Source organism: Hypanus sabinus, unplaced genomic scaffold (genome assembly GCF_030144855.1).
Source record: "Hypanus sabinus isolate sHypSab1 unplaced genomic scaffold, sHypSab1.hap1 scaffold_125, whole genome shotgun sequence".
Lineage (NCBI taxonomy): Eukaryota > Metazoa > Chordata > Chondrichthyes > Myliobatiformes > Dasyatidae > Hypanus > Hypanus sabinus.
Window position 1 is genome coordinate 705,943 of NW_026779314.1, and position 72,089 is coordinate 778,031.

Consider the following 72,089-nt stretch of genomic DNA (forward strand, 5'->3'; position numbering starts at 1 on the left):
AGAGTGGAGTGACTTTTGTAATTTTCCAGTCTTCCAGAACCATTTCTGAATTGAGTGATTCTTGAAGGATAATTATTAATGCCTCCACAATCTCTCCGGCCATCTCATTCAGAACTGTGGGTGCAAACCATTTGGTCCAGGTGACTTATCTGCCTTCAGATTCCCAAGAACCTCCTCTTCTTGTGGTCCCTTCACTGGAAGAGAGCCATGGAACCAAAAACCCTATTCCCTCCCCCCTCCACAAACATGATGTCATGCATGGGTTTGCTACACCGGGGTCTGACATCACATGTGCGGTTCCTTACGTCTGCAGGTTTGTTTCTCGTGGTTGTGCAGTTTAATCTTTCTTCCGTTCGGACAAGGGAGTGAGATCCAGATCTGTCACGTCATCTCATTGTGGGTGGGCATCTTTTTCATTGACTCCATTCCACTGTTACAAATTGCCGAAGTGCAGCCAATGTTTCGAGGTATATACCCCGATTAATGCAAGAAGGAAGCCTTTTCTGTTTTTCCGGGCTTCTCAAACATTTGTACACTTCAGTGAAATCTCCCTCCAGAAATTCCAGTGGGGAAGCTCAGTCTGTCTAATATTTCCACACAGTTAAAGTGGGGAATTGTTTATTATTGTCATGTACCGAGGTTCAGTGAAAATCTTCTCTTGCATACCATCCTCTCAGATCAACACATTACAACAGTAGATGATGGTAAAACATTAACAGAGTGTAACAAAGCATTATGGTTACAGAGAAAATGCATTGCAGGTGGACATATGGTGCAAGGTCCCATCAAGTTACATTGTGAAGTCAAGAGTCCATCTTATAATGCTGAGGAATATTCAGTTTGCTTATAACAGTAGAATGGAAAATGTCCCTAGGCCTGGTGGTACATTTTCTGTTTATTGTTTTCTTTTATCTTGCACCCGATGGGTGATTGAGAATTGAGAATGTCCGGTCTGGATTTCCGGGAATCTTTCACTATGTTGCCTGATTTACTGAGGCAGCAGGAAGTATAAAGCGAGTCCATGGAGGGGAGGCTTGTTTCCATGATGTGCTCAGCGAAGTCCACAGTTCTCTGCTATTTCTTGAAGTCAACAAAAGAGAGTAGCCATACAAAGGTGTGATGTATCCGGATGGGATACTTTTTAATGGTGTAAACTTAAATTCACCGGACCAATAACCACATCACAAGCAGTTCTTTACTTTATCCTTACGACCAGTTTATTTGTTCGAACTCAGCCGGTGAGAAGCTCGGAGCCAAGCATCAGAGAGACAGAATTCCTCTCCCTCTGGCGGCTCGTGATGAACCTCTGTGTAACATGCAGAAGTGTTACAGTTTATAGAACTAGGAAACAAAGAGCACTTTAGTTCAACCGGTACTCCCAGCAAGTCTGTCGGAGCAAAACTTAATTTCTTAGATTAGAGAGTCCACTAAATCAGGGTTTTAATTAGAAGTGAATGTTCTGTCCAATCCTTAACAGATATTCTGCTTCGTTAGAGAAAGAAGTGAACTCAGTTCAATTCGTGTCTCATGAGAACTCAACTCCACATCACGTTCCCAAGAGACATCTCTGAGTCGTTAATCTAAACATGCTGCCTGTAGATTCCTCAGTAAGGGACAAATTTGCACACTATCCAGAACAGAGCACACATAATTTTGCACTTAATTTTAACCCATTATTTACAAGAGTCCAAGAATCATTTCCTATGTCCTCCAATACCCTTAAAACTTCATCATTCCTCCTTTTTATTATTACATGATAACCTTTCAGAACAGATTGTTGCTTCTACAACATGATACAAAACATGTCCAAGGGCTCAGTAGGATACAGACAATAATGAAAATTAATGTAATCAGACTTCTGAAATGCAAAAACAATCACCAGAAGTCCCCGAATATATTGAAGGGCCAGGGCCACCCTCTCTGCCTTACTGGTCCCAAAATTGTGCAGCTTACTGCCAACATCTTGTATTTTCTGAATCTCTTGGATTATGTGTTTAGACAAGTCAGTAATATTGGAAGATCCATCAGGGAGATAAGTACAGCATTCCTTACCTTTGATAGCACAGGTCCCTCCTATTTCTGCTAACATAAAGTCTTGGGCATCCGATTCTGTTGCACCATTTGGCGAATTGCAATCATCTCAGTTACCTGTGCTTGAGTGACAGTCAGTGCTCCAACTGTATTATTGGCCAATTCTCCTAGAGCGGCTGCTAAATTAATTATTTCCCTGGAATTTCTGGCTACCCTATAGGAGGGAAAGGCAATCATCCAAAATCTCTCAGATTCCGTTATACCCCTTCATTGCCTATTGCAATGGGTGAACCTGAGGCTGAGCCAGGATCCTCAAGTGTGGCACAAGGTTGGCCAAGTAGCAACAACCACTCCGACCCTCATCCTTCCCTCGAAAACCCATCTGGTAGGGTGTGGTTCCATGCCACTGCTCTGTTCTTTCTCCTGGCAGCCAGGGATAGGACCTATTTCCACAAACCCTATAAGTTCCATTTAGTGATCCAGGGGTATCATAAGTTTGATTCTTGGTACAGATACTACATCCCACTTGATAGAGTGCACTCTCATTAAGTATTAATCAACAAGTATAGTCGGCCCTCCTTATCTGTGGATTCTGCATGCACAAATTCAACCAACCGCGCTCCGCGAAAACTGGTCAGTGCTCTTCCTGCACTTGTTGTTCGAGCATGTACAGACTTTTTTTCTTGTCATGATTCCCTAAACAATGCAGTATAACAACTATTTTACATAGCATTTACATTGTATTTGGTATTATAAGTAATCTAGAGATGATTTAAAGTATACATGTGCATGAGTTATTGTGCATCGGGATTGAAAAAAATCATAAGTTCTCTTACTAAGTAAGTCAGAACAGGTTCATACTTTATTATTTAGTGTCAATTAGTCAAACGTTTGTCTTAGTATATACTGTATATTTTCCTTTTCTATGCATATAAAACACTTAAGAACGTATGTTTCGGCACCGGGCTCGGGAAGTTCCCGAGTTCGATCTGGTGACAGATCGTTGTGGAGTGTGTTCTCCACCGTGCTGGGTTGATGTGGAGGATCAAATATTGGGGTCCCGTTTTTGCAAAATTATCGTCATCTTCGATTTCATCCTGGTCTACTTCTCGACCCTAGAAATCAAATGTGACTGTTAACCGCTAGGGTTATAATAACCACCTGTACTCCCCTGCCCATTTGTGACCCCTTCCACGCTCGCCCACTCCCTGCACCCTGTATACGTGGAAGGTCTCTTTGAACTCTTCTCCAGACATTCAACTTTGTGTGTATGTGTCGGGGGGTGGGTCCTTGTGCTACAGCTTCAACCTGAGAATGTTCACTCTAATCCACTTCAACTCGAGTATTTAGCTGATATATCTTACCAGAGACTGTTTCTCCATGTCCGGGCACGAGAGGGCGTGATTGGATAGCGCATAGGAGGCTTCATTCTGTGCCTGGCCCTGTGTGTGTGTGATGGGATGGTATGAAGGAAGCTTCTCTCTGTGTCTCACTCTGGGAGTGTTTGATGGGACGATATCGAGGGAGTTTCAGTCTGTGTCTGACGTCAGGAGTGTTTGATGGGACAGTGTGGAGGGAACTTCACTCCGTGTTTAACGCCGGTATACCATCCCCAATCCCCTTTCGTAGTCGGGACCTTAGTGGACTCAGGTCAGATATTATAGTTGATTTTAACAGTCTGCGGGGTCGCAGGAGGGGGTCAGTTAGGCAGGATGTTAGTTGGGTTGGGCACCCAGACTCTGCCAGTCCGACATCCCTCAACCTGGAGCTGAGACGCTGCTGACACTGTGAGGAGCTCCGTCCGACACCAAAATAGGAAGTTACTGCCATTTATTGATTTCATCAGGACATAAAAAATTAAACAATGTGTGAGATGCTGACGTGCGGGAATAAATAAGTTGCTTCTGGCTCACTCACAGTCACGCGCATTAGATTTCGGATGAGACAAGGTTGGACAGAGCAGAGCTGAAAAATGAGAAAAAGTCCACCACTGAGGAAGAGTTGTTAGTGCATAAATGTCGATGGGAGATAGTGGACGAGAACCACCTGAAGAAAAGGAAGAATCGCTGGAAGTCAGAAATGAAGGGGGGTCGGGGATGGAGATCCCACAGGAGGAAGTGGGATGGGAAAGAAAAATCCCACAGAAAGAAGGTGGATGGGGAAGAGAGATCATACAGGAGGAAGTGGGATGGGAAAGAAAAATCCCACAGGAAGAAGGTGGATGGGGAAGAGAGATCACACAGGAGGAAGTGGGATGGGAAAGAAAAATCCCACAGGAAGAAGGTGGGTGGGGAAGAGAGATCACACAGGAGGAAGGGGGATGGGTAGGGAATCCCATAGGAGGAAGGGGGTCGGGGATGGAGATCCCACAGGAGGAAGGGGGATGGGAAAGAAAAATCCCACAGGAAGAAGGTGGATGGGGAAGAGAGATCCCACAGATGGAAGGGGGTTAGGGAAGAGAGATCCCACAGGAAGAAGGGGGATGGGGAAGAGAAATCACACAGGAGGAAGGGGGATGGGGAAGAGAGATCCCACAGGAGGAAGGGGGACAGGGAAGAGAGATCCCACAGGAGGAAGGGAGATGGGGAAGAGAGATCCCACAGGAGGAAGTGGGATGGGAAAGAAAAATCCCACAGGAAGAAGGTGGATGGGGAAGAGAGATCCCACAGGAGGAAGGGGACGGGGAAGAGTGATCACACAGGAGGAAGGGGGATGGGGAAGAGAAATCCCCAGTGTTGATCAGTAACACAATTACTGATCACATTAATGTTCAGTGTCAGACACCCAGTAATTGTAAACACAATCTCCCACAGTCTGGTACTTACCACAGTTTCTGTATTTTACACTCCGGGTTCCTAAGAGCCGCAGACACCAGTTCTACTCCTGAATCTCCCAGTTTATTATTACTCAGGTCCAGCTCCGTCAGTGATGGGTTTGCACTGAGAGCGGAGATGAGATCCTCGGCACCAGAATCTGTGAGACCGACATCATACAGCCTGGATATGAGAAAGAGTGAGGGTGAAGGACACAGAGAGACGGGAGACGGTACAAATCCCCAGTGTTAAACAGTAACACAAATACTGATCATATTAATGTTCATTGTCAGACACCCAGTGACTGTCAACTCCATTTTCCACAGTCTGGTACTAACCACAGCTTCTGTATTTTACACCCCGAGTTCCTCAGAGCCGCAGACACCAGTTTCACTCCTGAATCTCCCAGTTTATTACCACCCAGGTTCAGTTCCATCAGTGATGGGTTTCTACGGAGAGTGGTGGCAAGATCCTTGGCACCAGAACTTGTGAGACCAACATTCCTCAGCCTGGAGATGAGAGTGAGTGAGGGTGAAGGACACAGAGAGACAGGAGATAGGACAATTACTGATTATATTAATGTTCATTGTCAGACACTCAGTGACTGTAAACACAATCTCTCACCGTCTGATACTGACCACAGTTTCTGTATTTTACACTCTGGGTTTGTTAGAGCTGCTGACACCAGTTTCACTCCTGAATCTCCCAGTTTATTATCATTCAGGTTCAGCTCTGTCAGTGATGGGTTCATGCTGAGAGCGGAGGCAAGATCCTTGGCACCAGAATCTGTGAGACCGACGTTCCACAGCCTGAAGTTAAGAGTGAGTGTGGTTGAAGGGCACAAAGAGACAGGAGACAATACATTTCCTATTTGTTTATCAGTAGCAGAATTACGGTACTGATCATATTAATATTCAGTTTCAGGCACTCAGTGAGTGTAAACACAATCTCCCAGAGTCTGGTACCTACCCCAATTCCTGTAATTTACACCCTGATTTCAACAGAGCCGCAGACACCAGTTTTACTCCTGCATCTCCCAACTTATTATCATTCAGACTGAGCACCATTAGTGAAGGGTTTCTACTGAGAGCAGAGGCAAGATCTCCGGCAGCAGAATCTGTGAGGCCGACATTCCATAGCCTGGCGATAAGAGAGAGTGAGGGTGAAGGACACAGAGAGACAGGAGACGGTACAAATCTCCAGCGTTTATCGGTCGCACAATTACTGATCACATTAATGTTCAGTGTGCCAGACACCCAATCACTGTAAACATAATCTCACGCAGTCTGGTACTTACCACAGTTTCTGTATTTTACACTCTGGGTTCCTCAGAGCCGCAGACACCAGTTTTACTCCTGAATCTCCCAGTTTATTACCTCCCAGGTTCAGCTCCGTCAGCGATGGGTTTGTATTGAGAGCGGAGGCGAGATCCTCGGCACCAGAATCTGTGAGACCAACATCCCTGAGCCTGGAGACGAGAGAGAGTAAGTTTGAAGGACACAGAGAGGCAGGAGATGGTACAAATCCCCAGTGTTTATCAGTAATGCAATTACTGATCACATTAATGTTCAGTGTCAGACACCCAGTGACTGTAAACACAATCTCCCACAGTCTAGTACTTACCACAGTTTCTGTATTTTACGCTTCGGGTTCCTTAGAGCCGCAGACATCAGCTTCACTCCTAAATCTCCCAGTTTATTATCATTCAGGTTCAGCTCCGTCAGTGATGTGTTTGTACTGAGAGCGGAGACAAGATCCTTCGCACCAGAATCTGTGAGACCAACATCCCTCAACCTGGAGATTAGATAGAGTGAGGGTGAAAGGCACAGAGAGACAGGAGATGGTACAAATGCACAGTGTTCAAATGCACAAATGCACTGCAATAAAGCGAAATGATATTGGCTCAAAAGATCAGGATAACGAAACAATTTGGGTAGAAATAAGAAATAGTAAAGGGAAAAAAGCAGTGGTGGGGGTTGTCTATAGGCCTCCAAACATCTGTAACTCAGTTGGTCGGAGCATAAATCAGGAAATAGTTGGGGCTTCTAATAAGGGAACAGCTATAATTATGGGGGATTTTAACTTTCATATTGACTGGACTAATCAAGTCGGACACGGCAGTCTTGAAGAAGTGTTTATTGAGTGTATTCGGGATGGGTTCCTTGAACAATACGTTACTGAGCCGACAAGGGGGCAAGCAGTCTTAGATCTGGTCCTGTGTAATGAGACAGGACTAATAAAAAATGTCCTAGTAAAGGATCCCCTTGGAATGAGTGACCATAACATGGTCGAATTCCATATTCAATTAGAGGATGAGAGGGTTGGATCTCAAACAAGCGTACTGAGCTTAAATAAAGGAGACTATGATGGTATGAGAGTGGAATTGCTTAAGATGGATTGGGAAAATAGATTAAAGGGTAGATCGGTACTTGATCAGTGGTGTATATTTAAGGAGTTATTTTACAATTATCAAGAAAAATATATTCCACTGAAGTGTAAAGGGGGTTTCTTTTTTTTTCTTTGTTACTGTTGGGAAAGGGTTTCCTTTTGTTAACTAGCAGGAATGCTAATTTACCGATAATGAGAATGGTATTCCTTTGTAAACCAAATGGGGATTAATGTTCTTTCTTCTGAGTCTGTAAGCATTTGTTGACGGGCTTTTGGGCAGATCGGCGCGAGGGGGTCGAGAGAGAGGACACAATGCTGTAAATTCGGCGACGATCGGACCCCAAGCAGGGCTCCGAGGCCGGGAGGTACTCCAAGGAGGGGGGATGAAGCTAGATGTGCTTGGTTGACCACTTGGAGGGTCCTGAGCTGTTTGGAGAGTCGAGGAGTTCAGAGGGTCCTGAGCTGCAAGTCAAGGAGTTCAGAGGGTCCTGTGCTGCGAGTCGAGGAGTTCGGAGGTTCCTGAGCTGCGAGTCGAGGAGTTCGGAGGGTCCTGTGCTGCGAGTCGAGGAGTTCGGAGGGGATCGAATGGTGGCCAGAATACTTCAGAAATTGAGCTCCAATGGTTGTGCACGAAGTGGTTTGGACTTTGATAATTTGGCGCCTTTTCTTTATTTTTTCTTCTTCATATATACTGTATCATTATTAATCACTTAGTTATAGTAACCTTTATAAATTGTACTCATTTAATCGCATATGGTGTACTGTCTGTTTTTGGGCGAGGCGGGGACATCACACAGCATCCACACCAGCTGATTACCCAGGTTGGCGGGGGCGAAGGCTGCTCCCCCTAGATGAGAATAAGCTGAGCGAGCCTGAGGCGACCCAGGGGGTTACAGACAAAAAAGGGTGTAAAAGAAAAAATAGTTATCCGTGGCTAAGTAAAGAAATAAAGCAAAGTATACGACTAAAAAGAAAGTTATATAAGGTAGCTAAATCTACTGGGAAGATTGAAGATTGAGAAGCTTTTAAAGATCAGCAGCAAATAACAAAAAGATTGATTAAGAAGGGGAAGATAGATTATGAAAGTAAATTGGCGAAAAACATAAAAGCAGATAGTAAGAGTTTTTATAGTTACATAAAAAGAAAAAGGGTGGCTAAAGTAAATGTTGGTCCCCCAGAAGATGAGACCGGGAAATTAATGGTAGGGGACATGGAGATGGCGGAAACGCTGAACAAATATTTTGTATCAGTTTTTACAGTAGAGGACACTCAAAATATCCCAACACTGGATAAACGGGGGTTCTAGGGGGAGAGAAGCTAACTACGATTCAAATCACCAAGGAAATGGTACTTGATAAATTAATGGGACTGAAGGTGGATAAATCCCCTGGACCGGATGGCTTGCATCCTAGGGTCTTAAGGGAAGTGGCGGTCGGGATTGTGGATGCATTAGTGATAAATTTTCAAAACTTTCTAGACTCGGCAATGGTCCCGCCAGGTTGGAAAAATGCTAATGTAACTCCTTTATTTAAAAAGGGCAATAGACAGTAGGCTGGGAATTATAGGCCAGTTAGCCTAACATCTGTGGTTGGCAAAATGTTGGAGACGATAATTAAGGAAACAGTAACAGGGCATTTGGATAAACATAGCTTAATAGGACAAAGTCAGCGTGGCTTTACAAAAGGGAAGTCATGTTTGACAAATTTGTTGGAGTTCTTTGAGGACATAACATATAGGGTAGATAAAGGGGAACCAGTGGATGTGGTGTATTTGGACTTCCAAAAGGCATTTGACAAGGTGCCACATCAAAGATAATTACTTAAAGTAAAAAATCATGGGATTGGGGATAATATTCTGGCATGAATGGAGGATTGGCTTTCTAACAGAAAACAGAGTTGGGATAAATGGTTTATTCTCAGAGTGGCAGTTGGTGACTAGTGGTGTTCCGCAGGGGTCGGTGTTGGGACCCCAACTCTTTACAATCTATATTAATGATTTGGAGAAAGGGACTAAGTGCAACGTATCGAAGTTTGCTGATGACCCAAAGATGGGAGGGAGTGTAATGAGTGTGGAGGACATTGAAACCCTGCAGGGGGCATAGATAGGCTGAGTGTTTGGGCAGACATTTGGCAGATGAAGTATAATACTGACAAGTGTGAGGTCTTGCACTTTGGCAAGAAAAATAATAGAGCAAGTTATTATCTAAATGGAGAGAAACTGGAATGTGTTTCTGTGCAAAGGGATCTGGGGGTCCTGGTGCAGGAAACACAAAATGTTAGTATGCAAGTACAGCAGGTGGTCAAGAAGGCCAATGGAGTGCTGACTTTTATTGCTAGGGGGATGGAGTATAAGAACAGGGAGTTCTTACTGCAGTTGTACTGGGTATTGGTGAGACCACACCTGGAGTACTGCATGCAGTTCTGGTATCCATATTTAAGAAAGGACATACTGGCTCTCGAGGCAGTGCAGAGAAGGTTCACTCAGTTAATTCTGGGGATAGGTGGGTTGATGTATGATGAGAGGTTGAGTAGATTGGGACTCTACACATTGGAGTTCCGAAAAATGAGATGCGATCTTATTGAAATATATAAGATTGTGAAGGGGCTTGATCGGGTGGATGCGGGGAGAATGTTCCCAATGATGGGTGAAACTAGGACTAGGGGGCATAATCTTAAAATAATGGGATGCTGTTCCAGGACTGAGATGCGGTGAAATTTCTTCACTCAAAGGGTAGTGGGCCTGTGGAATTTACTGCCCCAGAGAGCTGTGGAAGCTGCTACACTCAATAAATTCAAAACGGAGAGAGACATTTTCCTGGATAAAAATGGCATTAGGGGATACGGTGAGCGAGCAGGTAAATGGACATGAGGCTAGGTTTAGATCAGCCATGTGATCTCCTGGACCAGTTTTCAATAGACTGGATGGGTCGGAGAGGAATTTTCCAGATATTTTCTCCTTAATTGGTAAATCATTTTTTTTTCCCCCGGGTGATCACATGGGTTTGGGCGGGATGAATAATAAAATAAAATGGGCGGCATGGTGCCCTGTTGGTTGGCACTGTTGCCTTGTGGGATTCGGTGAAAACTAGAGTTAAGATTGGTTCAGCCGCAATCTTGTTGAATGGCGGAGCAGGCTTGAGGGGGCGATTGGCCTACTCATGCTCCTATCTCTTATGTTCTTATGTTCACCAGTAACACAATTACTGATCATTTTAATGTTCATTGTCAGCCACACAGTGATGTAAACACAATCTCCCAGAGTCTGGTACTTACCCCAATTCCTGTAATTTACATCCTGATTTCATCAGAGCCGCAGACACCAGTTTCACTCCTGCATCTCCCAGCTTATTATTATTCAGACTGAGCACCATTAGTGAAGCGTTTCTACCGAAGACGGAGGCAAGATCTCCGGCAGCTGAATCTGTGAGGCCGACATTCCACATCCTGATGATGAGAAAGAGTGAAGGTGAAGGACAGAGAGAGTCAGCAGACAGTACAAATCCCCAGTGTTTATGAGTAACATAATTACTGATCACATTAATGTTCAGAGTCAGACACCCAGTAACTGTAAACACAATCTCCCACAGTCTGGTACTTACCACAGTTTCTGTATTTTACACTCCGGGTTCCTCAGAGCCGCAGACACCAGTTTTACTCCTGAATCTCCCAGTTTATTACCTCCCAGGTTCAGCTCCGTCAGTGATGGGTTTGTACTGAGAGCGCTGGCGAGATCCTTGGCACCAGAATCTGTGAGACCAACATCCCTCAGCCTGGTGATGAGAGAGAGTGAGGGGGAAGGACACAGAGAGACATGAGGCAATACAAATCCCCAGTGTTTACCAGTAACACAACTAATCATAACATTAATGCTCAATGCCAGACACCCAGTGTCTGTAAACATAATCAACAATCTGGTACTTACCACAGTTTCTGTATTTTACACTTTGAGTTCTTTAGAGCCACAGACACCAGTTTCACTCCTGAATCTCCCAGTTTATTATCATTCAAACTCAGCTCTGTCAGTGATGGTTTTGTACTGAGAGCAGAGCCGAGATCCTTCGCACCAGAATCTGTGAGACCAACATCCCTCAACCTGGAGATGAGAGAGAGTGATGTTCAGTGTCAGACATCCAGTGACTGTAAACACAATGTTCCACAATCTGGTTCTTACCACAGTTTCTGTATTTTACACTCCGAATTCCTTATAGCCCCAGATACCAGATTCACTCCTGGATCTCCCAGTGTATTAGCACCTAGGTTCAGCTCCATCAGTGATCGGTTTTTACCAAGAGCAAAGGCGAGATCCTCGGCACCACGATCTGTGAGACCGACATCCCTCAGCCTGGAAATGAGAGAGCGTGAGGGTGAAGGATACAGAGAGACACGAGTCTGTACATACCCATAGTGTTAATCAGTAGCATAATTACTCATCACTTTATTGTTCAGTCTCAGACACCCAGTGACAATTTCTCAGAGTCTGGTATTTACTACAGCTTCTGTATTTTACACTCTGAGTTCCTCAGAGTTTCACTCCTGAATCTCCTAGCTTAGTATCATTCATGTTCAGCTCCGTCAGTTAACTGTTTGTACTGAGAGCAGAGGCAAGATCGTCGGCACCTGAATGTGTAAGACCAACGTTACAGAGCCTTGAGATGAGAGAGATTAAGGATCAGAAGATGGTGCAAATTCCCAGTGTTTGTCAGTAACACAATTACTGATCACATTAATGTTCAGTGTCAGACACCCAGTGATGTAAAAACAATCTCCCACAGTCAGGTACTTACCCCAGTTCCTGTAATTTACATCCTGATTTCATCAGAGCCGCAGACACCAGTTTCACTCCTGCATCTCCCAGCTTATTATTATTCAGACTGAGTACCATTAGCGAAGGTTTTCTACCAAGTGCGGAAGCAAGATCTCCGGCAGCTGAATCTGTGAGGCCGACATTCCACAGCCTGGCAATGAGAGAGAGTGAGGGTGAAGGACAGAGAGAGTCAGGAGACAGTACAAATCCCCAGTGTTTATCAGTTACACAATTTCCGATCACGTTAATGTACAGTATCAGACACCCAGTGACTATAAAGACAATCTACCACAGTCTGATACTTACCACAGTTTCTGTATTTTACACTCTGAGACCCGAAGCGCAGCCGACACCAGTTTTATTCCTGAATCTCCCAGTTTATTGTCATTCAAACTCAGCTCTGTCAGTGATTGATTTACATTTAGAATGGAGCTGAGGTCCTTGGCACCATTAGCAGTGAGACCGACATCCCTGAGCCTGGAGATGAGAGAGAGAGTGAGTGTGAAGGACACAGGGAGACAGGAGACGGTACAAATCCCCAGTGTTCATCAGTAACACAGTTACTGATCACATTAATGTTCAGTGTCCAACATCCAGTGACTGTAAACACAATATCCGACAGTCTGGTACTTGCCACAGTTTCTGTATTTTACACTTTGCGTTCCGTAAAGCCGCAGACAACAGTTTTACTCCTGAATCTCTTAATTTATTACCACCCAAGTCCAGCTCTGTCAGTGATGGGTTTGTACTGAGAGCGCTGGCGAGATCCTCGGCCCCAGAATCTGTGAGACCGACATCCCTCAGCCTGGTGATGAGAGAGAGTGAGGGGGAAGAACATAGAGAGTCATGAGACAATGCAAATCCCCCGTTTTAATCAGAAACACAATTAGTGATCACATTAGTGTTCTGTGTCAGACACTCAGTGACTGTAAAGACAATTTCTCACAGACTGGTACTTACCACAGTTTCTGTAATTTACACTCCGAGACCCTCAGAGCGGCCGACACCAGTTTTACTCCCGAATCTCCCAGTTTATTGTCATTCAAACTCAGCTCTGTCAGTGATTGGTTCGTACCTAGAGTGGAGATGAGGTCCTTGGCACCATTAGCAGTGAGACCGACACCGAAGAGCCTGGAGTTGAGAGAGAATGTGGGAGTTAAAGACACAGAGAGACAGGAGATGCTATAAATCCCTGGTGTTCATCAGTAATACTATAACTGATCACATTAATGTTCAGTGTCATCAGTGACTGTAAACACAATCTCCCACAGTCTGGTACTTACCACAGTTTCTGTATTTTACTCTCCGGGTTCCTCAGACCCGCAGACACCAGTTTCACTCCTGAATCTCCCAGGTCATTCAACCCAAGGCTAAACACAAACAGACAAATTGATGAACAAATTGATTCAAACAGGTGATCTCAACAAATTTCTCTCTCTTCGAATATTTCAGGAAACCTTAAACCGTACAGTAAATCACTGATCGGAGTTCCCATCACTGTCAATGTCCCTCACTGACCAACTCCAAGGTATTCACCGAATGTCAGTAATTTAATCTGCCGTTGTGATCCTGTAACCTCCCCATTTTTTGTTCTTTCCACAATGGTCAGAAAAGTATTTTGGATGAGACAAGGTATGACGGAGCAGAGCTGAAAAATGAGAAAAAGTCCACCACTGAGGAAGAGTTGTTAGTGCATAAATTTCGATGGGAGATAGTGGACGTGAACCACCTGAAGAAAAGGAAGAATCGCTGGAAGTCAGAAATGAAGGGGAGTCGGGGATGGAGATCCCACAGGAGGAAGTGGGATGGGAAAGAAAAATCCCACAGGAAGAAGGTGGATGGGGAAGAGAGATCACACAGGAGGAAGGGGGATGGGTAGGGAATCCCACAAGAGGAAGGGGGTCGGGGATGGAGATCCCACAGGAGGAAGTGGGATGGGAAAGAAAAATCCCACAGGAAGAAGGTGGATGGAGAAGAGAGATCCCACAGGAGGAAGGGGGATGGGGAAGAGAGATCACACAGGAGGAAGGGGGACGGGGAAGAGAGATCACACAGGAGGAAGGGGGATGGGGAAGAGAGATCACACAGGAGGAAGTGGGATGGGGAAGAGAGATCACACAGGAGGAAGGGGGATTGGGAACAGAGATCCCACAGGAGGAAGGGGATGGGGAAGAGTGATCCCACAGGAGGAAGAGGAAAGGGGAAAAGAGATCCCACAGGAGGAAGTGGGATGGGGAAGAGAAATCACACAGGAGGAAGGGGGATGTGGAAGAGAGATCCCACAGGAGGAAGTGGGATGGGGAAGAAAAATTCCACAGGAGGAAGGGGGATGTGGAAGGGAGATCCCACAGGAGGAAGGGGGATGGGGAAGAGAGATCCCACAGGAGGAAGGGGGTGGGGAAGAGAGATCCCACAGGAGGAAGGGGGTGGGGAAGAGAGATCCCACAGGAGGAAGTGGGATGGGGAAGAGAAATCCCACAGGAGGAAGGGGGATGTGGAAGAGAGATCCCACAGGAGGAAGGGGGTGGGGAAGAGAGATCCCACAGGAGGAAGGGGGTGGGGAAGAGAGATCCCACAGGAGGAAGGGGAATGGCGAAGAGAGATCCCACAGGAAGAAGGGGGATGGGGAAGAGAGATCCCACGGGAGGAAGGGGACGGGGAAGAGAGATCCCACAGGAGGAAGGGGAATGGGGAAGAGAGATCCCACAGGAGGAAGGGGATGGGGAAGAGAGATCCCAGAGGAGGAAGGGATATGGGTAAGAGAGATCCCACAAAAGGAAGGGGGTTGGGTTGGGAATCCCACAGGAGGAAGCAGGATGGGGAAGAGAGATCCAACAGGAAGAACGGGGATGGGGAAGAGAGATCCCACAGGAGGAAGGGGGTGGGGAAGAGAGATTCCACAGGAGGAAGTGGGATGGAGAAGAGAGATCCCACAGGAGGAAGGTGGATGTGGAAGAGAGATCCCACAGGAGGAAGGGGGATGGGGAAGAGAGATCCAACAGGAAGAACGGGGATGGGTAAGAGAGATCCCACAGGAGGAAGGGGACGGGGAAGAGAGATCCCACTGGAAGAAGGGGGATGGGGAAGAGAGATCCCACAGAAGGAATGGGGCGGGGAAGAGAGATCCCACAGGAGGAAGGGGAATGGGGAAGAGAGATCCCACAGGAGGAAGGGATATGGATAAGAGAGATCCCACAGGAGGAAGGGGATGGGGAAGAGTGGTTCCACAGGAGGAAGGGAGATGGGGAAGAGAGATCCCAGAGGAGGAAGGGATATGGGTAAGAGAGATCCCACAAAAGGAAGGGGGTTGGGTTGGGAATCCCACAGGAGGAAGCAGGATGGGGAAGAGAGATCCCACAGGAGGATGGGGGATGAGGTAGGGCGACCTTCAAGGGGAAGGGGGATGGGGAATGGAGATCCCACAGTAGGAAGGGGAATTGAGAAGAAAGATCCAACAGGAGGAAGGTGGATGGGGAAGAGAGTTTGGACAGGAGGAACGGAGATGGGGAACAGAGATCCACAAGGCGAAAGGGCGATGAAGAGAGAACCCCAAGAAAGGAATGGATAAGTTTATTAGAGAGGCCACAGGAGGAATGCAGAAGGGGAAGAGATCCCCAAGAAAGGAAAGGCAATGTGGAGGAGAGGACCTACAGCAAGGTCCGAGGGGAAACGATAATCCTACAAGATGAGATGATGCAGTATTAGATTGTACTGGAGGAGTGGTTCTAAACTGAGGATCATATTCGAGAGCAGACATTTGCCCATAGGGTCTGGGTATCTGGTAGTGAGCACAGTCACACAGGTGGACTGATGGTGATTGTCACACACGAGGAAGGGCAGAGAGGACAATCTCAAAATGGTATTTATTTCATTTTCACTCAGACCGCCTTCTGACTGTCTCTTGTCCCTCACCGAAAAGTGGGTGTGAGGCTCTGACCCACCTGCTGCAGTCAGGGTTGGTCTGGTTGTCAGTAACAGTGAGAAGGAACATTGTCAATGGACGTGTCACAGGCAGCGAGAAACACGGCCATTCCTGTGATTTATTACCATTAAACCAATCGCCATTGTTCACTGAACTGATGAAGTCTCCAATATCCCTTCACAAGGAATCATGCAACCCTCCCAGCCATGGGGAATTATTGACGATTCCCTGAGCATTTGTCACAATTTTTCACAATTTGATTTAATACAGATTTACCCTAATTCCTTTGCATTGAAACAAGACAATGGAACGGTTTCACAGTTCAGAGTGAGAAATAAATCGAGTTACCTCAACTCTTGGCACTTATGTAGCCCGGGTTCCAGCCTCTGGATTCCTTCACACTGAATGTGGCAGTTGTCCAGGTCGAGGTGTTTTATTGTTTCACAGTGTCTGATGACATGAGACAGGACCGCGCAGTCAATCGGGGTCAGTGTCATTCCACTGAATGAAAGTTTTTTCACTGACTGCAGTGTGGCCTGAGCCAGTTCATGATTCTGAGACTCAAACAGGTAGTGCAATGTGATCAGGAGGCTCCTTTTACCAGCTTCACTCCTCATGTTTCCACTCTTACGTTTAACCTCCTCCTTCACCCAGTTAATCACCCGGCAGGTTGTTTGACGAGGAAATGGACGGAGGAACTCCTCCAGGCCCCGAGCTGTCATTGGGTTGGAAAGACCAGCAACAAAACGGAGAAGTAGCTCAAATCGTCCATCTGTTTTGTTGTGGGCTTCAGTGAGGAATTTCTGGATATCCCCGGGATGTGGATTCAGGAATTGTGCGACTGCAGCTACAAACTCTTGGATAGTGAGGTGTGGGAATGTGTACACCACACACCGGCCAGAATCCTCCCTCTCCAAAAGCTCCATCAGGAACCCGGACAGGAACTGGGAAGGCTGCAGATTGTAGTTGATCAAATCCCCATCTGTAAAAACAATCTTCTTCTCGGACACTCCTCTGAAGGCCATCTGACCAATTCTGAATAACACATCACGAGGGTTCTCAACTTCACGGCCGTGGCTTTTCAAGATGTTATAAATATAATAGGAATAGAGTTGGGTGATGGTCTTGGGAATTCGCTGTGGGTCCCTGTCTCTTCTTGTGAAGAAGGGGCCCAGTGCCAGAGCGAGAATACAGCAGTAGGAGGGGTTGTAGCTCATGGTGTACAGGATCTCGTTCTCCTTCACATGTTTGAAAACAGCTTCCGCCACCGTCTGATCTTCAAAATGTCTGATGAAATATTCCTTCCGTTCCTCACTAGAAAATCCCAGGATTTCAGCCCAGACACTGATCTTAGCCTTTTCCAATATATGTAGCCCAGCGGGACGTGTGGTCACCAACACTGAACACCCTGGGAGCAGCTTGTGCTGGATTAAACTGTACACAATGTCGGACACCTTGCACTTGGAGCCAGGATCTGTGCATGTGTACTGAGGTTCTGTGTCTCTCTGACTGTCATCAAAATCAATTTTCTCATTGAATTCATCCAAACCATCGAATATAAACAGCAATCCCTCTGGCTTCTTCCAGACCTCTCCCAGAATATTCCCAAAATTAGGATACTGATCCAGAATCAGTTCTGTCAGGCTTATTTGACAGTTAATGGTGCTTAATTTGTGGAATTGGAAGCTGAACACAAACTGGAACTGTTGGTATATTTTTCCCATGGCCCAGTCCTGAACGATCTTGTGTATCATTGTTGTTTTCCCGATCCCTGAGACTCCAGCCACTGCTGCCGAGCTGCCAGATTTGGATTTACACCCTGAAAAGTTGCCCTGGAACAACTGATCAGACTGGATTTTTTCCAGCTCTCCGTGGAGATGCTTCTCTCTCCACTCCTCGTGGTCTCTGCCTCTTGACAGCAGCTCATGTTCCACCAGTCTCTGATCTCGAACAGTAGAAATGACCATGAGCTCAGCGTATCGATCAACCAGGTGGAAAATCTTCACCTTCTCCCTCATCAGGATCGTGTTCACTCTCAGTGTTTCAGTTTGTGCCCGCAGAGTCTCCTTGTGTTTCTGTTGAACTTCTTCCATGGGAACATACAGTGAACAAACTGTTAGATGCTTCAACTCAGAATTCAGTATTTAAGTAAACAATAGATAGCTCAAGGCTATTGCATTAATTGAATTTCTCAAATGATGTACGTACAGTGAAGTAAATTCGACTACCAAACCCTCAAACTGGATAGAGAGGCTCGGGCAAGGTAAACCCCGGATCATCAGAATTTCCGTATTAATATGTGCTGTGAAGGTGAGAATTTTCCTGGCAGTTTACTGACCCCGACTGTCCTGTACTGGACACCCTCCGACTGCTAGCACAGCTATGTTTCTGTGGAAGAACTTTCAAAGCAGTGTTCATATGACATATGGAGACAGAGAAAAGGGTAAAGGGCATTCTGTCAAAGGAACTGGTCGGAGAATCACAGCTCCCCTCTCTCCTTTCACCATCACTGATTTAAAATGTCTTGCTCAGGAGATTGAGACAGTCAGCATTTTGACACACAACACAGACAATCCCCGCCCCCTTCCATCATCACAGATGAGGCTCAGCTCTCTGAGTTCCTCCGGAAAATGATCTGAGACGGCAGATCTACAGTTCCTTGTCTCTTGAAGAGTATGTGCTGCAAATACTCAACAGATGCAAGATAAACAAAGGAGAAGGAAATAATTGTTATTCCGTTTCTGATGTAGCACAAAAAAAAACTCAGATAAAGAACGCAATGAAAAACACAATAAATATTAATATATACAATACAGGAGTCACTCTGACCTCAGGTGGTTGTGACAGACTGCTTGAGGAAATAACTGATTATTAGTCTAGTGGGCCTGCTGCGGCTGCTATGTAGCTTCCTCCCTCATGAGAGAGGGAGACCCTTTCCGGAACCTTTCTGTACATATGACCCTGATGGAAGGTAGGCTGGGTGTGCCGGTGATGTGTTGGGAAGTTTTGACAAACCGCACTATCTTCTAGTCTGCCACAGTTATGCACCATGTTAGCATACCCTCTGCAACGCAGCTGTAGAAGGACAGGAGTGTAGATGTGAGTACAGGTCAGCCAACATCTGTGGAAAGTGGAGAAAGGGTAGTTACTTCTGGTCTATAATTTGATACAAGTTTGAAACCATGCTGATTACAGGTCGGGTGGTGAAGAAGAGAGCAGAGATTGAGGAATTTCGGTAGCAGCTGGTGCAGAATTGTATCGCTCACTGGACCTACATCGAATATAGAACAGCACAGGAATAGGCCCTTCGGCCCACAACGTTGGTGCCAGCATAATGCCACATTATACTCGGATGTTTAAACATTCTGCCCATTTAGATAACAGTCTGCACTATTGTCCCTTTTACCACAATTCATTACCATACATTTTCCAACACTGTGTTCCATCTGCCATATTTTGCCCACTCTTCCAATTTGACTAAGTCCTGCTGCAATCGCATTACTTCTGTAGCAATAACTACTCCTTCACCTATCTTTGTATCATCCGTAAACTTTGTCACAATGCCATCAATTCAATTATCTAAATCATTGACGAACAATGTGAAAACTCGTCCCAATAATGACCCCTGGAAAAAAAAACACCAGTCACCGGCAGTCAAACAGAACATGTTCCTTTTATTTCCACACCCTGACTCCCGATTGTCGGCCATTCCGCTATTCAGGCCAGTATCTTTCCTGTAACACCATCAGATTTTATCTTGTTAAGCAGCCTTGTGTCTGGCAACATACCAAACGCCTTCTGAAAATCCAAGTAAGTGACATCCACTACCTCTCCTTTTTCAGGCTGCTTGGTACTTACTCAATGAACTCTAGCAAATTTGTTAAGCAAGATTTCCCTTCATGCAAACTAGGCTGACTCTGACTTATTTTATCATTAGGCTCCAAATGCCTCGAAACCTGAACATTACTAATTGAATTGAGTTTATTTTTTACATCCTTCACGTAAACGAGGAGGAAAAATCTTTACATTATATCTGCATCTAAAAGTGCAATGTGAAATCCCAGTAATTTAAAATAATTTATAGACTCCAACAGCTTCCCAATCACTTAGGTTAGGCTAATTGGCGTATAATTTCACAAACATGAGAAAATCTGCAGATGCTGGAAATCCAAGCAACACACACAAAATACTGGAGGAACTCAGCAGGCCAGGCAGCATCTATGGATCAGTTGACGCTTCGGTCCGAGATCCTTTGGCAGGACTGGAGGCAAAAGGCTGATGAGTAGATTTGAAAGGTGGGGTGGGGGGGGGGGGGGGCGGAGAGAAATGCCAGGCGACAGGTGAAACTTGGAGGAGAAGGGATGAAACAAAGAGCTAGGAAGTTGATTCTTGATAGATACAGAAGGCCCTGGAAGAAAGAAAAAGGTTAGGGGTGGGGAGGAGGGTTGCACCAGAAGGAGGCAATAGACAGGCAAGGAGACAACATGAGAGAAGTAAGAGGGTATTAGGAAGGGTGAAGGGGGAGCGGAAGCTTTACTGGAAGATTCAGAAATCGATATTCATCTCATCAGGTTTGGAGGCTACTTAGACGCAACATAAGGAATTGTTCCTCCAACCTGAGAGTGGCCTTACCCCGACAGTGGAGGATGTCATGGACTGAAGTATCAGAATGGGAATGGTAAGTGGCAATAAAATGGGTGGTCACTGGGAGATCCCGCTTGTTCTGGCGGACACAGTGCAGATGCTTGGTGAAACGTCGTGTCTCACCGATGAACAAGTGATCATACAGAGATCATCTACGCCTCCCTCTGGTGCTCTCTCCATCCCCTTTTTGCTTTCGTACATGGCCTTCTGTGTCTTTCACTAACCAGCTTCCTAGCTCTTTGCTCATCCCTCCCCCTCCAAGTTTCACCTATCACCTGGCGTTTCTCCCTTCTCTCCCGGTCCCGCCCTCCACCTTTCAAACCTACTCTTCAGTGTTTTTGCTCCAGTCCCACCGAATGTTGTCGGCCTGAAAAGTTGACTGTACTTTCTCCATAGATGCCGCCTGGTCTGCCGAGTTTCTCCATCATTTTCTGTTTGTTAACCTATAATTCCAATTCTTTTGCCTTCATCCCTTCTTTATGTTTGTTTTTTGCCTTTTGTTAGATTTTAAAAGCTTACCAATCAAATAACTTCCCACTCACTTTTGCTACATTATATTGCGTTTCCTTTTCTTTTATGCAATCCCCAGCTGCCTGCAAGGATTTGTTTACATTAATTTCCCTGATAAGATCTGATCTCACAGTGTGTCAGGACCCTGTCAGTCTTCATTCAATGTGTTTGGCTGTGATAGGGAGCTTAGGAAAACATTAATAGTGGACATATTTACTTTGGAGAACATGACGGTGGTAGAAATGATGTTTTTCAAGAATCAGGGAGTGTATCTGTTGCATATTCAGAAATGGGTGTGTGAATTCCACTGTAGTGTCTGTTCCCCTCAGCAAACAAATGAGGAATAGTGAAGAACAAGCTTGTAGTGATTTACCAAATCCATGGTTTAGGGGAAGTGAAGGGGTTTCATTGACCAGATGTGGACTGGAACAGCATTAACAGAGGTGACAGAGCCGTGAGTAGTTTCTAAATGTCCTGATTCATTTATCTCTGGTCCCATGTTTAAATTATCATCTTTGGGAATTGTTCTTGTAAATGAGAGAGACTGAACCAGGGTTCCGGCCGAGATTCCTTATATTTCTGTTAGGAGCTTCGAATAATCAGATAAAACGTGCTGATGCAATATTAATAAGTTTTCTGATATTTGTCTTTCCTATGCTCTTTCCTCTGTTAAATGTGCAGTCAGAGATCCAACTCAGTCTGCGATGATGAAGCCTTACAATCACTTGAGCCCATGCACTGCCCCGGGCTCCATTTCCACAGACATGATGGACATATGGATGTTGTAAGCTTCCCATCCAGACGGTCATAATTTAACTGATTGCAATATTGTTTATATATATTTTCACTCCTTTGCACCTTCCTTACCGCGGTCCCACAACCCTCGGTTTCCCTGTCCTAATTCCCATCTCTCACCCTTCCACACAACACCGGCAGACAGGAATTTCAGCTTCCGTGGACTGTGCTTATGAAAATGTCCCCCAATCTCACCCTCACTAACACTGTAGCAATGTTTGCACTAGCGAGTGCAGATGTGAACACAGTGTTATTGATATGCTGCTCTGTGGTTGTACACACCAGTTGGGATGTTAACTGATTTTCTAATTAAAGTGACGCTATTATTACTATTTTGTGACTGGAACTTCAGCGGATGCCCAATTCTAAGAAAAGATAATTTGCAGAATCTGGTGGGGGGGTTTAGAAAATGGTTAAGGAGGAGGCTGTTCAGGAGGTGACAGTGGCTGGCAAAAGAAAGTTTTGACGTTTTGGTGTGAAGAAATATAAGTTGTTTTTTTTCATTCTCTGGATTGCCCCGTTCTCCACTCAGACTTTGGTGGAAGGATCTGTGGTTGCAGGCCCCAGAGCAGTGTCACCACTTTCCTCAAACTCACCAGCTCTGTGCCTTGTTCCTCAAAATGTCCTTTGAAAATTCTCCCTCTAGCAAACATGCTCCCCTGTGTCTCAGTGTGTTCTCTGTCACAGTGCAAACATGTACCTGGTCAGATCCTCGTGGCTCAACTACTTAGCGGCTCTGCACAAATTACAACCGTTGCTGGAAACAGAGGTCAAGTTTCAACTTGATGAACTCTGCTTCGGCCTCATTAGGGCTATTGCGCACCGCTCCAATCGCCCCACTACTGGAGGGGTGTTGAGGCTTTAGACAGGGAGCAGAAGAGGTTTACCAGGATGCTGGCTGTTTCAGAGGGCATGTGCCATCATGACAGGCCAGATAAAATTAGTTTGTTTTCTCTGGATCATCGGAGGCCGAGGGGAGCTCTGACACAGGTTGACAAGGTTATGAGAGGGTTAGATAGAGTGGACAGAAATAATTGGTTTGTCGCGGTTAAGAAGTCTATTACCAGAGGGAATTTATTGAAGGTGAGACTGTGTAGAATGAAGTGCGATGTGAGGGATAGCTTTATTTTTTTTTAATCAGAGATCCGTGGCTGCCTGGAACACACTGCCCTGTAAGGTGGTAGAGGCAAATTATTAGAAGCTTTTAGGTGTAGGAAGGAGAGAGTAGAGTTTGGGTATGTTTGATTTACTTCTCAGCTGGTTCCATAAAATATTATATGACAATGGCTTATTCCTGTATTATAATCTTCAATGTTCAATTCACTTTCACTTACCTTTCAGCTCACTGAGAACCTTTAGTAAATGTCGAGCAGGAATTGGTTGTTGGGAAGGATCACGACCAGTTTGAATTTAAATAAATTGAGGGAATGATGTGTAAAATGTTAAAGTGTGCTGCATTCAATCCAAATTTGAATTAATCTCTGATATTTTCTCACCATATATCTGTATTTCCTTCAGTATTTTGTCCAACATTGGAACATCATTCTGCATTTTCACAAAGGTTTCCCACATCACCCTCTGGGCGCAGAAGCCTTTCTCCATCACCAGGCTCAGGAGGAGTTTAGAACTGTCCGCCCGCTCTCCCTTATCAGCGAGATCAGAAATTTTCTGTGAAGAGTAACGGTGAACATATTGGGGACTGACAGATTCACACAGAGAATGAGAAGTAAATGATGTGCTGTGTAACGGGATCACACTGAGCAGTCACCCGGACGGGTGCTGAACCTGTCTGGACATGGACTGTACATTCTGAGTACAGAGCACACGGAAGGACATTCACCGTGAACTTGGTCCACCAGTCAATGAGATCCTGGCTGGTCTGTGACCGCTTCATTGACGTGGCTCCAAATCCATAAATAATTCCTCACTGGATTTGACAAACTAAAACAGAACTCAGAAAATAATAATCACAGAGGAAGAAATAAAACAGGAGGGTTTTTTTGTATATAACAGACTGAACAGTCTAAGAGAAGTTGCAGAAAAGATGATATGATTCATCTCAGTCCGCCAGTGTGCAACATGATAACGGATTACTCACTGACATTTGACACCTTTCCTTTGCCTTTTCCAGCGGAGGTTTATTCAGTGATTACACATTACAACATGGCAGTATTCCTCGATCCTAAATGTTTGTAGTTACGGATTGTAACAGAATCACATCCACCCAGAAGAGAGCACACTTGAGCTCCTGTGGCATTCACTTATGATGTCCCGGTTCTCAGTGACATCCTCCCATCACTCTGTACATTCTTCATAGACTGAAACTTCCTGTCATATTTGCATTTAATGCTGTAAGCACACAGAACTTACACTGAACTTTGAGCAGCTCCCCATCAGTCCGCGGGGTCTTTTCACCTCTTTTTATCGCTGGTTCAGATTTGCATGTTTGAGATTGCATGTAGAGTATTTATTTCCCAGTTGTTATTTATCTAATTTAAAATCCGATGAGTCAAGAGTTTCAACACCCATTAGTCATGTGATGTGCAAAAATTCAACACATTCTCCCTCCGACTCACCCGATGTTCCTCTCCGCTGAACTGATTCTCGGCCGTTAACGCCAGGCTCACTCCGTGAACCCCTCCTTCCATCGCCTGCTCCAGCCTGTCCCGGTAGAAGTCCGTCAACTGCCGCAGCTGGAAATCGTCCCAGCTTGCCAGGAGCTCGCTGATCACTGAGCTCGGCCCTGTGAAGGAAAATGAGGAGCGTTAAAGAAATTACTGACCTCATACTGGACAGTTACATTTTCTCTGGAACCCAAAGATTACCAATCACAGTCTGAAATACATATACTGGGACGGGTGGAGGGGTGGGGAGGAATGGTCTTGGGCCAGGAGTTGGGGGACGCCGGCGGTGTAAGAGGGGGTATAGTTCCATCTGTTGAAGGCTGCTCTTTCGTGTCTCTGGGAATACACCTCTCTGTTTGGAAAGGACTCTGCTTATTCCTGAGAATATAGTAATTCAGCACTGTCACTCTCTTGGTGCTGACCATCACCACTGGCTTTCTGTCTGCCTGCCTGGTCAAATCCTTTCCTCAGCAAATCTCTGGGATATCTCACAAAATGCTGGAGGTATTCAGCATATCAGGTAGCATCTAGGGAGAAGAATAAGCAATCAATGTGTTGGGCCAAGACCCTTCCTCAGACTGGAAATGAGGGAACCAAAATTCTAGATTTTGCCACATTACTTTCTATTCATCGTGGTCCTGATCCGAAATGTCAAATGTTTATTCCTCTCCATGGATGCTGTCTGACCGGCTGAATTCTGCTAATATTTTGTGTGTCTTTTTATTGCCCAAAACTTTCAGCATCTGCAGAATGTCTTGTCTTCTGGAGTAACCCGCTATTTTAATGGGCATCACAATCTGTTAGAGGACCAGGAGCAGATGGAAACTGTACTCCTTCCACGAGTGACTGTGTTCTCCCAGAAATGTTGATTCTCTCTCTCATCTCTCTGCTCAGTTTTCACAAACACTTTGTGAATTACCGGTATTGAGTTAAACCCAGACGTAGATTCAGCTGAGTATTTATAAATTAAAATAATTCGCTGACATACCTGCGTCCTTTCCTGATGTTGACATCACTGGAACTCCTTCACTGCTCGCACCTTCAGCCATTTTGAGGACAGCTGTGCCCAGTTTATGCTGCTCTGTAACAAAACATATAACATGAGGGTCAAACATTATTTGGGATTTAAAGGGGAACACTTGTTTTTCAACTTAGGCAAACATTTACAAATATCTTGGGCCTGTCCACTAAATCCTTGACATGGCTTGGTTCACCTGCGCCCATCCACCTACAGTCACGCAATGTCCATTTCCGATCTCTCCATGGATTGTACACTGGGCCAGGATTCTCCAGGGTATATACTGGCTATGTTGCAGGCAATTCCCTTTTAGGAACCAATCTTGTGTCCTGGACCAGGAGTGATCTGTAAACGGTAAGGCAAGACAGGTTGAGCAGACAGCGCCCAATACTTTGGCCCTCCTACCACTGGTGGCGCTATGGTGAGTAATGGACAGCTGTTACAGCAGTGTTGGTTGAACACATTTCTGCTGACCAATGGGGCATCCATTCCTCTCGTCACTGAATTATACAGATTTCAAAGTCACACCTGATTCTCACCGTCTCCTTTCAGTTTTACATCTCCTGGCGTTGACACCTATGGCAATATATGTTTTGAGTCTATATAGAATCACTCTAACATCCTGAACAATGCAATCTCACCCATAGCATCACCACACCTTGTCCTGAACCACTACAATTTCTCCGCCAGGACGTTAAGACCATTATTATCCACTAACCTCGGTCAATATTTCTTTGGACATATCACCTGTCTATTATCAGATAGTTACATGGTACCTTGTTAAGCACAACGTAGACCCGCCATACATCCGAAACAGCAAGTTGGGAAAATAATCTCTGACATAAATAAAACAAAATGCTGGAATTATTCAACAAGACAAAGAGTATGTTATTATATCAGTTGGAAGAACCTGTATCAGAGCTGAGCCTGTGTGTAAGGGTCATGTATCTGTTCTTTAAATGCACTGTATTCTCTGTTGCGTATTAATGATGATGTTTTGTTCCTCAATTTGTTCCACAACACTCCGTGCCCTGCTATTCACTATCCTATCCATGTCTGACTGTCCAAATGCACCAACTCTCACTTGTTCAAGTTGAAAACCATTCACCATTTCTCAGTTCATTTTCATAACTAACCAAGATGTCTTTGAAATTCATTGTAACCTGTTGCAATATCAATCACAGTCCCGAATTTAGTATCAAACTTTCTAACCTTGCCACATACATTCATATACAGATAATTGGCATGAATAACGAATTAACGAGTTCTCGACACTGACTTGCAGGCTGGGATACAGGCTGGACAGAGGTTGAACAAGATGTTTGATATATATCATTGTGGTGATTGGATGCAGGCTGGACAAAAATTGAACATCATGGTTAAGATATATAATTCAGGTGGTGGGATACAGGCTGGCCAGAGATTGTACAGGACGATTGATATATATAGGAATCAACAGCACTGGTGGCGCTATGTAAACTCTCTGATGGTTATTCAGTAATACTCAGATATTGAAATAATAGTACGCATTACTAGATAACATATTCCAATATAACAAAGCCAAAACAAACAATAGGCATTTCAGTATGTGCCCTTTTCCACTCTACAAGCTTCAAAAATGCTCCGCACAAAGTATCCCATCCCAATACTTCATATCTTCATACGGCTACTGCTCTTCCTTTAACTGAGTGAAATAGCGGAGAACTGTGGACACAGCTGAGTACATCATAGAAACCAACCTCCTCTCCATGGACTCTGTCGATACTTCCCACTGCCTCAGTAAAGCAGCCAGCATAATGAAAGATCCCCATAATCCTAAACATTCTCACTCTAATGTTCCCATAAGGGCGAATATAAAATAAGACAGAAACATGCCCCCGGGTCAAGGACGGTGTCCATTCTGCTGTTATAAGCAAACAGCGTGATGAGTGGACTCCTGACCTCACAATCTAAATCGATGTGACTTTGCACCACATATCTACCTGCACTGGACTTTCTCTGTAACCAGAATGATTTGTTTTACCTCAGTGTATTGCTGCAATGTATTTATCTGTGTGACAAATACCGAAACACGATTTTCACTCTACCTCTGTACATGGAAAACAAAATAATTCAATTTCAATCGTGTGGAAATATTAGACAGCCTGGGTTGCTCCTTTGGAAATTCTGGAGGGAGTGTACACATTTCCGAGAAACCCAGATAAGTGAAAAGGACTTAATTGTCGCATTTATAGGGCCAGATATCGGGAAACACTGTCAGCATTTCGGCCAGTCGTAGCAATGGAGAGAAGATGGAAATAAACTTCGCAGTCCTCCGAGAGGACGTGAGAGATCTGGATCTCACTGTCCTGTCTGAACGGGGAAAGATGAAACTACTCATACACGTGGAGCAGTCTTCCGAGGGTGTGATTACTCTGTTTAACCCTCTCTGTCTGCAAGAACACAACAGGCCGAATGGCCGCTTCCAGTGTGTTGGAAACATGTAAAACAATTATCGACCCCAGGCATCGATCCAGGTGAAGTTTGGATCCGCTACCGGGCCGGGTGATGGAGGTAAAGTTCCCCAGGTACATCTTAATGAATGGGTTCAGTCTCGGCATCACCACCTCATCCCGCTCCTGGGACCAGAACACCAGGGGCTGAGCGGCGGCTCATCTCAGGCGGTTCAGTGTGAAGGACTGACCCCGGCGGGTTGTGTCCTGGAAGTGGAATGAGGCCGACAGTTCGAGGAAGTTAATGGGACTCTCTGCCCAACATCTCCACCCCAGGATCGGCCACAGTACTCATCGATGGGAAATGGTCGGTCGTGTTCACCCCAAGTAACCGGCCTCAATTCTAACCGATCAGAACATAATCAATTTGTCACGCAGACAGCGATCGGTCCCCAGGCTCCCCACAGACAATTCACTTCAACAGAGAAAGGAAAGGAAACCACTGCCCATCGGGGCTTCGGAAGCGAAAGCCGCAGATGCAGCAGACCTGCTTTTGAAATGGGAGCGAGGAACTGGATCACGTGACTGGTGGAGGGACTCCCACCTGAACTGCTGACTCCATTCCTCACCCCACCTACCTGCCGCATTTTACACCTTATTTCGTATTTACACCAGCTACATTGTTAATTTTTCCCTCTGCATCTTCCCACCACCTGGTTCTCAGAGTTACGGGATCAATTGCCATCGCGATCTGATACACAATTCCTACTCAAACAGAAATTATGCAGGTTTCATTGAAAGGACTTCTATGTTTATAAACACTAATTTTTATACACATTCCTCCGGAGCCTCACTGGACAGGAATACTGAAACATCAAGTGAGAAACAGGAGGGGGTGGCCATTCAGCCCCTCAAACCATCAACAAGATGAAGGCAGCTCTTCAATCTCAGCCACGTTTCTGCCCAATCCCCATTTCCTGTTTCCCTTTCGTCTCCACACATCTGCCGCTCTCTGTTTTTATGTAAGGATGATCACTGAAACTTCCTCGTCCTGCAGGAAATAGTCTGGTGAATCTCTAAAACAAACACTCTCTAACTTCTTAGATCATCCTCCGTGGAATTAAATTCCATTTCTGCAGCCCCCTGTTGCCCCCACCATTCACCTCCCAACCCCGTCACTATTTCCACCTTCCCACCTCCCCTCACCTGGATCCACCTCTCACTCCCCAGCTCTTGCCCCATCCCCACCCTTCACCTCTTTTCTCCGACTACTTCCCGTCCACTCTCATTCCAGAGGGAGGGTGTCGGCCCGAAATGTTGACGGTCAATTTCCCTCCACAGATGCTGCCGGACCCACTGAGTTCCTCCAGCAGTTTGTTCTTTGGTCTGTCTAACCCGAGTTAGTATGGGGAATAGGATTTTATACCATATTCCACGTACAATCTCAACAAAGCCAAAATAATTGTTATGGTAATTACCACGCTCGAAGACGAGAAAGCTTGCAAATGCTGGAAATCCAAAGCAACACACAAAATGCTGGAATTCAGCACAACAGGCAGTATCTATGGGAAAGAATAAACAGTACACATTTTGGGCCACGAGTCTTTTTCATTACTGAGGAGGAGGGGGAAGTGATCTGAATAAAAAGGTGGGGAAGTAGAAAGAGTGGAGGTGGAAGGTGATAGCTGAAGTCAAGTGATGGGCTGTTCAGGAGCTGGAGATGAAAGAATCGGTGCGTTGTCAATGGGAGAAAGAGAAAGGGGGCACAGGAGGAAGTATTAGGCTGGTGAGCAGAAATGAAAGCTCTGGGTGGGGAGTGTGGAACAGAGAAGTGGGCGGGGGGTATTTGTTTACTGGAAGGAAAATTCAATATTCATACAATAAGGTTGGAGAGCAGGTTTTGCTCCTCCACCCTGAGGGTGGGTTTATCTTGGCACAAGAGGAGGCCATTGATCGAGAATGGGAATGGGAATCGTCAGAATGGGAATGTCTGGCCACTGCAAAGTCCCCCCCCTTGTGGCAGATGATACAGAAATGCTTGACAAAACGGTCTCAGAATTTAGGGCGGGTCTCACCAATGTAAAGGAGGCCCCATCGGGAGCACACGACCCCAGCAGATTCGCAGGTGCAGTGTTCCTGGACGGAATGTTTTACGTCTTAATGGAGATGAGGGAGGAGGTGTATGGGTAGGTGTAGCATTTACGCCACTTGTACAGATAAGTGCCTGGAGGGATATTAGTGAGGAGGGATGAAATAAACAGGGAATTATGGAGGGAGTGATCCCTGTTGAAAGAAGAGGATGACAAACGTAAAATATGTATAGTTGTAAGATCTCTTTGGCAATGGTGCAAGTTGCAGAGGCTAATGGGATGGTAGGAAAGGACAAGAGGAACTCTATCAATATTACGGTGGTAGGAAGTTGGGTGAGCTCGGACGTATGGTAAATGTGAGCATCAATAGCGGAGGGAGGACAGCCACATCCTGGGAACAGATGCAGCGGAAGCAAAGAAACTGAGAAAAGGGTAGAGCATTTTACAAGTGATAGGTTGGGAAGAGGTATGGTCGAGATTACCAAGGGTATCAGTAGGTTTGTAAAAGACACAAAGTACACTTTGAGCAGCATCAGATGCTGCCCGACCTGCTGAGCTCCTCCAGCTTGTTTGTACGTGTTGGTTTATAAAAGAAGTCGGTTGACAACCTGTCTCTGGAGATGAGGACAGAGAGAGATCTGGAAAGGACTCGAGGTTAGAATCAAACTTTCTAACCGTACCATGCTCATTCATATAAAAGCCAAAAGCATGAATAATGAATTACAGAAGTCTCGATAACTTCATGCGCGTCCCACTCGTCACAGGCCTCCATTCGCTACATCCATCTTCACTCATCTCCCTCTGCTTCTTGTCATTGAGCCCGAAGTGAATCCACTTCACATGCTTCCCGTGAATCCCATGTGACCGAGCTTTCCAGATCAGCTACAATGCAGGATCTTGTTAGAGGCTTTACCAACATCCATATGGACAGCATCACTGCACAACCTCATCTATCTCCATAGTTATCTCTTCAAAAATCTCCAGAATCCTTGACAGATATGATGTCCCACTGGGTGGTGAAGACGGAAATTTCTCCATAACCAATGTTGAACCACCGAGACTTCAGCCTTACTGCAGACAGAAAAAAATCCAATCCCTGCTGTAAAATTACCAGCCTGGATTGAAGCCCGTAAACTGTCAGTTCTATATTCTGAGAGACTCCATTTATATTATCAGCCACACACAGACAACTTGTTGCCGGCTATCTGCCGTTGTGTTCCTGCCATTTTCGATACACAGACCGAGGTGGGACGGGAACCTAACCTAAGGGTCTTCTGCCTGTGCTGTTGCTCAGGATGGTTCACCGGTCTGTAGATTGTGAGAGGATGCGGATACACTTCAGCTTGTCTCCAGCAGCTAAACTGAGCACATTTGATCACTATCTTCTTGCTGTGTGTGATCTTGCACAGCACAGTTGGCTGTGCTGTTTCCCTCAGGGTAGCAGAAACTCAATGTAAAATTAAAAAAATAGAAAATGCTGGGAACGCAGTACATCAGGGTACATCCGTGAAGGAGAAATGGTGAAGACACAGTTACAGATCTCGGGCTATCCAAGATGCTGCAGATCTGCTGTAAGTTTCCAGAATTCTCTCTTTTCTACATTAAATTACCTGTAAGAGCAGTTTTTGTTTATTTTTAATGGACAGATATTAACTGATTAGAGGTTCGCGGATGTTGTTCCCTTATTCAAGAAAGTGAATTGAGAGTGCCCAGGAAATTATACACCAACAATATTTACTTCACTGGTTGGGAAGTTGATCGGGAAGATCCTGATTTATGAGCAGTTGTGGAAGTGTAATATGATTAGGAATAGTCGGCATGGGTTTGTCAAAGGAAGATCGTGACTTACATGTAGTGTATATGGATTTTAGCAACGCATTTGATAAGGTACCCCATGCAAGGCTTATTGAGAAATTAAGGAGGCATGGAATCCAAGGAGACCTTGTGTTGTGTATCCAGAATTGGCTTATCCACAGAAGGCAAACAGTGGTTGTAGACGGGTAATATTCTGCATGCAAGTCGAAGATTAATGCTGCGACTCAGTGATCTGTTCTGGGACCTCTTCTCTTAGCAATTTTTAGAAATGGCCTGGATGAGGAAGTGGAGGGATAGGTTAGTAAATTTGCTAATGACGCCTAGGTTGGAGGTATTGTGGATACTGTGGAGGATCTGTCAGAGGTTACAGCGGGACATCGATAGGATGCAAAGCTGGGCTGAGAAGTGACAGATGCAGTTCAGCCCAGATAAGTGTTAGGTAGTTCATTTTGCTAGGTCAAATATGATGGTAGAATATAGTATTAATGGTCAGACTCTTGGCAGTGTGGAGCATCACAGTGATCCTGGGGTCCGAGTACATAAGACACTCAAAGCTGCTGCGTAGGTTGGCTCTGTGGTTCGGAAGGCTTACGGTGCATTGGCCTTCATTAACCATGGGATTGAGTTTAAGAGCCGAGCGCTAACGTTACAGCTATATAGGCCCCTGGTTAGATCCATCACAGTACCATTGAGTACTGGGCTCAGTTCTGGTCACCTCACTAACCGAAGGATGTGAAAACTATAGAAAGGGTGCAGAGGGGATATACAAGGGTGTTACCTGGATTGGGGAGTAAGCCTTCTGAGTATAGGTTGAGTGAACTTGGTCATTTCTCCTTGGAGAGATGGAAGAGGAGAGGTGACCTGATAGAGGGGTATAAAAAGTTTTGAAGCAATGATCTTATGGATAAGCAGTAGCTTTTTCTCAGGGCTGAAATGGCTAACACGAGAGGGCACAGATTTAAGGTGCTTGGAATTAGGTGCCGAGGTGATGCAAGGGCTATGTTTTTTTCCTTTTACACAGAAGTGGTGCGTACGTGGAATGGGCTGCCGGCGACAGTGGTGGAGGCGGATAGAATAGGGTATTTCTTAGAAAAATAACGGGGAATGGGTAACCAGAGGGAATTTCTGAAGGAAGTACATGTTTCGGACAGCAGGGTTGGCGGAAGGGTTTGCAGGTTTTCTTTGTTCATTCGACACAGCCAATGCTCACAACATCCTGTCCTCCCACTATTACTCTGTTGCATTTGCTCCCGAGGTTACTGACTTTACGCTGACAGGAAGTGAACATGGAACGATAAAATTGTGCAACACTTCTTGCAGTTCTCGTGGTTTGTTACCGTGGAAACTGAGGAAGTGGCTCAACAAAAGTAACTGAAAAAGGAAATAAAAAACTCAACATCATAAACTATGAGATACATTGTGACAGAGGTTAACACTGCAGCCATTCTGAAATGATGAATCTAAAATTGTAAAGGCTGCTTTTAGCCATGCCTCATGCTGTATTGAATTAATCGTATAGTAGTTCTGGCTAACAAAACATGATTCCTACTCTATCGATCAATAATATATTGCCATTTTTATACCAAATGACAGCCTCAACCACCATCTGTTGCAACAAACTCCACAGGCCGACCACTCTTTTGCTGATGCAGTTTCACTCATCTCAGGTTTAAAGGGAAATTTCTTCATTCTGAGGCTCTCCTCTCAGATAACAGACTCTCCGTCTGAAGGAATCATCCTCTCCATGTCCACTGTTTCCAGGCTGTTCAGCATTCAGTAGGTTTAAATAAGATCCCGTCCACCTCTACAGTTCTGAACTCCATAGAGTGCAGGCCCAGAGTCACCAAATGCTTGTCAGACCTAAACCCTCTCATTCCTGAGATTACTCTTGTGAACTATGAGAGCAACAGTTGTACTGAACACATTTCCTGGAATAAAAAAGAACTCCAGAAGCAAACATCTGAGCTTAGGAAATAAATACTGGCTCAACACTTTATAAACCTGCTCAGCTTGATCCCGGGTCCATTGCACTTGCATCTAAAACTGGTGTATCCCAGGACTCTGTGATATCCCAGGCCAACAATTCTGTGCCGAAACTCTACTTCCTTTAGAAATTACTTAGGGTTACCCATAGCCGTCTATTTGTCTAAGGTCCATGTCCCTATCCAAGAGTCTCTTCGAAGACCCTATCGTATCTGCCTCCACCACCATCGCTGGCAGCCCTTTCCATGCACTCACCACTCTCTGCATAAAAAACTTACCCTTGACATCTCCTGTGTACCCACTTCCCAGCACTTTAAAACTGTGCCCTCTCATGTTAGCCATTTCAGCCCTGGGAAAAATCGTCTGACTCTCCACACAATCAATGTCTCTCATCATCTTATAAACCTCTCATCCTCTGGTGCTCCAAAGAGAAAAGGTCGAGTTCGCTTAACAAATTCCCATAAGGCATTCTCCCGAGTCCAGGCAACATCCTTGTAAGTCTCCTCTGCACCCTTTCTATGGTTTCCACGTCCTTCCTGCAGTGAGGTAACCAAAACTGAACACAGTACTCCAGGTGAGGTCTGACTGTCCTATATCGCTGCAACGCTACCTCTCAGCACCGAAACTCAATCCCACAGTTGTTGAAGGCTAATGCACAGTATGATCGCTTAACCACAGAGTAAAGCTTTGAGCATCTGTGTAGCAGCTTTAAGTGTCCTATGGACTCGGACACGAAGATCCCTCTGTTCTTCCACTCTGCCAAGAGTCTTACCATTAATTCTATATTCTGCTATCATATTTGAACTACCGAAATAACCTCTCACACTTATCTGGGTTGAACTCCATCTGCCACCTCTCAGCCCGGATTAGCATCCTATCTATGTCCCACTGTAACGTCTGAGGACCCTCCACACTATCCACAACACCCCCAACATTTGTGTCATCAGCAAATATACCAACCTATCACTCCCCTCCACTTTCTCATCCACATCGTTTATAAAAATCATGAAGGGAAAGGGTCTCAGAACAGATCACTGAGACACACAGCTGGTCACTGACCTTCGTGCAAAATATGACCCGTCTACAACCACTCTTTGCCTTTTCTGGGCAAGCTAATTCTTGGATCTACAAATCAATATCCCCTTGGATCCCATGTCTCCTTACTTTCTCAACAATCTTTGCATGAGATACGTTATCAAAAGCCTTGCTGAAATCCACACACACTACATCGACTGCTCTGCCTAAATCAATGTGTTTTGTCACATTGTGAAACAATTCATTTGGGCTCGTAAAACGCGACTTGCTTTTGACAAAGCCATGTTGACTATTCATAATCATATTATGCCTCGCCAAATGTTTATAAATCCTGCCTCTCAGGATGTTTTTAATCAACTTACCAATCACTGGTCTATATTTTCCTGGGCTATTTCTACTTCCTTTCTTGAATAAGGGAACGACATCCGCAACACTCCCATCCTCAGGAAACTCTTCCGTCCCCACTGATCATACAAGTTTCATCGCCAGAGGCTCCGCAATCACCTTCCTCGCCTCCCACAGTAGCCTTGGTACATCTCGTCCGATCCCGATGTTTTATCCAACTTGGTGCTTCCCTAAAGTTCCAGCAGATCTTCTATCTTAATAGCCACAGTTGAAGTCAGAAGTTTATATACACCTTAGCCAAATACATTTAAACTCAGTTTTTCACAATTCCTGACAACTAAAAAAGCTGGTGTGAGCAAGGAGACCTACAAACCTGACTCAGTTACATAAGTTCTGTCTGGAGGAATGGAACAAAATTCCAGCAACGTACTGTGAGAAGCTTGTGGAAGGCTACCCAAAACATTTGACCCAAGTTAACAATTTAAATGCAATGTTACCAAATACTAACAAAGTGTTTGTAAACTTCTGACCCATTGGGAAAGTGATGAAAGAAATAAAAGCTGAAATAAATCATTCTCTCTATTATTATTCTGACATTTCACATTCTTAAAATAAAGTAGTGATCCTCGCTGACCTAAGACAGGGAATGTTTTCTAGGATTAAATGACAGGATTTTTGAAATACTGAGTTTAAATGGATTTGACTAATGTGTATGTAAACTTATGACTTCAACTGTAATTTTAAAGTAAGGAAATGTTTAGTACAGCATTGTGGGCCTAAGGGCCTGTATTGTGCTGTAGGTTTTCTATGTCTAATACTATAACACCTTCAGTTCTATATTCACCAATGTCGATTATTTTCCAAATTTTTTATTGCAAATCACCCTGTTGACTGCAAATTTGATCTGTATGTGTAGTTAGCGGTTATGGGTGGACGTGTGGGTGGGTGTAGGGTGAGTGGTGGGAAGGATGTGGGTCCGCAGACGGTGGGGACTACACCTAAACTTGCTCTTAACTTGCTCTTAACATTGCCCCAGGGTCTGGGGACAGCTGTTAGCAGCATGGACGGCGAGTGTAGAATGGAAAGTGCAGCTTCGAAGAATGAACGACAGCGGCGATATTTCATTAGAAGTCTGATGAGATTTGAAATGTCACCAAAGACTTGCAGATTTCTATATATGTATTGTGCACAGCATTCTACATGGCTGCATTATCTTCTACTATGGTTGGTGACTACATGGTAGGAGTGACTGCACCTGCTGGATAAAGACTGCAGAAAGCTGAGAATTCTGTCAGCTCCATCATGGGCAGCAGCCTTTGTAGCAGCCAGGACATCTACATGTAGTGATGACTCAAAAAGGTGGCATCAATCATTAAAGACCACATTAGCAGAATATGCCCTCTCCCATTTGATACCATCAGGAAGGAGGCACAGGAGTTTGAAGTTACACATCCAACGATCCAGGAACAGCTCTGTTCCTTCTGCCATCCGATTTCTGTATGGACATGGAAACCATAAACCTACCTCATTAAGTTCATTTTTCACAATGCTTATTACATTTAAATTTTAGTAATATATGCTTACTGTAATACAGTTTTTTTTCTTGGTTATTATGTTTTTCATTACGGTGCTGCCGCAAAGTCAACAATATTTATGACATTTTTTCTGTAATATGACACCTAGTACACTGGCTCTTCAGGATGACTTTTGATTTTGTCCATCGTGCGAAGAGCCACTTCCTGTGTTTTTCTTTGTGTTCCCCAATAAGAAACTGCGTAGATAGGCAGACAAAGATCAATCCCCATCCCCGGACCCAATAACAGCTGTCGTGGTGCAGTAATGCCACGGTTATGCTCGTCAGTGATGGGGACCACCTCTTTTGTTGCACTTTCCACGGAGCCGGACTTTGGGCACTGCCGACTTGTGTCTCTGCTCACAGGGACATCCGAGCCTTTTGGAAACAGTCTCGATCGCAGTGCACTCAGAGGACACTTGCGGTTTGGACGGTGCTCCAGCAGCCCCAGGGTCATCAGCTCCCGGACTCCGACACTGGGCATTGTGCAGCAGCAATTTCTTCCCCCATTCCATAACTTTCATGGATAGTTTCTCCCCAGAGCAGTGAAAGTAAAACATTCCTTGCTGGTCTACTTCTTTTCCAAATATTTTTCCATATAATTTAAGATGTTAGCAACCTGCTCGCAGATCAGACGGAGAAGCTCCGGAGATTACCCTCACAGCAACTTCCAAGAGCAACTGGGACATAAACAAGCTGAATTCATCGAACTACATCCCTTACCCACATCCCGGGAATTCCTTGACCACTGGCAGTGCCCAGCCTCTAGCCAGTGCCCCAGTGCTTAAACACCCACACTGAGAGGAATGCTGTCCGATCTCAGGTGTGGGGCTTTATAATGGACTCTTCCCCTTTAGTGCCCATGGACCAGAGGTATCCAACTAAGCTGAGGGACCTCCCGCACCCAACAGCATACAGGCATTCACAATATTTCACAGAAATTCTTCTTTGTTACACAGAAAGAAGCACACGCAAACAACGTTTTTCCTGGTAGGTTTGTCATAGACAGCTTAATAGGTAATGTTCCAGAGTCTATAACTTTGTGATAGCTTTTGCAATTGCTCATCTGCCAATATGAAGATGCACACCTACAAATGCTATTTACCTTTGTCCGATCGACACTGTTTCCATAACAACCACAAAATGCTGGAGCAAATTAGGAAGTTAGGCAGTATCTATGGAGAGGAATAAACATTCGATGTTTCGCGTCGAGATATTCTTCTCCATAGACGGTGTCTGACCTTTTGGGTTTTTCCAACAAATAGTTCTGCCGCCTCTCTTGCATTTACTATTCCCATTGTCAGATTTAAAAATCACACACATTCTGCATTACTGCTACATCTGTATCAACAATGAAGAATATTCGGGTTTCTCACTTAACATCTTCGCTGCCTCTTGTCCTTTGACCTGCTGTAATAATGAGCACCCAACCCGGTCACCTTTCAGCCATATCTCTGTAACCACTATCACGCCGGACTCGAAGAGGATGCTTTCAGAATAGTAAAGTAAACTATTAAGGCTACCATTTGCCTAGGTAAGACCTCATTAAATTGATTAGAATCTTGCAGTAGTCACAGCTTTTCTAGTAAACATACCGGGAAAAAATTTGCCTCTCGCCCACCAAGTTTTCTGCCCTAAACAGTGAAATCATGGCTTTCGTTCCACTATGCCGTTTGCCGCTTTCAGTAACTGGTCACCCAACCATTTGTGATGTATCGAAGCCATGAACAGAATCAAACTCTTTGCTTCAACAAGACTTTCAGGAGATCAGCCCAGAAAAACCCACAATAAACACAGTCTCAAAGAGAAAACAACATACGTTCATCTGAAACAGTAAATTTCTAAAAGGGAACTCATGTTGCCAAAACAGCTCTTTACACGCTTGCTTTGCAATTGTAACACTGGGTTAGAGAAATGTTCCTAATCTCAACCATCTTTTGCAGACTCTCTAGAGTTCATTCTTTTCGTAGCATGATTTCCCTGCTAACATTGATTTACAATCGCGCCCACTTCGCATCACTTCTATCTTTATATCAACATTGAAAACACTCGGAAACCTCACTTAACGTCAATGTCGCCTCTTTGCTTTTGAGCTGCTGTTCTTTCAGAGCATTCGTGTGATCTGCAACAATGACCACCCAGACCCAGGCATTTTACAGCTATATCTCCATAATGCTAGGAGCATTGTAAGAAAGGTGGATGAGCTTAGAGCATGGATGGATACCTGGAAATATGATGTAGTAGCTATGAGTGAAACATGGTTGCAGGAGGGCTGTGATTGGCAACTAAATATTCCTGGATTTCATTGCTTCAGATGTGATAGAATCGGAGGGACAAGAGGAGGAGACGTTGCATTACTTGTCCGAGAAAATATTACAGCAGTTCTATCTGGCAGGATAGATTAGAGGGCTCGTCTAGTGAGACTATTTGGGTGGAATTGAGGAATGGGAAAGGTGTAGTAACACTTATAGAGGTGTATTATAGACCACCTAATGAGGAGCGAGAAATGAAGGAGCAAATTAGTAACGAGACAGCAAATATTTGTCGTAAGCACAGGGTTGTGATTATGGAAGATTTTAATTTTCCACACATGGAAACCTATAATGTAAAAGGGCTGGATGGTTTGAAGTTGGTAAAATGTGTGCAGGATAGTTTTAGATAGCAATAGATAGAGGTAACAACTGGAGAATGGGCCGTGTTGGATCTCTTGTTAGGGAATGAGATAGATCAGGTGATGGGGGTACGTGCTGGGGAGCACTTCGGGTCCAGTGATCACAATACCATTAGTTTCAATATAATTATGGAGAAGGATAGGACTGGACACAGTGTTGAGATTTTTGATTGGAGAAAGGCTAATTTTGAGGAGATGTGAAAGGATTTAAAAGGAGTGGATTGGGACAATTTGCTTTATGGGAAGGATGTAATAGAAAAATGGAGGTAATTTAAAGGAGAAATTTTAAGAGTACAGAATCTTTATGTTTCTGTTAGATTGAAAGGAAAGGTTAAAAGTTTGAGAGAGCCATCGTTTTCAAGGGATATTGAAAACTTCGTTCGGATAAAGAGGGATATCTACAATAAATATAGACAGCACCAAGTAAATGAGGTGCTCGAGGAATATAAAGAACGTAAAAAGAATCTGAAGAAAGAAATTAGGAAATCTAAAAGAAGATACGAAGTTGTTTTGGTAAGGAAGGTGAAAATGAATCCAAAGGGTTTCCATAGTTAAATTAATAGCAAAAGGATAGTGAGGGATAGTGAGGTCCCTCAGAGAATCAGAGTGGACCATTATGTCTGGAGCCAAAAAGAGAGGGGGGAGATTTTGAACAATTTCTTTTCTTCAGTATTCACTAAGGAGAAGGATATTGAATTGTGTAAGGTAAGGGAAACAAGTAGGGAAGTTATGGAAAAAAAGATGATTGCAGAAGAGGAAGTACTGGCACTTTTATGGAATATAAAAGTGGATAAGTCTCCAGGCTCTGACTGGATTTTCCCTAGGACCTTGAAGGAAGTTAGTGTAGAAACAGCAGGGGCGGTGACAGAAATATTTCAAATGTCATTAGAAACAGGGATGGTGCCGGAGTATTGACATATCGCTCATGTGGTTCTATTGTTTAAAAATGGTTCTAAGAGTAAACCTTGCAATTATCAACCTGCAGGTTTGATGTCAGTGGTGGGTAAATTAATGGAAAGTATACTTAGAGATGATATATATAATTATCTGGATAGACAGGGTCTGATTAGGAACAGTCAACATGGATTTGTGCGTGTCAGGTCATGTTTGACAAATCATTGAATGTTTTAAGACGTTACTAGGACAGTTGACGAAGGTAAAGCAGTGAATGTTGTCTATATGAACTTCAGTAAGGCCTTTGACAAATGGAAGTTTAGTTAGGAAGGATGAATCGTTAAGAGATAATATGGAAATAGTAGAATGGATTCAACAGTGGCTGGATGGGAGATGCCAGACAGTAGTGTTGGATAACTGTTTGTCAGGTTGGAGGCCGGTGACTAGCGGTGTGCCTCAGGGAACTGTACTGGGTCCAATGTTGTTTGTCATATACATTAATGATCTGGATGATGGGCTGGTAAATTGGATTAGTTAGTATGCAGATGATACTAAGATAGGTGGCGTTGTGGATAATAAAGTAGGTTTTTAAAGCTTGCAGAGAGATTTAGGCCAGTTAGAAGAGTGGGCTGAAAGATGGCAGATGGAGTTTAATGCTGTTAAGTGTGAGTTGCTACATTTCGGTAGGGCTAATCAAAATAGGACATACATGTTAAATGGTACGGCATTGAGGAATGCAGTAGAACAGAGTGATCTAGTAATAATGGTGCATAGTTCCCTGAAGGTAGAATTTCATGTGGATTTGGTGGTGAAGAAAGCTTATGCTGTGCTGGCCTTTATAAATCAGAGCATTGAGTTGAGGAGCTGGGATGTAATGTTAAAATTGTACAAGGCATTGGTGAGGCCAAATTTAGGAGTATTCTGAACAGTTCTGTTCACCAAATTGCAGAAAATATGTCAACAAAATAAAGAGAGTACAGAGGAGATTTACTAGAATGTTACCTGGGTTTCAGCACCTAAGTTACAGAGAAAGGTTGAACAAGTTAGGTCTTTATTCTTCGGAGTGCAGAAGATTGAGAGGGGACTTGATAGAGGTATTTAAAATTATGAGGGATATATAGAGTTGACATGGATAGGCTTTTTCCATTGAGTGTATGGGAGATTCAAACAAGAGGACGCGAGTTGAGAGTTAGACGGCAAAAGTTTAGGGGTAACACAAGGGGGAGTTTCTTTACCCAGAGAGTGGTAGCTGTGTAGAACGATTTTCCAGTAGAAGTGGTAGAGTCACGTTCGATATTGTCATTTAAAGTAAAATTGGACAAGTATATGGACAGAAAAGGAATGGAGGGATATGGGCTGAGTGCAGGTCGTGGGACGAGGTGAGATTAAGCGTTCGGCACAGACTAAAAGGGCCGAGATGGCCTGTTTCCGTGCTGTAACTGATATATGTATATATGGTTATAATGTCCGTTTTTGGTTCAGCGACGGGTAACTAACGTGTGTGATGTTCCGTAATTTTTAATTTGCTTCACAGCAACTCTGGAGCTCAGACATTTACCGTAAATATACCATGCAGAAATCGGCCACTCCGCAATGCCACCTGTCTCTTTCTGTAACCGTTCACCCCCCGACTTTTCCCACCACCGCCCACACACCCTCTGTATACTGTGTGCTGTGACTTTGAACAGAATCAAAATCTATGTTTATACAGGATGTCGAGCATATTAGTTCGAACCACCCAGAAAAAACAGTCTCAAAGAAAAACAACACACATTCAACTGAAATTACAAGTTTTGCAACGTGTTGTCTGAACAGTTTTTTTGTACACTTGTTTTTAAATCGTAACCCCTTGTTTCAGAACTGTTTTTAAATTTGACATAATCTGTGGAAGGGGATTAAAATGAAGCGAACGAGTCATTGATTACTGATCCAAAACACAGATATGGATCGATTTGAAATAAAGAACGGGAATCAAAATCGAAGCTGAATGATTCTCACCTTAGTTTACCAAGAATGTACAGTCTCCGTGTGGATATGTTTTCAAGTCGTTTTCTTCCAAATTCATCTCAGACAGTCAGACGAAGATTAGTTACCAGAAGCTGGGGAAGGGCCGGGTTGCTGTTCTGTGAGACTCACAGCGCAGTTTTCTGTGCGCAAGCTGCTGTCTGTCCACAGTGCGGATTCCAACATGCAGACATTCCTCAGAGCGGGGTGCGGCTTCACGGCTGGAAGCAAACAAACCCATTGGACATTCCGCCCTCACATACAAATGTGAACAAAGCTAATTTAATACAGTATTTAAACATTTTTGTTAACGAAGAAAACTGTCAAAGCAGGATGTTATAGGAAAAAAAATGTTCCCCAGTGTCTGCAGTCTGAAGGTTAACTTGTTAAAATTGCATTCAGGCTTTGTGAATTTCCAGTATTTTAATTTACCTCGACATCCGATCATCTGTGGCTTTAGTATTATTATTTAAATTTAATTGTATAAGCCGATCTGCGGCATTCTGAACTGAGACAATCCGAACAGTAAAAGTTCACGGATCTCTGTAATTTCAGAAATAATATAAATAACGCAAGGATCCAAAACCCGGATCCTGTACGTTATTATTCCAACCATCGTGGAGAGAGGAGAATACAGACACCAGGAATTGTGTGTGGTAATATTCCCGGTGTCGATACAGAGATCCAACACCGTGCGCGGTAATGCTCTTGGCGTGGAGACAGAGATCGGGAACCGTGCCTGGCAAAATTCCCGGTTTGGGATATGGAAACCGGGAACTGTGCCTTGTAATAACATACTGTGTGCTGTGTAGACACCCAGAACCAGGAACAATCAATCACCTGCCGTGGGGACACGGAAACATAATTCTCCCTCCCCCACCACCCTCAGGAAGGTGTGCCGAAGTTCCTTCAGTCCGGTCACATCCACCGTCTCCGCCAGCAGATGAGCATTAAAAGTTTAAAAAAGTCGTCAACATCCACACCCTGGACTTTATTTGTAACTAATTAATCCGTCGGCGTTCTCGTCAAATTTCCTAAACGCAGCCCTGAGTTCTGTCAAACGAGGAATTTAGGCGTTCCCACCAACTTACAGGATCCCAGCCCCTTTGGGATACTGGAAGAGTTCCATTGGGAAGCAGACGGTGGGAGTGAATGGGAAGAGCTGAGTCCCGTTGAAAGTGCAGAAGATGAGAGTGAAGGGAAGGGTTGGGGCCCACTGAGGTTTGGGACGAGGGAGTAAATGGGAAACGGTATGGACGGTGGGATTGAATGGGAAGGGGTGAGTTCCATTGGGAGTGCGGACGGCAGGGATGAAGGGAAAGGGTGGAGTATAATAGGGAGCGCAGCCCGTGCGATTCGACGGGATGAACTCCTGTTGGTAGGCTGGATGCTGGGACATGCCAAGAAAAGTTGGGGTCTCGTGTTTGCAAAATTGTCCTCATCTTCGATTTCTTCCTAGGCTACCTCCCAACCCTAGAAATCAAATGTGATTGTTATTCGCTAGGGTTCTAATATCCACCTATATTTCCCTGACCGTATTCACATACCCTCGTTGAGAGGTATACACCCCTTTCAACTCCCGCGGGTGAGGAACCCTAGACTGAGGTCCTTCCTCACCGGGCTCTTGCGGTGGCTGCACCAAGTTTGAGTGTGTCCCTCAGCACGTACTCCTGCAGCCGGGAATGTGCCAGTCAGCAGCATTCTCACACGTGCCGGTAGACCATCGTTTCGGGCCGACCAAAGTGCGTCTTTCACCGAACTGATGATCTGCCAACAGCACTGAATGCTGGTGTCCGTTTTCGACCCCGGGAACAGCCCGTAGATCAGACAGTCCTTTGTTACTTAGTTGCTGGGGATGAATCTTGACACTGTCCCTTCCATCCTCCTCCACACCTGCTCTGTGAACTCACAGTGTGCAATGTGGTGGGTCACCAACTCCTCCTCACGGCAGCCCTCCCCTGGGCAGCAGGGTGTGGAGACGACGTTCCGGGCATACAGGAGGGATCTGACTGGGAGGGCCCCTCCCGCCATCAGCCAGGCGGGGTCTTGGTGCCTGTTGGTGAGGTCTGGCAATGAGGCATTTTGCCAGATGAACTGGGAACCACCCCACTGTGTCCATCACGTCCTTCTCCTGCAGGACCAGCAGGACGTTACGTGCCGACCACTGTCTGATCGCCCTGTGGTCAAAGGCGTTGACCTGGAAGAACTTCTCCATGAAGGACAGGAAGCGCGGCAACGACCAACTGACTGTGGCGTTGCGGGGTAATGGGATCAGGCCCGCCCTTTGTAGCCAGGGTGACTAGTACCTGGACACTTATTAGTAGTTAGTGCCCAGGTATCTGGGATCCACACATAACCTGATGCAGCCACACACGAAGCAGGATGAGGGTGACATTGGGAATGTTTTTGCCCCCATTGTCCAGAAAATTCTGCATGGCTGCCCGCCTGATCTGCTCCATCCTTGATCCCCAAACAAATCTGAAGACATCTCGAGTGACTTCCGAGCTTTAGGAGCGGGGGATGGGGCACACTTGCGCCAAGTATAGCAGCCCTGAGAGCACCTCACACCTGATGACCAGGTTCTTGCCCATTGTCGAAAAGGAGCGCCTTCCACACAGTCCCACAGAAACCGGCATAATCACCGGCCTGATGAGCCTATATGGCTCGGGACAGACTTTAACTTTTTAACTAACTAACCAATAGTACACTGGGTACGGATGGTGATGGTAAAGAGAGGTTTCATGTCGCTGCGGAGTTCCACACACTACAACAGGGGAATAATGTAACCTGCCCTTTGAAAAGGATTCACGCTGTCGTCAAGTGTCATGAAAACACTTGTGGGTTCAGTACAAATGAGAATTGTTTATTGTCTATTCTGTCTGTGAATAATTAAGTCCTTTTTGCCATATGCATTGGTGGGACATGCATATTGCATATCAAAAGCAGGCTCGAGTCTTCCAAGGGCTGGAAACGGTGTACTCTGAAGTAAATTTTACGTGTGTCTGTATATAATGTGACCGTTCACACCTGGGTGTCCATGTGTAGTCAAACAGAATGAGTGAAGGATAGTGAATCTGAGATTAACGTCCTTGTATGAAGAGGAGGGAGACGTTGGCCAGACGGAACTACAAGAGTAAACCCTACATCAGACTGCTTTTTTGACGATTACAGCTTCACGTTCAACACAAACATTCACTCAGTTCTAATCGACAAGCTGCAAAAACCTGATCTCTTGTTCCTCTCTCTGAAACTGGATGATTGACTTCCTCACTGGGAGACCACTGTTCGTGCCGATTGGAAATAGCTTCTCCTCCTACCGGACGGTCCACACAGATCTGTCGGATCTGTGCCTCATTGCCTTGCCGAAACGGCCCAAGGCAGAAACTCCTACAAGTGGAACTGCGCCCGGAAAGTACAATTTCTCCGTTTTAAAGTGCTCTTTCCGTTCGGTGAATTGAACTGGGGACACTGCCCGATATCAGACCAGCAACACTCCGCGACAGGCGCAAATACTCACCGGTGAGCCGGGAGCCTCTCTCGACGGGTGAAAATTTTCCCCAAACTCCGGACGGAAGGAAACTCCGCCCACCGGCGATAAGCGCATGCGCAGCATGAAACCTGCGATAATCTGCTTCTCGGCGCAACAGATGCGGTTTCACTGGCTCTTCACTCAACCGTGGAGCATCTGGACAGCAAAGGTACAAACATCAGGATGCTCTTTATCGACGGCAGCTCAGCATTCAATGCTACCATCCCCTCAAACCTAATCAATAGACAATAGGTGCGGGAGTAGGCCATTCGGCTCTTCTAGCCAGCACCGCCATTCACTGCGATCATGGCTGATCATACACAATCAGTACCCCGTTCCTGCCCTCTCCCCATATCCCTTGATCCCGCTATCTATAAGAGCTCTATCTAACTCTCTCTTGAATGCCTCCAGAGACTTGTACTCCACAATACGTTTCAAACTTGGTCTCAATATCCCCTTCAGCAACTGGACACTCCGGCTGTTGCGTTGCAGACGCCAGTCAGTTTTATATCGATTGTTATTGCTATTAGTTAATCATTGCACGATTTCAGTTATCGAAAAGTAACTGATCATGTAGGGGTCCTTTAGAACATATGTTCTGAGATGGTTTCAGTAGTGAGAGAGACATTTTAAAATTAAGGGGCAAATCAGTTAAAATCGAGGTGTGCAGAAGTCTCTTCTCTCAAAGGAGTCCTGAATCTCTGGAATCCTCTGCTCCTACTTGTGGTGGGGACCCGCTCATTATGGTGCAGATCCACAAAAGTTTGTTCCCAGTCAGTTCAGATTGGCAACAACATCTCCTCCACAACCTCATCAGCACAGGTCACTATGAGACTGTGTGTTTAACCCCCTGCTTTACACCTCTAACTGTGTGGCTAAGCGGAGCTCCAATTAAATATTCAAGTTTGCTGACAACAGCACTGCTGTAGGTGACACATCTGCATTTAGGAAGGAAATTGAAAACCTGTCCAAGTGTTGCTACAATAACAACTTCTCACTCAACGTCGGCAAGACCAGGAGCTGATTATTGACTTCAGAAGGAGGAACCCAGACGTCCATGAGCCAGTCCTCATCGGGGGATCAGAGGTGGAGAGGGTCAGGCACTTTTAAATTCTTATTATTTCAGAGGACCTGGCATGGGCCCAGCAAGTGCGTGCAATTATGAAGAAGTGCACCCTGAGGTGTTTGTGAAGATTCTTCGGCATGTAAAACTTTGACAAATTTCTATAGATGTGTGGTGGAGAGTATATAGACTGGCTGAATCATGGCCTGAGAGGGAAACACCAATGCCCTTTAAGGGAAAGTCTTACAAAGAATTGTGGATACAACCCAGTCCATTACGAGTAAAACCTTCCCCACTATTGAGCTCTCTACACAGACAGATGTCACAGGAAAGCAGCATCCAACATCATGGACCCCACAACCCAGCTCATGTTCTCCTCTCTCTCCTGCTATCAGGAAAAAGGTACAAGACCCTCATGACTCACACCACCAGGTTCAGGAACAGTTATTGCCTCTCACCCATCAGGATAATGAATCAAAGGAGATAACTTCATGAGTTTCACTCATGCCATCACTGAAATGTTACCAGAATCTATTGACTCACTTTCAAGAACTCTTTATCTGATGATATTTTTGCTCATTTTTGTCTTTATTATTATCATCATTATTAATATTTTATTTTCACATTTTTATTTGCACAATTGTCTTTAGCACAGTGTTTGCTTCTCCACCTTGTTGGGGACGGTCCTTCATTGATTCTATTCTGGCTCTTCAATTTAATGTGTATGCCCACAAGGAAACAACTCTCAGCGTTGTATATTGTGACCTGTGTGTCATTTCATTTCATACTTCAAAGTAAATTTGCTTACTGATCTCCCGGACACAATCACTACCTCCACCCTTCTCTTCTCCATCTTTCCTCACGCTCCACACCCGGATCTATCTCACACTTCCCTAAATCTTCCCAGCTTTGCCCCCACCCCTTCCCCTCACTGTACTTATCACCGTCCCCTGACTCTCAGTCTCAGCCTGAAATGCCAGCTGTTCATTTCGCTCCACAGATGCCGCGTGAGATTTTTGCCTGATCCTCAATTTTGTGCTTCCTGCAGACTCTGCAGATGTGCTGACCTATGCTTAATGTGAGGAGGCTGACTGAGTCTTCACTGCCATTTGAGTCTCATGATTCACTATGCTCTGACGGAAGACATTTTTCCTCCTCCCAGTCATGAACAGTCCACCCCTTTTTCTGAGACTCTGGCCCCTGTTTCAACCATTCATGATGTTGTGCATTTCAATCCTTTCACCTTTCAGTCCTCGATTCTCTAAAAGGAACAGTTCTCACATTTCATCTTTCATCTGGGATGACCACAACACTCTGAGATCACTGTGCAGAGTCTTCATTCTGCACTCTATAACAAATATTATCTAACCTGTTTTTAAACTACTGTGTAATTAATTTCCATCTGTGCCAGCCCTGTGTGACTCTGTGTGTCACCTCCATTACCCTGCCACTACTTCCAACTTCTCACTTCCCCTCTACTGGACCCAGCTATCGCTCTATTGTTCATTTCAAATGCCCAAACCTCAGCCCTTTTTCTCTGGTCATCTCCACTCCGCTTACAGTCCAGAGCGAGGTCATCGATCCAAAACCTGGACTGGCCATTTCTGTCACTAGATGCTGCCTTTGTGACTGAGGTCCAGTCCTGATGAAGGGCCTCAGCCCAGAATGTTGACTCCTTATCCTTATCTGTAGATTCTGCCTGGCCCTGCTGATTTCCTCCAGTGCTTTGCACGTGTTGCCTGAGGTGCTCCAGTAGTTCATTCTTTGCACAAATAACCTCTGTGAGTAAAGAGAGCAGGATTTTACACAGTACTGTAGGTGCAATCCCAACAAAGCTCACAGAATGTGAGGATATTTTCACTTATGAGGGGTGATTAATAAGTTTGTGGCCTAGGTAGAAGGAGTTAATTTCAGAAAACCAATCTCATTTATTTTTCAACAGAGTCCCCTCCTACATTTGCACACTTAGTCCAGCGGTCGTGGAGCGTACAGATCTTGGACCTCCAGAAAGTGTCCACAGATGGGTGATTGATAAGTTTGTGGCCTAAGGTATAAGGAGATATATAGCTCTTGTTACAAGCTCATGCAGGTCAACTCCTTGAGTGTTAGGCAGAGAGTTTGAAGTTAATAACTCTTCTCATTCTACCCTGGGCCATGAACTTATCAATCACCCATCTGTGGACACTTTCTGGAGGTCCAAGATCCGTATGCTCCAAGACCACTGGACTAAGGGTGTAAATGTAGGTTGGGGACAATGTTGAAAAATAATTGTAATAGGTTTTCAAAAATTGACTCCTTCTGCCTTAGGCCATAAACTTATCAATCACCCCTTGTATACCCAGTAACTCCTCCAGTAAATAACTTTGACCTCCCTCCCAACCACTGCACACCAGTCCCTCACCATTTAAACACACTCAGTGTTTCTGTGCCTCCTGCAAGGTGACCTCTCCTTGCCAGCTGACCTGTCCCCATTCACTCCGTTTCCCTTTGTCACCCTGAAGCCTCTTGACGATATAATCACTACTCAAACCTCAGGGGGTTTTCTCACTTTCAGGAGAGTTTAATTGCCAAGTGCACAAGTACAGGGTGGCACAGGCACAGTGAAACACTCACTTGCAGCAGCACCACAGACTTGTTATTGCCCCCAAACCATCGGACACTTGAAGCAAAGGAGATAACTTCACTCACCCCATCACTGACCCGTTTCCACAATCCATGGAGCCACCTTCAAAGACACTTCACCTGATGTTTCTGGCATTTTTGCTGAATTATTTATATATTATTATTATTTTCTTTCTTTTTTTTATTTCAACAGTGTGTTCTCTCTTCTGCATTGTGTCAGTCCTGTTGTGTGTTGTCTTTCTATTGTGTCTCTTGGTTTGACTGTGCATGCCCGCAAGACGATGAATTTCAGCTTTGTATAAGGCAGCGGATACGTACTCTGATAATAAATTTACTTTGAACTTGTACTTCAAAATGTAAACTAGATAAATTGTACAGATCTGTGTCGCACAAAATGAAAAAAATGTATTTTCCATCATTTTGCCATATAAATATGAATTGTCAACAACAGACTCAGAAATGTACTGGTACAGAGGAGTTGTCAGGGGTAAGTTTTTTACGCAGAGAGTGGTGAGTGCGTGGAATGGTCTTCCGGCAATGATGTTGGAGTCTTTTAAGAGACTCCAAGATAGCTATATGGAGCTTAGAATAATAGAGGCCCATGGGTAATGCTGCGTAATGCTAGGTAATTTCTAAGGTAGGGACATGTTTGGCACAACTTTGTGGGCCGAAGGGCCTGTATTGTACTGTAGATTTTATATGTTTCTCTGTATTTCAGCCAAATGGTTGATTCAGTTTGGGAAACTGTGGGCTCCAAGCCCCGGTCCTGACAATACCGACTTGGTCATCCTGCAGGCCTGGGAAGGATCTGGTTATTCCTTCTCGGTAAACACACAGACACCAGGAACAAGTACAGGCCACTGGGCCCCTCCAGCCCGTCCTGTCATTCAATAGGAATCCGGGCCTGTCCATCGTTGACCCCCAACATCCCTCTTATCCCCACTTTGCCAGGACCATTGCAGCAGGTCAACAGTCTGCTGGTGTTTGCCCCACAATGTTGTAAATCCCTCTGCTCGCCATCAGACACTTCCAGAGATGTGACCCTCCTGTCCCGACCGGGACACACATTCTGTCCGCCCCCTCTCATGCCATCTTTGTGCTTTCAATAAAATCCCTCTTTTCCCTCTTTCGTCTGCCGGGATCCCTCCGTCCCCGGGGAGCCAGAATCAAGCAGATGGGCCGAGTGGTCTGTCCCACCTCTCTGTGATACATCAGAATCTGATCACAGGAGACACTTCTCAAACGCCCCCAACTTTCCTCAGAGGAAAATGGAAATAAATCGGACATTTACCTTCGGATTTTTTTTCGGGTTTGTGGAGCTTTTAGCTCGTGGGGCAGAAGAACAATCAACGGAGATAACGCCCTCTCGGCTGGTCTGGCTCAGTTATTGGATGTAACCAGTGACTGACATCGCCTCGGGCCAATGGGAATAGCGTAGATCCGAAATCCTCTGGTGACCCCCGGGAGTGTCAGGTGATCGTTTGCTCAGCCGTTAAACCTTCTCAGCGCGAGTGTGGCGCATGTGACGGCGGCAGACGTGACAGATCCCGATTATGGGAGCCCGTGTGCATGACGTCAGGCGCGTGTGGGTGCCGGTGTGACGTCACGAGGGGGAAGAGCTTGTGTTTTAATACACCTTAATAAATATCCCTTATAATTTCAGCGGTATAACACAATTAATCATGGTTTTCATTCTGAATCCAAATGTATAACAGAATTGCTAGCGGGGTGTATACACAGTCTATTCTTCAACAGAATACCTCTCGACCCTGCAGACTATAAATTAACAATGTTGAGGCGACCTTTCCCTTAGCAGCCGGAACCATTCAGTCAGTTGATCGCTGAGAAGAATTATGTTTGTTTGTCTTTAAAGACGGCTGGACGAAGTTGATGTGAAGGTCAGGGTGTCCCAGTTAAAGGGCAGGACTGCTAAACCTGCGTTTTCGCTCCGACCTCCGACCACCGACCACCGACCACGGTAGCGCCGTGGCGACCTCCGGGCATTGGCGGCGCTGCGGCGAACTCCCCCAGTCGTGTTCGGTGGTGTTCCGGTTCGGGCAGAGGTGAGGAAGGGTCTGATCTTGGCTTTGTGTAATTCGAGGGTCAATCGCAGTGGGAACGGGTCGGGACGGAGATCTGCTGGACGGCTGCAGGCTCTCCAGGGCCGCGGCTCTGATTTTAGTTTTACCCCCGAGCCCGGACTGTGGGCGGGGTTGCAGTGCCGAAGCTGTACGACGGGTGATTGATAAGTTTGTGGCCTAAGGTTACACAGCTCTCGTAAACTGCACATGCAATTCAACTCTTTGAGTGATTATGCAGAAAGTTTGAAGTTAATATCTTTTGTGGCACTTCTATTTCAGATCATTGAAAATTGCAAGTTTTTTCTAAAATTGACTCCTTCCATTTAAAGCCACGAACTTATCAATCACCCCTCGTATGTGACATCCAATTAGTGTACCTGCTCATTTCATGTACTGGGAAACTTCCTTGCCCCATTCATGTGATGAGCAGGTACACAAATTGGGTGTGACATATATGAACAGGACTTCCTATGATGTCAAAACACTAACACAAGATGAAAGAAATTCTGTATATGAATTCCAGAGCTCCACAGAACTATAGTGACAGTTAAGACATTAAAAAGATTCTAGCCTATCAGTTATCTGAACAGGGACACAAGCCTGACTTTCAGAACTGCATTTGGACCCGGTTAGAAAATTTGACTTAGAGGCAGGTGAAACACAGCTTTTGTTTGTTATTCTTGTTACACTCCTCATCTTAATTACAAATGAAAGGAGTTAACATTGTTTGGTTGAAGCCATAAGGTTGTTAGAGAGCAAATTTACTTCTGTATTAGCGAGTAATCCACGGACCACCACAGATGTAGCCTTACTAATCACAGCTGAGTCAGAGCAGACAGCAGTGCTTAGCAGTGTTCCCAAGCAGGTATAAAAATAACAGAAATAAAACAAATAAGTTTTTTATACTTCTGGCCACCTAAACTGGAATCAGTTGGAATCAAGTATGAGAAAAGAATGTCTAATGAACTACTGCTAAAGCCACGAATATTGCTGAATATAAACAGTTAAAGAAGCTTGAATCTTTACATAACTAATTATTGTATCTATACGAATAAAAAATATCGTATTTTGGAAGTGGCAAATGTTAACGGGAGGAGAGCAACCATTCAGGAGGTTTGGAAATGTGTTTCATCTCATTCATTGCCTCACTAAATTACTCCTTTTCCTATCAACACAAAGAGAAAAGAAAGCCTCTTTCCAATCAATTACAGTTGGTGGAACTAGGGCAAGGGATTGATCCGCTATTAATGATAGTTGAAATGACATAAAACTAGCCTACAAATGTTTTTTTTTTCCATTTGGCTTGTAAAAAAAAATTCTCTTCATGTAGGTGTAGAAGAGGATTTTGGATAATTGCCTTGAATATTACATCAAAGTCAGGCCGAAGATAAGTGAGCAGTGAATTTTTCTTTCATTATTTTCGACTTTTAACCTTGGGTTTCAATGTTCCTTCCTTGCTTAATATAGCTCCAACCTGGAATCCAGTGGTACCCATTGGAAAGAGTGGAAAAATGCTCTCACTTGTGTACAGTCATTCCTCGGCTGCAGAGAGACTGAGGATCTGTGAAATGGCGGGAGGCTACAGCAGGGTATGCTGCGAAAACAACGGGTCGAGCAAGACGAAATTCACAAATAACTAAATAAAAAACTCACAGCTCCAGGACTTCACCAAAACCAATCAAACATCCTATCCTAATGTTTTCCCCACCAGTCACCGAACCCCGCTTCTGTAAAATTCCCTCTATTTAATATGCAGCCGCTGTTAAATTCCCCGCTTGTTTATTTTGATTTTTTTTTTTACACAGAAGTGCTGGAGTGGTGCTCCGGTGAGGTCCAGAGGTGCTCTGCACCCCTGTTTAGATCCAAGTAAAATGGACCCGGGGATCGAGCTGCCCCGGTTTATGAGCTGTTGAGCAAGTATTTCTGGTCTGGGTGATGCACCATCAATAACTCACACTGAGACGTAAGGCGAGATATCGGCTTTTATTGACTGGAAGAAGGAACCAGGAGTGAGTGTCCATCATACTATGTCCTGGAGACTGATGCCGAGCGTCTGGCCTCAGATCGCCTTTATACAGGGGCCTGTGGGAGGAGCCACAGGAGCAGTCAGCAGGGGGCATGCCCAGACAGGCAGTTCACCACATTCACCCCCCCCTTTGTTTAAAAGTGTCCTAATGTGGCGAAGTTTCTTACAAGTCAAGTCTATCAGGTGGTCGAATCTGTCGCTGCGATCTACATAGCACCGGCTGTGATCGCATGGATGCCGGCGACATTGGTGATTGCACAGGGGACGGAGGTTGCGCTTGTTCCTGCCCACTAGGCACTGGTGATACCTCTCGCATGTGTGAGGCGCCTGGTATAAATGCGTACGAAACGCCCGGTATATAAGTGTCGTGAGGAGTCTGTGTAGGGCCTGGTGAGCACGGTGTCACCTCTGGTGCAGGGTTCATAGTTACCGGAGAGCCTTCAGGGTAGTGGTCTGCTGCACCTGCGGGTGCCAGGTCGCGGATGGAGACCGTGTCCTCCCGCCCATCAGGTAAGACCACGTAAGCATACTGGGGGTTCGCATGTAGAAGGTGAACCCTCTCTACCAGCGGGGAGTATTTATTGCTCCTCACACGTTTCCGGAGCAGCACTGGCCCCGGGGACGTCAGCCAAACTGGTAGGGTGGTCCCAGTGACAGACTTCCTGGGAAAAGAGAATAGGCGTTCGTGAGGGGTGGCATTGGTGGACGTACATAACAGAGAGCGGATAGAGTGCAGTGCCTCAGGGAGGACCTCCTGCCATCGAGAGACCGGCAACCCTTTTGACTTAAGGGCTAAAAGTGTGGCCTTCCACACTGTGGCATTCTCCCGCTCCACCTGGCCATTACCCCGCGGATTATAACTCGTGGTCCGACTGGTAGCAATGCCCCCAGCTAGCAGGTACTGGCACAGCTCGTCACTCATAAAGGAGGACCCTCTATCGTTGTGGATATAGCAGGGATACCCGAACAGAGTGAAGAGCTGGCGCAGGGCTTTTATGACGGACGTGGCAGTGGTGTCGGGGCAGGGGATGGCAAAGGGGAACCGTGAGTACTCATCGATAACACTGAGAAAATAGACATTGCGGTCAGTGGAGGGAAGGGGGCCCTTAAAGTCAACACTCAGTCGTTCAAAAGGGCGGGTGGCCTTGACATGTTGTGCCGTGTCAGGACGGTAGAAGTGCAGTTTGCACTCAGCGCAAATTTGGCAGTCCCTGGTCATCGTCCTGATGTCCTCCAGGGAGTATGGCAGGTTCTGAGCTTTCACAAAATGGTAAAATCGGGTGACCCCCGGATGGCAAAGTTGTGCATGAAGGGTGTACAGCTGGTCGAGCTGTGTGCTAGCACATTTTCCCCGGGATATGGCATCAGGGGGCTCATTGAGTCTGCCAGGCCGGTACAGGATAGCATAGGTGTAGGTGGAGAGTTCTATTCTCCACCGCAAAATCTTATCATTTTTGATATGGCCCCGCTGTTGGCTGCTGAACAGGAACACAACCGAGCGCTGGTCGGTCAGAAAGGTGAACCTTTTGCCAGCAAGGTAATGCCTCCAGTGCCTAACAACCTCCACTATGGCCTGGGCTTCTTTCTCCACCGCGGAGTGCCGAATTTCGGAGCCTTGGAGGGTGCGAGAAAAGAATGCTACTGGTCTGCCTTCCTGATTGAGGGTAGCAGCCAGAGCAAAATCGGAGGCGTCACACTCCACTTGGAAGGGAATGGTCTCGTCCACCGCATGCATCGTAGCTTTAGCAATGTCCTCTTTAATGCAGCTGAAAGCCGCCCGGGCCTCAGCAGAGAGGGAAATGTGGTAGACTTGACCAGGGGGCGGGCCTTGTCTGCGTAATGGGGGACCCATTGGGCGTAATAGGAAAAAAAACCCAGGCACCGTCTGAGGGCCTTGAGAGTGGTGGGAAGAGGGAGTTCTAACGGGGCACATACGGTCGGAATCAGGGCCAATAACCCCGTTTTCCACGACATACCCAAGGATAGCAAGGCGGGTGGTTCCGAACACACACTTGTCCCTGTTATAAGTAATGTTCAGAGCTGCGGCCACTTGGAGAAATCGTTGGAGGTTGGTGCCGTGATCTGGCCTGTCGTGACCACAGATGGTGAAGTTATCCAGATAGGGAAATGTGGCCTGCAGTTTGTACTGGTCCACCATCCAGTACATTTCCCTCTGGAAGACAGAGACACAATTCGTGACACCGAAAGGGATGCGCAGGAAGTGATCGAGCCTGCCACCCGCCTCGAAGGCGGTGTAGGGGCGGTCCTCTGGGCAGATGGGAAGCTGGTGGTAAGCGGATTTCAGATCTATTGTCGAGTACACCTTGTACTGAGCAATCTGGTTGACCATATCCGCGATGCGGGGTAGGGGGTACGCGTCAAGTTGCGTGAACCTATTGATGGTTTGACTATAGTCCACCACCATCCTATTTTTCTGCACAGTCCGAACAACAACCACCTGGGCCCTCCAAGGGCTTGAGCTTGGCTCAATGATCCCCTCCCTGAGCAGCCGCTGCACCTCCGACTGAATGAAGGCCCTGTCCCCCGCGCTGTACCTCCTGCTTTTAGTTGCCACAGGCTTACAGTCAAGGGTCAGGTTGGCGAACAGCGGTGGGGGAGGGACCTTGAGTGTGGAGAGGCTGCAAGTGGTGTAGGTAGCGCAGCTGTCGGCATGGTTCTGGATGGGATGTGTGCGCCCGTGTGTGTGTGTGGTCAGTAGCGGGGTATGTGAAGAAGTCGCACAAAACTGAGGATTCCGGACAGTGAGTGGTGGGAGGGGCCCGTCATATACCATAACATTTTCGAGATGGCTCTGGAAGTCCAGCCCCAATAGCACAGGTGCGCACAGATTAGGCATGACCAGTAGCTCAAAGTCCCGATATTCTGTGCCTTGCACCATCAATGTCGCAACACACCCCGCCCGGATGTCTGCGGACTGTGACCCAGAAGCCAAATGGAACCTCCGACTTACCGGCCGTGTCGCGAGTCCGCAGCGTTGCACTGTGTCCGGGTGAATAAAACTCCCAGTGCTGCCCGGGTCAAACAGGCATCTAGTCCTATGCCCCTCCACCCGGATGTCCATCATGGACCTTGCAAGCTGGTGTGGGGCGCTTTGGTCGAGAGTTACAGTGGCCAGAGTTGAGTCGCTGTCGGGGTACCCGGTAAGCATCGGAGGGCCGGGGGCGGGGCATGCTGACGTCGACAAAGATGGCTGCTCACATCCGGGGTACCCGGTAAGCATCGGCGGGTCGGGGGCGGGGCGTGCTGACGCCGACAAAGATGGCTGCTCACATCCGGGCATGCAAGATGGCGGCCCCCACGTTTCACCCGCAGCGCTGCACTCCGCTCGAGGTTGAGACTTACAGACCTTGGCGAAATGGCCCCGCTTTCCACAGCTGGAGCAGGTCGCTTCTCGCGCTGGACAGCGTTGTCGAGGGTGTTTTTTATGGCCACAGAAATAACAAAGCACAGGCTTCTGACGGGCTGCCGCTTTGGTCGGGTTCGGGGAGCTCGTGGAATCGTGACTGGCAGCGGCGTTGGCGAATTCGCACCCGGGAGCCGGCGGTGGGGTCTGATGTGTCCACGGAACCGGCGGGGAATCGCACGACTGGACAGCGTCAGCAATATGCAAAGCAGCTTCCAGAGCGGTGGCCGTCTCGATCGCCGAGCTTAAGGTAAGGTCGGCATTTTCCAGCAGTCGCTGGCGCACGTACACTGACCTCAGTCCCGTCACAAAAGCGTCTCGCACCAGCAGCTCCGCATGCTGTTCTGCCGTGAGCGTCTTGCAGTCACAAGCTCGGACGAGTGTCTGTAGTGCTCGGAGAAACCCAGCGCACGATTCACCAGGCCGCTGTTGCCGGGTAGCTAAACGATGTCTTGCGTAGACGGTGTTCACCGGCCGCAGGTACTGTCTTTTGAGGGCGTCCAGTGCCCCATCATAGGTCGGCAGGTCCTGGATAATGGAGTAAACTTTGCGGGTGACCCTCGAGAGTAGAATTCTGTGCATAACGGCGGGTTCAGTTGCACGAACCTCCTCCAAGTACGATTGGAAGCATGCAAGCCAGTGCTCAAAAGCGAGAGCTGCGTCAGGGTCTTGAGGGTCCAAATCCAACCTTTCCGGACGCAAAACGGTTTCCATGTTTTAATACTTCCAGTCAATAAAATTGATGCACCATCAATAACTCACACTGAGACGTAAGGCGAGATATCAGCTTTTATTGACTGGAAGAAGGAACCAGGAGTGAGTGACCATCATACTATGTCCTGGAGACTGAGGCCGAGCGTCAGGCCTCAGATCGCCTTTATACAGGGGCCTGTGGGAGGAGCAGTCAGCAGGGGCATGTCCAGATAGGCACACGTAATTCACCACAACTTTATCCTCATTCATCCAAAATAGGTCAAAGACAAACTTCATCCAATCCCACTGACTGCAATTTTAACCTATCACATGCCTAAATTCCAGTACTATGTTGGTTTTGCAACCAGTCATGAAAATCCACTGAACCTGGCTTCTACTAACATACCAACTGCAAATCCAGCAGTTCCTCTGCCCCACATTGGGCTCCCAGATCACTTATCTGTTATGCTAATTGAGCATTCAAACCACTGATCAAACCGGACAAACCAGTTCTGAGGGAGTCATCTCAGCATTGCAGGATGGCTTTGAAAACACGAACTGGAGTATGCTCAGAAAGGCTGCTACCCAGGGCAACCACATTCACATCGAGGAATATGTGGATTCTGTGACCAGCAAACACAGAGACATGTACTGAGAAATGTACCATCACAAAACACATCTATGTGAGAACAAATCAGAAGCCATGGCTTACTGCAGATATACGTGCATGGATGAGGGTTTGTGATTCTGCTTTTAGATCTGGAGACGTGACACTTCTCAGGGAAATAAGAACTGTGCTTACCCACTCCATTAGGAAGGTGAAACAGGAGCATTCTCAGAGTACATAGAACCACTCCTGTGATACCAGAGATACTGCATGTGGCAGGGAATTCAGAGGAGAACAGGCAAATGTACCCAGCACGTCAATAACAAGGAAGCTTCACTCACTGTCAAGCAGAATGCCTTTTTGTCCAGTTTGATGCACAGAACAGAGTGCTGTCGAGAAAGGCACCACGGGAGCAAATACTCTGTCTGGCTGAAGCTGAGGTGAGGACGACCCTGGCCAGAGTCAACCCCTCCAGAACTGCAGGGCCCGATAATATACCAGGTGGGGTTCTGAAAGACTGGGCTAACTGAGTTGCTGACAGATATATTCAACATCTCACTGGATCAGTCCATTTTACCCTTGGTTTTCAAGATGGCAACGTCATCTCATGCCTAAGAAAGTGAGAATAACGGACCTAAATGAGTGTCATGAAGTGGCATTATCAGTCTGCTTTTCACTTGAATCAATCCACTGATTTAACACCATTATACCCCGGAAAGTGGTGGGGAAACTGTCCTCACTGGGTCTGAACACCTCCATCTGTAACTGGATGCTGGACTTCATAACGGTAAGGTCACAGTCAGTCTGTGTGGGCAGCAACATCTCTAGTCCCATTACACTGAGCACTGGTGCACCCCAGGGCTCTGTGCTCTGCGCACAGCTGATGCACAACTGTATCGCAGGGTTCATCTCAAACTGTGTCATACAGTTTGTGGATAACACTACAATGCTTATGGTGATGATAAGTTAGTGTACAGAGAGGAAGTGGAGCAAAAGTGTGAGAACAGCAACCTAAGTCTGAACTTGGATAAGACCAAGGGAATGGCTGTGGATATTAGGATTGTAGAGATGAACCATCCCCCTTTGTGCTACATAGCTCCTCTGTGGAGATTTAAGTGCACCGAGTTTCTGAGAGTTCATATCCTGAATGACCTCACCTGATCCATCAACCTCACCACCCTGAGTGAGGCTGCACAGCAGCGCCTCCACTTTGTAAGGATTTTCAGGTGCGTGAGCACCCTGCATCAGTGATATTTTACAGGAGTCCTGACAAGCTGCATCTCCATCTGGTATGGGAGCAGCAGAGCATCGCACCCAAGGTCTCTACAAATGACTGTGAGTACAGCGGAGATTATCAATGACGGTTTCCCTACCACCCATCAGGGACATTTTTTCAGGAGTGCTGTGTACACCGGGCCCTAAGGATCATTAGGATCCATCCAGCATCCGCTTTCACTTTCTACTGCCAGGCAGGAGACTCCGATGCAATAAGACTAGTAGAGTCAGGAATGGAAACAATTTCTTCCCTTGGGCCATTAGCCTTCTGAACTCACTGCAGCATCACACTCATAATGTCACCAGTTCATTGGTTCTGTACCCAACAGTATTTAATTTATACATTTTACTTTGTGTATTTATGCATGATTCTTTGCAGATTTTTTCTTACTTTCCCAAGTTATTGTGCCTCGTATGTGTGTTATGTGCATATCCGTGCATTACCCCCGGTCCAGAGAAATCTTGTCTCCTTTGATGGTATACATCTATGTATTTTGATGACAATAAACATGCTTTGACTATCCTTCCTCACTGTCTCAGACATACACTCAGCCACTCACTTGTATACCAACTTCCTATCCTCAGCCCTATTACTCGAGTTTCCATTCCCCTGCCAAAGCAGTTTAAACCTCCACAAGAGCTCCAGCAAACCTATCTGCAATGATATTGGTCCCCCCTTGGGTTCAGGTCTGAAAAGTCAATAGTTTATTCCTTTCTATAGATGTTGCCTGACCTGTTGAGTTCCTCCAGCATTTTACATGCATTTCTTTGGTTTTCCAGCATCTGCAAATCTCGTGTTTATGATTTGCCAGGTCCAGTCTTATTATAACACAATGCTTAGCCCTCTCCTCCAAATTTAAAATCGAAATCTTTTTTTTCCAAAAGCAACTTGAATTAAGATCTGTTCCTCTGAAATATCATTTTAGCCATGCAATCACTGACCAATCCTCATATTTCTAAACTCAAAGCATGTAACAGAGATCATAAACTTGGAAATCCAGCTCTTTAACCATCAACTCAACTCGCAGAGCAGACACCGCAACATCTCATTGCTGTGAAATTAAGACCAAGCTAAACAATAATCTCTGGCTGATCTCCCTCACCTTTCACAATGCCCAGATGTCACGTGGCCATCTCAGACCAGATAGTTATAACCAGAGGGTGTAGTTTCACAGTCAGTGGTCAAAGGTTCACAGCGGATATCAGGATTCAGTTGTTACCCAGGGGCTCTTCAGAGTTTGGAATGCAGTTCCTGAGAGTGTCATATCCAGATGAGCACTGGAATCAACAAGGTGTAGGAGGTGATGAAGGAAGTGTGTTCAATTGGGATTAGTATAGATGGGTACTTGATGGTCAGCGTGGTCTGGAAGGGCCAAAAGGCCTGTACGTGCTACCAGTTTTATGACTAGAGTGTTTTCAAATTTCATAACCAACGTGCATATAGTATACTGTACGTCATCATACACAACCCTGAGATTCATTTCCATGCAGACGCTTATAGTGTTATAAAGAAATACAATAGAAGCAATGAAAACTAAGCACAACTAAAGACCGACACACAACCACTGTGCAAAAGACAAACTGGTGGAGGAAGCATCATGCTGTGGGGATCATTTTCAAGAGCAGGGACTGCAAATCTGGTCAGTATTGCTGGGAAGATGAATGCTGCTAAACACAGAGAATCTGGGTAAAAACCTGCTAACTCTGCCAGAAAGCTTGATGTTCATCTTGTATGAAGACAACAACCCAAAGCACAATGCCAGAGCAATCATGAAGTGGCTTCAAATGAAGAAAATAAATGTCCCTGTCCCAGTCAGATTCTGGACCTTAACTGATCGAACATCTCTGGCAAGACCTCATGATGGCTGTCCACCACTGCTCCCCACTAATCCGGCACAGCTTGAGCAATTTTGCAAGGAAGAATGAACAAATCTTGCTCCATCACATTGTTCAAATTTAGTACACTAATTTAAAACATTAGTCTCTGTAATAGCTTTGAGAGATTCAACTAAATAATGAGCAAATGGGAATGAAAACTATTGACTTTTGAGTTTTTAGTTTTTCATGCTTTCGAATTCTCCCTGGATTTGGGCTCTATAGCAAAAAATAAAAGGCTCTGTGACCTTTTGTCAAGTGTTACCTATGTCTGTGATGTGAAATCCGTCTGTTCTCAGTCTGTTTGCATTCAGTGGTGTACTGGAGAACAGAACCAGGCTGAATTAACCAGAGGGATATTCCTATTAGATCAGGATTGGCCACAGAAGCAAGAGTAAATAATTTGTAAATTTTGCAGGGAAATAGAATATTCAGCTCTAGAAACTGCATGGTATCTCTCTGACCCTTCCTCTCTCTGTACAACATCACCACCCTATTTTCCAGGAAACTCTGTCACCTCTCTCTGTGGGTGAATTTGCATTTGTGGCTTTCAACATGTAATACCTGCGTGAGTGAAATGAACAACCCTTTGTTCTCAATCTGTGTGTTTCCTGTTGCAAATGTGGTGTCAAAAAGAGACAGGATTAAAACATGCAGTATTACTATTTGAAATACAGTAACTGCAGAGACATTAAAATATAATAGGAGGAATCTGCAAAAACAAGTCACTTGGAAAAAAAGTTTCTCTTTAAATAGACCAGACTTTGGCTTCACAACCATCTGTGGTGGTGAATTCCAATTACTGCTGTCTAGCTAAAGAAATTCCTTTTCATCTCTATTTTAAACAGACGTCCATCTACTCTGAGGCTATGACCCTCAGTCCTAGACTTCACCATGATGGGACACATTCACTCTGTCCATGGCTTTCAGTTTCTGATAGGTCTCAATTAAATCCTCCTCATTCTGTTAAGCTCCAGTAAATATCTACAGAACCAGCAAATGTTCTACATACATTAACCCTTACATTCGCAGGATCATTCCTGTGGAGCCTCCTCTGGACATTCTCTAATGCCAGCACACCCTTTATTCAAAAAGGGCACCAAAACTACTCCGTGCTCTATAGGCAGCCTAACAACTGCCTGACAAAGCCGCAACTTTCCATTCTTGATTGTAAGTTTTAGTCCTCTCAAAGTGAATTCTAACATCGCATTTGCCTTCCTTACGAACAACTCAGCCTGCAGGTTCATCTTTGGGAATCCTGCAGGAGGACTCCTAAATCCCTTTGAATTTCTGATTTCTGAATTTTCTCCTCTTTTAGAAACCAGTCTACACCTATAATCCTTCTACCAAAGTACATGATCAGTCATTTCCCCACACTGTATTCTATCTGCTTAACTTTGCACAGTCACCTGACCTATGTAAGTCCTTCTTTAGGCACCTTGCTTGCTCAGTGCTACCTCCCATCTACTTATCTTTGTATCATCCTTAAAACCATCAATCCTGTCATCCGGACTATTGAGATACAGTATTATGTGAAAAGAAATTATCTCAGCACCAATCAGGGTGAAAGACAACTAGTCACTGGCAGTCATTCAGAAAAGGGCCCCTTTACTCCTGCTCTGAGCTTCCTGTCAGACAGGCATTCTTCCATTCATGCCGGTACTTTCCTGTAATACCATGGGCTCTTATCTGGTTAAGCAGCCTCTTGTGCAGCACCTTGTCAAGGGCCTTCTGAAAATGCAAGTAAACAGCAACCATGGAGTCTCCTCTGTGTTCCCTACCTGTCATTTCCTCAATGAATTCCAACACTTGGCAGTTAAGAAAACCTTGCTGACTATGGCCTAATTTATCATGTGCCTCCTAGTACTGTACCCCAAACAATATTTAATATTGGAAATCTTACCAACCATTGGCTAAGAAGCTTATAATTTACTGTCATTTTCCCCCCTCCCTTCTTAAAGAGTGGAGTGACATTTGCAATTTTGCATTCCTCTGAATCCATTCTAGTGATTGTCAAAAGATCCCTACCAATGCCTCTACAAACTTTTCAGCTACCTCTTTCAGAACTCCGGGGTATAGTCCACTGGTCCATGTGACTTATCTACTTTCAGCTACCCAAGCACTTTCTCTTTAGAAATAGCAACTAAACTGATTTCTGCCCCAGCACACCAATTTCAGATCGACTGATGGTGTCTTTCAGCATGAAGACTGATGCAAAATACTTACTGAGTTTTTCTATTTTTTTTGTCCCCCATTACTACCTCTCCAGTGTCATTTTCCAATCTTGCCTCCCTTTTACACTTGTATATCTGAACAAACTTTTGGTATGCTCTTTTATATTACTGGCAACTTGATTTTCATATTTCATCTTTCCTGCTTTGATTTTTATTGGTGTGTAGAGATGTGTCCCGGGAAGTCATGTAGAGCAGAGGGTCTTGGTGGACAACATGGGAGGATTTCAATTCAGCATTGAGCAGGCTGGGGAGGGGAGGAAGGAAAGAACAAAAATATCCCAGTAAGATCAGAGGAAATTAAACCTTTTTCCAGTCTCAAGGCCGGTACCTCACTCTGTCTTGCATTTTTATGCCACACAAAACAATTTTCACAACATATGCCAGTGATAATAAAACTGATTCTGTTTCCCAGTCAATCTCTTACCTCGGTCTTGTTTCCAACTGTTGCTTAATTTCATCCTGTGGATTTTCATCAGATGTTGTCTTTGTGCCTGACACGGAGAGTCCATCATTCCCTCTGTCAGTTTCCTATCACAAACACAACATCAGTATGTGGCATCAGACTCGGCCGAAATCCAGAGCAATGTACAAGATGGTGGAAGTGTTCTGCAGAGGGAAATGAAGAGTCGATGTTTCAGGTCGAGAACTTTAACTTATCTATGAACAATTACCTTATCGGAATAAATCCTGCCCCAAACTGTGTCTGTGCCCATGCTCTCACACCGTCCACAGGATTGTAATGGACAGAGAGTGAGAGACAGACTGCAGGATTGATCCTCCCACACCAGCACAGTGTCAGATATGCACTTTGTGCAGGAAGGTGGGATTAGATCAGACTGGCAACATGGTAGTTACAGATACTGTGGCCAAATGGACTGTTCCTGTGCTGTACTGTACTGCTTTGTGCTTCAGTGACATTAATGCTTTGTACATAGAATGCATTATGCTGACACCACAAACAAGAGAACACCTGCAGAGGCTGGGTTTCCGATCAACGCGCACAAAATGCTGAAGGAACTAAGCAGACCAGGCAGCATCTAAGGAGGAATCACAGTCAACATTTTGGGCCAAAGCACTTTGGCAGGACTGGAGATAAAAAGCTGAGGAGTAGATTTGAAAGGTGGGGTAGGAGAGAGAGAAACACAAGGTGAGAGGTGAAACTTGGACTGAGAGGGATGAAGCAAAGAGCTGGGAAGTTGATTGGTGAAATAGACAGAAGGCCATGGAAGAAAGTATGAAAGGGGGTTGTGGGAAGGAGCAACAGAGGGAGCTGATAAGCAGGCAAGGAGATAACATGAGAGAGGAGAAATGGGATTGGGAATGGAGAGGGTTAGAATGACTGGAAGTTTGAGAAATCAATGTTCAGCCCATCAGTTTGGACGCTACCCAAACAGAATATAAGTTGTTGTTTCTCCTGCTGAAGTTTGGCCTTATCACGACATTGGAAAAGGTAATGGATGAACACATCGGAATGTGAATGGGAAGTGAAATTAAATTGGGTGGCCTCGGGGAGATCCTGCTTGTTCTGGCAGACTGAGCATACACGTTTGGAGAAGCAGTCTCTCAATTTAGGTTGTGTCTCATCGATATACAGCAGGACACACTGGGAGCACTGTACACAGTAGACAGCACAGTAGGCTGGTGAAGTGTCGCCTCACCTGGAAGGACTGTTAATGGCCTGGAATGGTAGTGAGGGAGGAAGTGTAGAAGCAGGTGTAGCTTTTGTTCTGCTTGCAAGCAGAAGCGCCAGGAGGGAGATCAGTAGGGAGGGACAAATGGACAACGGTGTCACACAGAGAGCAATCCCTTTGGAAAGCAGAAAGTGGTGAGAGGGAAAGATGTGTTTGGTGGTGGGATCCATTTCGAGGTGGCAGAGGTTTCAGAGCATTATGTGCTGGACATGAAGGCTAGTGGGGTGGTAGGTGAGGACACGTGGCACCCTATCCCTGGGAGGGTGTCAGGAGAATGGGTTAAGTGTAGACATGTGTGAAATGGAAGAGACACATTTGAAGGCAGAATTGATAGTGGAGGAAGGGAAGCCCCTTTCTTTCAAGGAGAACAGCTCCTACATTCTGGAATGAAGAGCCACATCCAGAAAGCAGAAGTGGTGGAGACAGAGGAATTAAAAGGGAAGCAGACCTGAGATTCAATTGATTTTCGCACCAGGTTGCATTGGAAAGGTGGGGTACAAATTGATTCTAAGTCGGTGGCTTCCAGACCACAGAGCAGATTAAGGTGATAGTACCCAGAGTTTAGACAACTACAGAGGTACTGGGCTCGTTGGAAGTATCAGATCCAGGCCACACGGTAGGACGAGGTGACTAAACCTGATGCTTGGATGACAATTCAAGTGCTATGCCTATTCGAAAAGTTGGGTACAGGCTGACGAGAGGCGCAGGATTTAGACGATGACTTCGGCGCCAGGCCAGATTGAAAAGGTTGGGGGCCTGAGGCGAGGAACAGACCTGTTCAGCTTGCTGCTCCACGACACTGACTTTGCTCAGTGCTGAACTGAGGGTCTGGGAACGGACTCTTTGTGGACGTCAGGTTAAAACTCTGTTTGCTTGTGTTTATTGTTTTTAAGATTTTTGTTTTTTTGAACGTCGGGTGTTCAATGACCTTTTGTTATAGGTTCTGCTCGGACTTTATTTCAGGGCTGCCTGTTAGGGGAGGAATCCCAAGGATGTACAATACATACACATTTTGACATTAAACGTACTCTGAACTTTATTTTCAGACCATTATCTCTAAACTCAAATGATTGTTGTGCATAAAAATCTCAGGGCCTGGCAGTTTCCGATTTACTCAAACCACCCCATCCGGCACCATTACATGGTCAAAATCACTTCAATCACTTTTTTCCCCATTCTGATGTTTGGTCTGAACAAGTGAACCGATGAACCTTGTCTGCATTGAGTTGCTGCCACATGATTTGCTGTTTAGATATTTGCATTAATGAACAGATGTACAGTTGTACCTAATACAGTGACCGCTGATTGTGTGAAAACCAAGCAAGTACGAGATTATTATTTGGACAATGTTATAAATGCAAAGAATGCAATGTACTGAAGTATATTTCCTGGATATAGTATGCGAATAAAGTTTAGATGTCAGATAACCACCGGTCAATATCCATGGGTTAGGTGCGGAGGATTGGAGGATAGCTCATGTAGTTCCGTTGTTTAAAAAAGGTTCAAAAAGTAAGCCAGGAAATTATAGACCAGTAAGTTTGACATTGGTAGTAGGTAAATTATTGGAAGGAATACTAAGAGATAGGATTTACAAGTTTTGGGATAGACAGGGACTTATTAGAAACAGTCAGCATGGCTTTGTGCGTGGTAGGTCATGTTTAACCAATCCATTAGAGTTTTGCAAGGAAGTTACCGGGAAAGTGGATATAGGGAAGGCAGTGGATGTTGTATACATGGAAATCAGTAAGCCCTTTGACAAGGTCCTGCATGGCAGGTTAGTTAGGAAGATTCAGTCGCTAGGTATACATGGAGAGGTAGCAAATTGGATTAGAAATTGGCTCAATGGAAGAAGCCAGAGAGTGGTGGTGCAGGATTGCTTCTCTGAGCCTGCTTTCACTAGCCTGTGACTAGTGGTGTGCCACAGGGATCAGTGCTGGGTCCATCGTTATTTGTCATCTATATCAATGATCTGGTTGATAATGTGGCAAATTGGATCAGCAAATTTGCTGATGATACAAAGATTGGAGGTGTAGTGGACAGAAAAATGGCAGATGGAGTTTAATGTGGACAAGTGTGAGGTATTGCACTTTGGAATGTGAAACCAAGGTAGAACATACAAGGTAAGTGGTGGGACACTGAGGAGTGCAGTAGAATAGAGGGATCTGGGAGTACAGATGCATAATTCCCTAAAAGTGGCATCACAAGTAGATAGGGTTGTAAAGAGAGCTTTTGGTACATTGGCATTTATAAATCAAAGTATTGAGTATAAGAGTTGGAATGTAATGGTGAGGTTGTATAAGACATTGGTGAGACCGAATTTGGAGTATTTTGAGCAGTTTTGGTCACCTAACTACAGGAATGATATTAATAAGTGGGGGTTTCTTCGTGCAGGAAGTGGTGGGAGTGTGGAATGAGCTGCCAGATAAAGTGGTGAATGCGGGCTCACTTTTGACATTTCAGAAAATCTTGGACAGGTGACAGGGGTTTGGAGGGATATGGCCCAGGTGCAGGTCAGTGGGACCAGACAGAAAAATGGTTCGGCACAGCCAAGAAAGGCCAAAAGGTCTGATTCTGTGCTGTAATGATCTATGGTTCTAACAAACTCTCATACCATGTCAGCGTGACCAATGAACTGACAGTAGACTTCGGGTGAGGGAAATCAGAGGTCCATAAGCCAGTAATTAACCGGAGGATCAGAGGGGGAGCACGTCAGTAACTTTAAATTGCTGTGTGTCTCTATCTTCGATGACATGTCCTGGACCCATTATAGAACGATAATTGTGAAGGAAGCATGACAGAACCTCCACTTCCTCAGGAGTCTGTAGAGATTTGGCATGTTATCAAAATCCTTGGTTAAGTCCTGTAGCCGTTTGGTTCAAAGGCCCTGACTGGCTACGTTACGGCCTGGTCTGGGAACATCAATGCCTTTGAGCAGAAAATTCCACCAAGAGATCATGGGTAAGACCCACACAACTACTGAGCACATCTGCATGAATCATGGCTGTAGAGAAATACATCAGTCATCAAAAATCCTCATCACTAAGGCAAAACCCTTCTCTCACTGCTAACATCAGCTAGAAAGAACAGGGTTTCTGCTCAAAACATTGAATGCACTTTTTTCCATAGCTACTGCCTGGCCTGCTGAGCTCCTCCAGCATTTTGTGTATGTTCCACCATGTCATTCATAGCTGTCAATTTGTAACTGTACTTCAGTTAAATTTATATCCCTTTAAAAGCTTTTCTGTCTTTTTATTTATTCTGGAGACTTTTGTAACCTCTCCTGCACTCTCCTTCCTTTTTACTTTATCCTCACTCATCCAAAATGTTAAAATGTTAAACCTAATATTTCGGTCAAAGACAAACTTCATCCAATCCCACTGACTGCAATTTTAGCCTATCACCTGCCTAAATTCAAGTACTATGTTGGTTTGCTACCAGTAGTGAAAATCCACTGAACCTGGCTTCTACTAACATACCAAGTGCATATTCAGCAGTACCTCTGCCCCAGGCTGGGCTCCCAGATCACTTATCTGTTATGCTAATTGCAGCATTCAAACCACTGATCAAACTGGACAAACCAGTTCTGAGGGAGTCATCTCAGCATTGCTGGACGGCTTTGAAAACAGGAACTGGAGTATGCTCAGAATGGCTGCTACCCAGGGAAACCACATTCACATCGAGGAATATATGGATTCTATGATCAGAGATATGTTCTGAGAATTTTACCATCACAAATCACAACTATGTGAGGGCAAATTTGAAGCCATGGCTTACTGCAGATATACGTGAATGTATGAGGGATTGTGATTCTGTTTTTAGATCTGGAGACGTGACACTTCTCAGGGAAATAAGAGCTGTGCTTACCCACTCCATTAGGAAGGTGAAACAGGAGCATTCTCAGAGTACATAGAACCACTCCTGTGATACCAGAGATACTGCATGTGGCAGGGAATTCAGAGGAGAACAGGCAAATGTACCCAGCACGTCAATAACAAGGACGCATTACTCACTGTCAAGCAGAATGCCTTTTTGTCCAGTTTGATGCACAGTACAGAGTGCTGTCGAGAAAGGCACCACGGAGCAGATACTCTGTCTGGCTGAAGCTGAGGTGAGGAAGACCCTGGCCAGAGTCAACCCATCCAGATCTGCAGGGCCCGATAATATACCAGGTGGGGTTCTGAAAGACTGGGCAGCCCAGCTAACAGAGGTGCGGAAGGATATATTCAACATTTCTCTGGAACAGTCCATTTTACCCTCGGTTTTTAAGATGGCAATGGCATCCCACTGACTAAGAAAGTGACAGTAACCAGTCGAAATCACTATCGTCCAGTTTCATTACCATCAACCATTATGGAATGATTTGAGTGGCAGGTCATAGACTGTATCAGAGCCTTTCTCTGGCTACATTGGACCCTTTCCAGCTTGTTTTTCACTTGAATCAATCCACTGATTTAACACCATTATACCCCAGAAACAGGTGGGGAAACTGTCCTCGCTGGGTCTGAACACCTCCATCTGCAACTGGATCCTGGTCTTCATGTCAGTAAGGTCACAGTCAGTCCGTGTGGGCAGCAACGTTGCTAGTTCCATTACACTGATCACTGGTGCACCCCAGGGCTGTGTGCTCAGCACACTGCTGATGCATCACTGTATCGCAGGATTCAGCTTAAACCGTGTCATACAGTTTGTGGATAATGCTACAGTGCTAATGGTAATGATGAGTCAGAGGACAGAGATGAAGTGGAGTGGAAGTGGGAGAGCAACGACCCAAGTTCTGACTTGGATGAGACCAAGGATATGGCTGTGGATATTAGGAAGGTGCAGATGGACCATCCCTCCCTGTGCGGCATGACTCCTCTCTGGAGATTTAAGGGCACCGAGTTTCTGAGAGTTCATATCCTGAATGACCTCACCTGGTCCATCAACATCACCTCCCTGAACGAGGCTGCACAGCAGCGCCTCCACTTTGTAAGGATATTCAGGTGTGTGAGCACCCTGCATCAGTGACATTTTACAGGAGTCCTGACAAGCTGCATCTCCGTCTGGTATGGGAGCAGCAGAGCATTGAATCCAAGATCTCTACAAAAGGCAGTGAGAATGGCGGAGATCATCATAGACTGTTTCACTACCATCCATCAGGGACATTTATCAGAAGTGCTGTGTACACCGAGCCCTTAGGAGCCCACCCATCCATCCAGCATCCTCTTTGACCTTCGACTGCCAGGCAGGAGACTCCGATGCATTACAACAAGTAGAGTCAGGATGGGAAACAGTGTCTTCCCATGGGCCATTAGCTTTCTGAACACTGCAGCCTCACATTCATAATGGCACCAGTTCATTGTTTCTGTACCCAACAATATTTAATTTATGTATTTTACTTTGTGTATTTATGCATGATTCATCTGGAGATTTTATTCTTACTTTCCTAAGTCATTGTGCCTCGTATGTGTGTTATGTGTACGTCTGCGCTTTATCCCTGGTCCACAGAAATCTTGTCATCTTGTCTGCCTTGACTGTATACATGTACGTATTTTGATGACAATAAACATGATTAGACTATCCTTCCTTTGTCTCAGCCATACACTTGTATACCAACTTTCTCACCTCAGCCCAATCACTCGAGTTTCCATTCCCCTGACCAAGTACATTAAACCTTTACAAGAGCTCCAGAAAACCTGTCTGCAATGATATTTTTTCCCTCCCCCCCCCCCCCCCCCCTCCCGGGTTCAGGCCTGAAATGTCAACTGTTTATTCCTTTCCATAGATGCTGCCTGACCTGTTGAGTTTCTCCAGCATTTTACACACATTTCTCTGGCATTCCAGCATCTGCAGAATCTCGTGTTTATGATTTGCTAGCTCCTGTCTTATTATAATACAATGTCAACCCCTCCCCTCCAAATTTAAAATCTAACTCCATATCTTTTTCCAAAAGCAACATGAATTGAGATCTGCTCCTCTGAAATATCACTTTAGCCATGCAATCACTGACCAATCTTCATATTTCTAAATTCAGAGCATGTAACAGAGATCATAAACTTGGAAATCCAGCTCTTTAATCATCAACCCAACTCGCAGAGCAGACACTGGAACATCTCATTGCTGTGAAATTAAGACCAAGCTAAACAATAATCTCTGGCTGATCTCCCTCACCTTTCACAATGCCCAGATGTCACCAGTGGCCATCTCAGACCAGATAGTTATTACCAGAGGGTGTAGTTTCATAGTCAGTGGTCAAAGGTTCACAGCGGATATCAGGATTCAGTTGTTACCCAGGGGCTCTTCAGAGTTTCGAATGTAGCTCCTGAGAGCGTCAAATCCAGATGAGCACTGGAATCAACAAGGTGTAGGAGGCGATGAAGGAAGTGTTTTCAGTTGGGATTAGTATAGATGGGTACTTGATGGTCAGCGTGGTCTGGAAGGGCCAAAAGGCCTGTACGTGCTACCAGTTTTATGAGTAGAGTGTTTTCAAAGTTCAAAGTAATTTCATAACCAACATGCATACAGTATACTGTGTCATCATACACAACCCTGAGATTCATTTCCATGCAGACGCTTATAGTGTTATAAAGAAATACAATA

At 45.4% G+C, this 72,089-nt stretch overlaps 1 protein-coding gene across 2 annotated transcripts; it reads right to left on the reverse strand.

Moving 5' to 3' along the window:
- Positions 1–2,466: 2,466 nt before the first annotated feature.
- Positions 2,467–45,958, reverse strand: LOC132386672 (NACHT, LRR and PYD domains-containing protein 3-like). Of its 2 annotated transcripts, XM_059959010.1 has the most exons (22): positions 45,908–45,958; positions 42,385–42,611; positions 25,519–25,611; positions 24,483–24,649; positions 23,403–23,574; positions 16,306–18,043; positions 13,319–13,405; positions 12,996–13,166; positions 12,670–12,840; positions 12,342–12,512; positions 12,016–12,186; positions 11,403–11,573; positions 11,154–11,324; positions 10,831–11,001; positions 10,505–10,675; positions 6,468–6,638; positions 6,142–6,312; positions 5,814–5,984; positions 5,483–5,653; positions 5,183–5,353; positions 4,857–5,027; positions 2,467–3,146 (listed from the first exon to the last, which is right to left on the reverse strand). In XM_059959010.1, exons 3-22 carry the CDS (start codon positions 25,577–25,579, stop codon positions 3,134–3,136), a joined length of 4,632 nt encoding a protein of 1,543 aa, XP_059814993.1. In that variant the 5' UTR covers positions 25,580–25,611; positions 42,385–42,611; positions 45,908–45,958; the 3' UTR covers positions 2,467–3,133. The 2 variants fall into 2 exon arrangements, with proteins under 2 accessions (XP_059814993.1, XP_059814994.1); XM_059959011.1 differs by lacking the exon at positions 13,319–13,405.
- Between the last annotated feature and the right edge of the window lie 26,131 nt (positions 45,959–72,089).

Excerpts from the sequence above, each read along its gene's own strand:
- LOC132386672 (XM_059959010.1), bottom strand. The coding sequence starts at position 25,579 with ATGGCTGAAGGTGCGAGCAGTGAAGGAGTTCCAGTGATGTCAACATCA. Across the intron at positions 11,002-11,153 it reads TGTAAAATACAGAAACTGTG|GCTGAGGGATGTTGGTCTCA; the intron begins GTAAGTACCAGA and ends TCTCATCACCAG. Across the intron at positions 6,639-10,504 it reads TGTAAATTACAGGAATTGGG|GTTGAGGGATGTTGGTCTCA; the intron begins GTAAGTACCAGA and ends TCTAATCTCCAG.